Source organism: Salmo trutta, chromosome 4, assembly GCF_901001165.1.
Source record: "Salmo trutta chromosome 4, fSalTru1.1, whole genome shotgun sequence".
In the NCBI taxonomy this organism is placed as follows: domain Eukaryota; kingdom Metazoa; phylum Chordata; class Actinopteri; order Salmoniformes; family Salmonidae; genus Salmo; species Salmo trutta.
In genome coordinates, this window is record NC_042960.1 from 30,187,321 (window position 1) to 30,248,268 (window position 60,948).

General features: G+C 42.2%; 3 protein-coding genes across 4 annotated transcripts; 1 reads left to right on the top strand and 2 right to left on the bottom strand.

Moving 5' to 3' along the window:
• Positions 1–12,778: 12,778 nt before the first annotated feature.
• pomgnt1 (protein O-linked mannose N-acetylglucosaminyltransferase 1 (beta 1,2-)) lies at positions 12,779–39,990 on the bottom strand. Its single transcript, XM_029750445.1, has 21 exons — positions 39,544–39,990; positions 36,863–37,124; positions 36,647–36,749; positions 36,342–36,457; positions 35,984–36,049; positions 35,217–35,330; positions 34,882–34,999; positions 33,485–33,583; positions 25,584–25,711; positions 25,411–25,481; positions 25,164–25,239; positions 24,955–25,038; positions 24,686–24,727; positions 24,526–24,584; positions 20,725–20,797; positions 16,372–16,500; positions 16,134–16,259; positions 15,829–15,938; positions 15,408–15,543; positions 14,141–14,250; positions 12,779–13,917 (listed from the first exon to the last, which is right to left on the bottom strand). Exons 2-21 carry the CDS (start codon positions 36,980–36,982, stop codon positions 13,836–13,838), a joined length of 1,962 nt encoding a protein of 653 aa, XP_029606305.1. The 5' UTR covers positions 36,983–37,124; positions 39,544–39,990; the 3' UTR covers positions 12,779–13,835.
• An 8,622-nt stretch (positions 39,991–48,612) lies between these two features.
• Positions 48,613–51,796, top strand: LOC115192208 (interferon-induced protein with tetratricopeptide repeats 2). 2 transcript variants are annotated; one of them, XM_029750447.1, is made up of 3 exons: positions 48,613–48,778; positions 49,357–49,557; positions 50,242–51,796. In XM_029750447.1, the coding sequence occupies exons 2-3, from the start codon at positions 49,553–49,555 to the stop codon at positions 51,524–51,526; spliced, it is 1,290 nt and encodes a 429-aa protein (XP_029606307.1). In that variant the 5' UTR covers positions 48,613–48,778; positions 49,357–49,552; the 3' UTR covers positions 51,527–51,796. The 2 variants fall into 2 exon arrangements, with proteins under 2 accessions (XP_029606307.1, XP_029606306.1); XM_029750446.1 differs by lacking the exon at positions 48,613–48,778 and adding an exon at positions 48,796–48,927.
• Positions 51,797–56,406: 4,610 nt separating this feature from the next.
• On the bottom strand, positions 56,407–60,544 carry LOC115192209 (pre-mRNA-splicing factor 38A). The gene is made up of 10 exons (XM_029750449.1): positions 60,309–60,544; positions 59,729–59,888; positions 59,425–59,546; positions 59,241–59,326; positions 59,052–59,162; positions 58,799–58,908; positions 57,734–57,760; positions 57,428–57,513; positions 57,200–57,248; positions 56,407–57,021 (listed from the first exon to the last, which is right to left on the bottom strand). The coding sequence occupies exons 1-10, from the start codon at positions 60,436–60,438 to the stop codon at positions 56,976–56,978; spliced, it is 927 nt and encodes a 308-aa protein (XP_029606309.1). The 5' UTR covers positions 60,439–60,544; the 3' UTR covers positions 56,407–56,975.
• Between the last annotated feature and the right edge of the window lie 404 nt (positions 60,545–60,948).

Sequence of the window (60,948 nt, forward strand, 5' to 3'; positions counted from 1 at the left end):
AAGCTAACTTTTTTGATGAATTTAATAATTACTAGATTACTAGATTTAGAGGAGGTTTAGGGTTTAACTAATAATTTGTTCCAAATACAATGCTAAGTTTTTAAATATATTTAGGACTAGCTTATTACTAGCCACCCATTCTAAAACTGATTGCAGCTCTTTGTTAAGGGTTGCAGTGATTTAACTTGCTATGGTAGTAAAAATAGAGAACTGTAGAGGGCCAAGACAGCTGCCTTGAGGAACACCACACTCTATCGACTTTCCATTAAAGAAAACCCTCTGCCTTCAGAACGTATTCAATTTCCTTTACTTATTCCACATTTTGTTGTTACAACCTGAATTCAAAATGGATTAAATATTTTTTTTTCTCACCCATCGACACACAATACACCATAATGACAAAGTGAAAACATGTTTATAGAAATTAAAAATATAAAAATATAATTTCCATAAGTATTCACAACCCTGAGTTAAAAAAAAAATCCCTAGTCCTTGCTGATGACAAGCAGGAATCCACTCTCTCTACAATAAGAGCCCTGGCATGAACATATCCCTTTGTATTTTATAGATGTGCTCTCTCTGCATGAAATAGATATGGTATAAAACACAGTGGGGGAAAAAATGCCTTGACTGAACGACCAGAAGCATCAATATATATGTAAATGTTCCCACTTACAAGCACAAAAGAGAAAATAGAAAAAATGGCCCATTTAAGTTTCTGAGGTTCAGGCTATGGCTGTTTATTTCCCATGTGCTTTCTTTGGTTCAGATAGAAATGTATTTCATTATTGATGCATAGGTGACTGCCTGAGATCTACCCTCCAAGCCTATAAAAGCAGCCTATATATTGTGGGTTCGTTTGGTGGTGTGGATTGTGTGTGTGTGTGTGTGTGTGTGTGTGTGTGTGTGTGTGTGTGTGTGTGTGTGTGTGTGTGTGTGTGTGTGTGTGTGTGTGTGTGTGTGTGTGTGTGTGTGTGTGTGTGTGTGTGTGTGTGTGTGTGTGTGTGTGTGTGTTGCGGTCCTTGACGGTAGGAGTTTAGTGGCCCTATGTGCTGCAGTGTGTGTACGTGCACTACAGGTATTTGTGTGTGTGTCTTGTCTCCAGGCCAAGGGAATCCTGAAAGCATGGGCCACCCCTGCCTTGAAGAATCCGTATGGCAGTATGCCACCGAGATCTGGAACAACACCATGACAGAGGTATGTTTACCTAAATCTAGCAGTATATCAAAAAGCAAGACAGACAGGTACCATCATTCTTAGAGAATGGTGAGCCTGAACCATCCAAGTCCTTGGGGAGTCCTCATGACTGACATTTTTACACATACCTGCTGAGTTTGCCATACACTAGTCAACACATTCTAACCTGTAATAATGACATGGTTTTGGCTAATTTTATTATAGGGCTCCTGTATTGTGTCTTACCATCAATAGTGTTTTCACTTGCACACAATTCAAGTCCATCAAATTGTATTTGTCACATGCATCATAAACAACAGATGTCATGACTTTCATGACTGTCATGACTTTCGTGGCAGATATATTGTTGCCTACACTCACCGCCAGGGCCTAAAATAAATGTTTTGGTCCTCCAGCCAACTTTGGCAGTTAGATTAAAAAAATCAACCAGCCACTCAGATTTTTTAACAGCCAAAATATTTTTGCGCCATAAATACAGTGCATTCAGAAAGTATTCAGACCCCTTGACTTTTTCCATATTTTGTTTCGTGACAGCCTTATTCTAAAATGGATTAAATCGTTTTTTTCCCTCAATCTACACACAATACCCCATAATGACAAAGCAAAAAAAAACTGAAATAACACATCTACATAAGTATTCAGAACCTTTACTCAGTACTTTGTTGAAGCACCTTTGGCAATGATTACAGCCTCAAGTCCACATGGGTATGACGCTGCAAGCTTGGCACACCTGGGGAGCATCACTGCACAGCTATTTTCAGGTCTCTGCAGAGATTTTTGATTGGGTTCAAGTCCGGCCTCTGGCTGTGCCACTCAAGGACATTCAGAGACTTGCCCCAATGCCACTCCTGCGTTGTCTTGGCTGTGAGCTTAGAGTTGTCCTGTTGGAAGGTCAACCTTCTCCCCAGTCTGAGGTCAAGAGTGCTCTGGAGCAGGTTTTCATCAAGGATCTCTCTCTATTTTGCTCCATTCATCTTTCCCTCGATCCTGACTAGTCTCCCTGTCTCTGCCGCTGAAATACATCCCCACAGCATGATGTGCTGCCACTACCATGCTTCACCGAAGGGTTGGTGCAAGGTTTCCTCCAGACGTGAGGCTTGGCATTCAGGCCAAAGGGTTCAATCTTGGTTTCATCAGACCAGATCATCTTGTTTCTCATGGTCTGAGTCCATTAGGTGCCTTTTGGCAAACTCTAAGTGGGCTGTCATGTGCCTTTTACTGAGGAGTGGCTTCTGTCTAGCCACTCTACCATGAAGGCCTGATTGATGGAGTGCTGCAGAGATGGTTGTCCTTCTGGAAGGTTCTCCCATCTCTACAGAGGAACTCTGGAGCTCTGTCAGAGTGACCATTAGGTTATTGGTCATCTCCCTGACCAAGGCCCTTCCCCCCTGATTGCTCAGTTTGGCCGGGTGCACAGCTCTAGGAAGAGTCTTGGTGGTTCCAAACTTCTTCCATTTAAAAAAGATGGATGCCGCTGTGATCTTGTGGACCTTCAATGCTGCTGAAATTTGTTGGTACCCCTCCCCAGATCTGTGCCTCAATACAATCCTGTCTCGGGGCTCTAAAGGCAATTCCTACAACCTTATGGCTTGGTTTTTGCTCTGACATGCACTGTCAAATGTGGGACCTTACATAGACAGGTGTGTGCCTTTCCAAATCATGTCCAATCAATTTAATTTACCACAGGTGGACTACAATCGAGTTTTAGAAACATCTCAAGGATGATCAATGGAAAAAGGATGCACCTGTGCTCAATTTCAAGTCTCATAGCAAAGGGTCTGAATACTTATGTAAATAAGGTATCTGTTTGTTTATTTGTAATAAATTTGCTAAAATTTCTAAAAACATGTATTTAGTAAAAAAAAGCACTGTACATACAAATAAACCAAAAAAACAGATGACCATGCTTTACATTTGCCATTTTAGTAATTTAGCAGACTTACACCTTAAGATAGCTAGGTGGTACATTTCATTTAATTTGAGCCAAACGTATCAGATGAGACCAAATGTTCAGCTGCCCCTTTAAGGGTGCGAGGTGACCGTGGTAATGGGGAAACTCGAGTTGTGTCTAGAGCATCTCTTTACTATCATTTGAAGCAGCAGATTCAAACTAATGTTGAAAAACAACTGAGCTTGTGAACAAAATGTAAATAGCCAAGAATCACGAGGAATTAGACCAACTTTTATGCCTGTGCGCAGCTCTTACAAAAATGTATCTATCAGCACTTCACTCAGAGTGCACAGCTTTCCTGCCAGGCAGTTTTGTGTTTGTATTTGTATTTCTTTGCGCAATTAGCAGCTATGAAACAAAACAGCAGAAATACTTTGAAAACAGCTACTGCAGAATTGTTCTACTATAAATCGTACATGTGCTTCTGTAACAGTGTAGGTTCCGTCCCTCTCTTCGCCCCAACCCGGGCTCGAACCAGGGACCCTTGCACACATCAACAACTGACACCCCACGAAGCATCGTTACCCATCGCGCCACAAAAGCCGCGGCCCTTGCGACGCAAGGGGAAACCCTACTTCAAGTCTCAGAGCGAGTGACGTCACCGATTGAAATGCTACTAGCGCGCACCACCGCTAACTAACTAGCCATTTCACATCGGTTACACTTCTATTTGACTTTTGACAATTTTTATTCATGAATGTAATGCTCGCAATGTAGAGCCCTGCAAATCGACCACCCGCCAACTTGGCTGGTGATATAGACAATCTTATCCGCCAATACCTACATTTACCTGCATTTGGCAGGTGGTGAGTGTTCATTTTATGCCCTGCTCACCGCCTGTGGGAGGCCCGTCAGGAAGTCCAGGATCCAGTTGCAGAGAGAGTTGTTCAGTCTCAGGATCCTGAGCTTGGTGATGAGCTTGGAGGGGACTATGGTGTTGAATGCTGAGCTGTAGTCAATGAAAAGCATTCTTACATAGGTGTTCCTTTTGTCCAGGTGGAAAAGGGCAGTGTGGAGTGCAATTGAGATTGCATCATCTGTGGATCTGTTGGGGAGGTATGCGAATTGGAATGGGTCTAGGGTTTCTGGGATGATGGTGTTGATGTGAGCCATGACCAGCCTTTCAAAGCACTTCATGACTACCGACGTGAGTGCTACAGGGTGGTAGTCATTTAGGCAGGTTACCTTCAGTTTCTTGGCATAGAGACTATGGTGGTCTGCTTGAAACATGTAGGTATTATAAACTCAGTCAGGGAGAGGTTGAAAATGTCAGTGAAGACACTTGCCAGTTGGTCCTCGCATGCTCTGAGTACATGTCCTGGTAATCCGTCCGGAACAGCTGGTGCTCTCATGCATGCTTCAGTATTGCTTGCCTCGAAGCGAGCATGAAAGGCATTTAGCTCATCTGGTAGGCTCTTGTCACTGGGCAGCTCGCGGCTGGATTTCCCTTTGTAGTGCGTAATAGTTTGCAAGCCCTGCCACATACGATGAGCATCAGAGCCAGTGTAGTAGGATTCAATCTTAGTCCTGTATTGATGCTTTGCCTGTTTGATGGTTCGTCTAAGGGGCATAGCGGGATTTATTATAAGCTTCCGGATTAGTGTCCCACTCCTTGAAAGTGGCAGCTCTAGCCTTTAGCTCGGTCCAATGTTGCCTGTAATCCATAGCTTCTGGTTGGGATATGTACGTACATACGTACGTACAGTCACTGTGGGGGGGACGTCGTTGATGCACTTATTGATGAAGCCGGTGACAGAGGTGGTATACTCCTCAATGCCATCGGATGAATCCCTCACAACTGCAGACCCCATGTAACCACACCAGCCCACATCCGGCTTCTTCACTTGCGGAATCATCTGAGACCAGCCACCCAGACAGCAGATGAAAGAGGAGTATTTCTGTCTGTAATAAAGCCCTTTTGTGGAGAAAAAATCATTCTGATTGGCTGGGCCTGGCTCCCCAGTGGGTGGGCCTTGCTGCAAAGTGGGTGGGCCTATGCCCTTCCAGGCTGCGCCTCTGCCCAATCATGTGAAATCCATAGATTAGGGCCCAATGAATGTATTTTAGTTGACTGATTTACTTATATGAACTGTAACTCAGTAAAATCGTTGAAATTGTTGCATATTGCATGTATATTTTTGTTCAGAATAGTATGTAATTTTCAACAACCATGACAAGCATCTATAAGCAGCCAAAAGGCAAGAAAGCACAGAGGAAAATGTATAGCCTAAACCAGGGGTGTCAAACTAATTTTGCCCCGGGGGTCACATTCGGTCATCAACAAGGTTCGGAGGGCCGCAGTGATAATTGGTTATATTTCCTCGCCGTCAACATTTGCAAACAATAGTCCTCTATCTATTGTTTTTGGAATTTTCAATGATCCCTGCCTAGCTTTCATTTCGGTGATTATTAGCGAGCTGGACACAGTCAAGAAATTGTACAGTGCCTTCAGAAAGTATTCACACGCCTTGACTTTTTCCACATTTTGTTGTGTTACAGCCAGAATTTAAAATTAATTAAATAAAGATTTTATGTCACTGATCTACACACAATTCCCCATAATGCCAAAGTGGAATGTTGTTTTAAATAGTTTTTAACAAATTAATAAAAAATAAGAAGCTGAAATGTCTTGAGCCAATAAGTATTCAACGCCTTTTTTTTAATGTCAAGCCTAAATAAGTACAAGGGTAAAAATGTGCTTAACAAGTAACATAAGTTGCATGGACTCACTCTGTGTGCAATAATAGTGGTTAAAATGATTTTTGACTGTACCACACACACACAATTATCTGTTAGGTCCATCAGTCAAGGTCCATCAGTCAAGAAGTGAACCAACTACACAGACTTTACTGACTCGTGCTACTCCGAACAGAGTGAGGCAGCTACCCACCCAACTGCTGCCGACTAGACACTGCCCCTGTAGCCAGGAACAGGCACGGCTCAGTGCTGTTCAGGTGAGACCATGGCTGCCAATGGTTCAATATCCCCTATATAGTGCACTATTTTTGACCAGGGCTCAAAAAGTTCTGGTCAAAAGTAGTGCACTATATAGGGAATAGGGTGCAATTTGGGATGCATCCCATAAACGTAATAGGGTGAGACACCCACAGAGGGATATCAAACAATAGGCCAGATGTACCAGTTTTTTTGTGCCATTGTTTTCCACAGGAATAAAAGGGATATAAAAGACAAAGCAAAAACCTATATTTGTTACACATTATTCACTCACATCCTCAAAAACCTTACATTTATCTAAAGGAAAAACAGATGCAACCTTTGCATCTGATGCAAATACAGTTGAAGTCGGAAGTTTACATACACTTAGGTTGGAATCATTAAAAGTCGTTTTTCAACCACTCCACAAATTTCTTCTTAACAAACTATAGTTTTGGCAATTCGGTTAGGACATCTACTTTGTGCATGACACAAGTAATTTTTCCAACAATTGTTTACAGACAGATTATTTAACTTATAATTCACTGTATCACAATTCCAGTGGGTCAGAAGTTTACATACACTAAGTTGACTGTGCCTTTAAACAGCTTGGGAAATTCCAGAAAAGGATGTCATGGCTTTAGGTGTTTCTGATAGATTACTTGACATCATTTGAGTCAATTGGAGGAGTACCTGTGGATGTATTTGAAGGCCTACCTTCAAACTCAGTGCCTCTTTGTTTGACATCATGGGAAAATCAAAAGAAATCAGCCAAGACCTCAGGAAACAAATTGTAGACCTCCACAAGTCTGGTTCATCCTTGGGAGCAATTTCCAAACGCCACGTTCATCTGCACAAACAATAGTACACAAGTATAAACACCATGCGACCGTAATACCGCTCTGTCTCCTAGAGATGAACGTACTTTGGTGCGAAAAGTGTAAATCAATCCCAGATCAACAGCAAAGGACCTTGTGAAGATGCTTTAGGAAACGGGCACAAAAGTATCTATATCCACAGTAAAACTAGTTCTATATCGACATAACCTGAAAGGTCGCTCAGCAAGGAAGAAGCGACTGCTCCAAAAGCGCCATAAAAAAGCCAGAGTATGGTTTGCAACTGCACATGGGGACAAATATCGTACTTTTTGAACAAATGTCCTCTGGTCTGATGAAACAAAAATAGAACTGTTTGGCCATAATGACCATCGTTATGTTTGGAGGAAAAAGGGGAGGCTTGCAAGCTGAAGAACACCATCCAAACAGTGAAGCACGGGGTGGCAGCATCATATTGTGGGAGTGCTTAGCTACAGCAGGGACTGGTGCACTTCACAAAATAGATGGCATCATGAGGGAGGAAAATTATGTGGATATATTGAAGCAACATCTCAAGACATCAGTCAGGATTCACCCAACTTTCACCCAACTTATTGTGGGAAGCTTGTGGAAGGCTACCGGAAATGTTTGACCCAAGTTAAACAATTTAAAGGCAATGCTACCCAATACCAATTGAGTGTATGTAAACTTCTGACCCATTGTGAATGTGATGAAAGAAATAAAAGCTGAAATAAATCATTCTCTCTACTATTATTCTGACATTTCCATTCTTACAATAAAGTGGTGCTCCTAACTGACCTAAAACAGGGAATTTTTACTAGGATTAAATGTCAGGAATTGTGAAAAACTAAGTTTAAATGTAATTGGCTAAGGTGTATGTAAACTTCCGACTTCAACTGTATGTACATATTTTTTGTTGTTTTTGTTATTATTATAATTTTTTTAACCCCCCCTTCGGAGGACAAATATCAGGGTTTTTACAGCTTTTCTGCTACATATACAAACATTTTACATACATATTTTACCTACATGGTACTTTTATATAAAGCAGTCAGATAACAATAATACATTACCAAACATAAACTCTTTAATCCCAACCCTCAGCCACTCTCTGCCCATCACCATAAAACACCCTCGTTTGGTTTCCATGTGCCATGTATTTTTCAATTGTGTTGTGATGTTTTACATAATTATTTTACCTTTCCAATTGTATAGTATCCACAAATTGTAAGATAAAGCTGAAAACCATTCCTATGAGTATTATTATATTATTTATTGACTGACTATGGCTTTCCAAATCGCCCAACACTGCTGTTTGTAAGGTTAATTTTAAGCGTATGTTGTGATTTTTTTAAAATCATTTCTGAACCTGTGGCCAGAAACAAGCTACTTAGGGACAATACAATAGTTTTTGGTACCAGTTCATAAACCACGTGCCATGGAATTGGTACATCGAAAATCTCTTTCCATTTCTTTTGCAACCTGTATAGCGCAGCTGTCAACATTTTTGTCCTCAAATGAAACTGGTATGTTTTTCTATTTATGCCAGTTCCTTTCAGCCAATTTGTATCTTTAATATATGGCAGGCAAACAAGTTCCCTACCTTTTCCCTTTTCCACTTGCCTCCTCCATTTTTGTGGTAACGCAGTTGGTTGTAAATTTGGATTGAGCAGATATTCCCCTATATTTTGGATAGCTGTGTATGTGACATAACTCCTCCATTTCTATTCATAATATAATTAATAAATATAATACCATTTTTTTATCCATAAAGAATGTTTTTTTATTAGTCAGTATATTTGAGTTTAACCATAACATTTGTTGTAATATTTGTTCTATCTTTTCTGGAGGATAAAAAATTGTAAGCAGCTTTGTTTGGCTTGTTTAAGAAAGGGCGATACTTTAAACAAAATTTAATTTTCAATTAGTCGGAAATGAGAAATTTTAATCTGTATAAAGGCAAAAAGGCAATTTTTGAAAAAAGGATGAGCTTTTCTTAATAATCTAGTGGAGAACCATTTTGGATTTAAGTATCATTTATGTATGAGTGAAGCTTTTAGTGAGAGGTTTAAAGCTTTAATAGTTCATCATTTTAGCCCCCCAAACTCATATTCTTTATATAAATAGGTACGTTTAATTTTGTCTGGCTTAGCATTCCAAATAAAATGAAATATTATTTGCTCATATTTAAAAAATGAGTTGTCTGGTGTAGGCAGTGCCATTAGTAAGTAAGTAAACTGTGATAGGACCAAACAGTTAATCAATGTGATTTTTCCATAAATAAGCAAGTATTTACGTCTCCATGGTTGCAGAATCTTATCTATTTAAATTGATTGTGGTAAGTTAATTTATAGACTGCTCAAAAAATAAAGGGAACACTTAAACAACACAATGTAACTCCAAGTCAATCACACTTCTGTGAAATCAAACTGTCCACTTAGGAAGCAACACTGATTGACAATAAATTTCACATGCTGTTGTGCAAATGGAATAGACAACAAGTGGAAATTATAGGCAATAAGCAAGACAACCCCAATAAAGGAGTGGTTCTGCAGGTGGAGACCACAGACCACTTCTCAGTTCCTATGCTTCCTGGCTGATGTTTTGGACACTTTTGAATGCTGCCGGTGCTTTCACTCTAGTGGTAGCATGAGACGTAGTCTACAACCCACACAAGTGGCTCAGGTAGTGCAGCTCATCCAGGATGGCACATCAATGCGAGCTGTGGCAAGAAGGTTTGCTGTGTCTGTCAGCGTAGTGTCCAGAGCATGGAGGCGCTACCAGGAGACAGGCCGGTACATCAGGAGACGTGGAGGAGGCCGTAGGAGGGCAACAACCCAGCAGCAAGACCGCTACCTCCGCCTTTGTGCAAGGAGGAGCATGAGGAGCACTGCCAGAGCCCTGCAAAATGACCTCCAGCAGGCCACAAATGTGCATGTGTCTGCTCAAACGGTCAGAAACAGACTCCATGAGGGTGGTATGAGGGCCCGACGTCCACAGGTGGGGGTTGTGCTTACAGCCCAACACCGTGCAGGACGTTTGGCATTTGCCAGAGAACACCAAGATTGGCAAATTCGCCACTGGCGCCCTGTGCTCTTCACAGATGAAAGCAGGTTCACACTGAGCACGTGACAGAGTCTGGAGACGCCGTGGAGAACGTTCTGCTGCCTGCAACATCCTCCAGCATGACCGGTTTGGCGGTGGGTCAGTCATGGTGTGGGGTGGCATTTCTTTGGGGGGCCGCACAGCCCTCCATGTGCTTGCCAGAGGTAGCACATGGAGAAAGTTTTGATTACAAAGTGTGTGCGTTTTTTGTTGTATTACTTTCCACACTGAATGGAGACAGAATAAGAGAAAACAACCTCACCAAGAAAATTACAAATATTCCAAAGTAATAAATCAATGTTACGCCTGCTGTAGATTCACCGCTATTATAAATTTACATGCTTATGTTAATCACACACCTAAGCATTCTTTCACTACAACTACCCCAAATCAATAATACAAAAACTGCAAGAAAAAACTCACACCAGAATTAAAAAACATATTTATTCATTTCAATGAGAAAGACTAATACTTCACATGTAAGTCAAACTGCAAAACAAATGTCTATGGACCATTATCAAAACAGACAAACTTCCATTATAATAGATCTGCCTGTAGAGCTAGACAACGAGATGATCATGACCAGGTTCTTCCCACTGAAATGTCCATTGCGCGCACACACACGCACGCACACACACACACACAAGTCCTGCAATACTGCAAAATAACAAGTGGTTATTATGACTGAACTGAAAAACATTGTTTTAGCTGCAGAATATCGGCATGGTACTGATGAAACGCATTGCAGCCACACACAAAGAAAAACCTCTGCAAAAACTGATATACAATATACCTACTTGTACAAACAATTATCACCATTCAACCCTACAGTAGATATTGATAACATATCCAACATAAAAAAATTAAAAAAAGATAGGCTTTCTGAAATACTACACCAGTAGTACCTCGAAATGTCTCTTAACCACACTGTGGAGACCATCATATGTGCAGAAACAGACTGACAGACTTTAGTGTTCACGGGTTGATGTTAACCACTGTTATTTGCGTGGCAAATGGCACCCTATTCCCTAAAGAGTGACTTTTGTCCGGGACCCATAGGGCTCTGGCCAAAAGTAGTGCACTATATAGGAAATAGGGTGCCATATCTCTTATGTACCTAATATGCAAAAACTAGCACTTTAAACACAGGTTAATGAAGAAAAAAAATAAGCGGAGCCTTTTTATTCAGATAGATATCTATATATGTACAGTTGAAGTCAGAGGTTTACATACACTTAGGTTCGAGTCATTAAAACTCGTTTTTCAACCACTCCAAAAATGTATTATTAACAAACTATAGTTTTGGCAAGTCGGTTACGACATCTACTTTGTGCATGACAAGTCATTTTTCCAACAATTGTTTACAGAGAGATTATTTCCGCCGTTCAGATTGGATCACAATTCCAGTGGATCAGAAGTTCACTGTGCCTTTAAAACAGCTTGGAAAATTCCAGAAAATGATGTCATGGCTTTAGAAGCTTCTGATAGGCTAATTGACATCATTTGAGTCAATTGGAGGTGTACCTGTGGATGTATTTCAAGACCTCAAACTCAGTGCTTCTTTGCTTGACATGGGTAAATCAAAAGAAATCAGCAAAAACCTCAAAAAATGGTGGACCTCTACAAGTCCGGTTCCTCCTTGGGAGCAATTTCCAAACACCTGAAGGTACCACGTTCATCTGTACAAACAATAGTACACAAGTATAAACACCATGGGACCACAAAGCCATCATACTGCTCAGGAAGGAGACGCATTCTGTCTGCTAGAGATGTACGTACTTTGGTGCGAACAGTGCAAATCAATCCCAGAACAACAGCAAAGGACCTTGTGAAGATGCTGGAGGAAACAAGTACAAAAGTATCTATATCCACAGTAAAACAACTCCTATATCGACATAACTTGAAAGGCTGCTCAGCAAGGAAGAAGCCACTGATCCAAAAAAAAGCCAGACTACGGTTTCCAACTGCACATGGGGACAAATATTATACTTTTTGGAGAAATGTCCTCTGGTCTGATGAAACAAAAATAGAACTGCTTGGCCATAATGACCATCGTTATGTTCGGAGGACAAAAAAAGGGGGATGCTTGCAAGCCGAAGAACACCATCCCAACCATGAAGCACGGGGTGGCATCATGTTGTGGGGGTGCTTTGCTGCAGGAGGGACTGGTGCACTTAACAAAATTGATGGCATCATGAGGTAGGAAAATTATGTGGATATATTGAATCTCAAGACATCAGTCAGGAAGTTAAAGCTTGGTCGCAAATGGGTCTTCCAAATAGACAATGATCCAACCATACTTCCAAAGTTGTGGCGAAATGGCTTAAGGACAACAAAGTCAAGGTATTGGAGTGGCCAACAAAGCCCTGACCTCTATCCCATAGAATTTGTGGGCAGAACTGAAAAAGCATGTGCAAGCAAGGAGGCCAACAAACCTGACTCAGTTACACCAGCTCTGTCAGGAGGAATGGGCCAAAATTCACCCAACTTATTGTGGGAAGCTTGTAGAAGGCAACCGGAAACATTTGACCCAAGTTAAACAATTTAAAAGGCAATGTTACCAAATACTAATTGAGTGTATGTAAACTTCTGACCCACTGGGAAAGTGATGAAATAAAAAAAAGCTGAAATAACTCTACTATTATTGACATTTCACATTCTTAAAATAAAGTGGTGATCTTAACTGACATAAGACAGGGAATTTTTACTCTGATTAAATGTCAGCAATTGTGAAAAACTGAGTTTAAATAATGTATTTGGCTAAGGTGTATGTAAACTTCCGACTTCAACTGTACATTATTATATCAGATCTGTAAACGTTAGGCCTAAAAAAATAAATTTCAAAAAATTAATTGATATTAATAAAAATCAGATTAAAAATAAAACATTTCAACCACTTGTTGGTTGATATACTGGCAAGTGAAATAAATAAACATAAGTTAATGTATACAGGATTGACAAAGCACTTAGAAATAAAATGAAAATACATTATTTTCTGGTTGGGCAAGTTTCATCAGAAGCCACTTATTTATGCGGATGTGTCCCCACAAAGCTGGGGGTGAGATTTGAGCGTCAATTATCCTCCCTCTCCTTCTCCCCCTTTTCATCCAGTTTGTTTCTTTCAAACATCATCCAACCGTCGTAAAGGAGACGCATCAAAGATGCAGTAAATGTTAACAGATCCCTTTTGTACTCCTTTCTGGTCCAGCCTTTGTCCCCTCTCCTCTTCTCCGAGAATTCACAGGTGGAGTGTCAGTAAGGGGCATAGCTATATATACGTAACCATTTGGATGGAATCCTGTGCCACAGCCTAATACGGTCAATCTCCCACTTCGTCAAAAACCTTCTTCTAGTGAACCTCCACACAGTGAAAGACCAATGATGATCAGTGGTGCAGTCCAGTCAGTGTCTGACCACCTCCACCATAAAAACACTACTTCCATGAAGCCCTGCTGTCTGTGGTGAGGCCAGGAGGGTGGTGTTGGTAGTAGGGTAAGGGTGTTGGCGTTAAGTCCAGGCTAGAGAGTGTGTGTGTGTGGTGGTGTTGGGCTACTCCACCATGCTATTTTGAAACCGGTTTCAAAAGAGACTATTTTTGCAGTGTAAAGAAACGAATCTGGCGCCAAATCTGACCTCAGGAATCAAGATTCTCAAGCTACCTCAGTAGGCAGTGTGGATCACTTCTACACCACATACCCCCCCCTCTGAGTGGTATAGTGTAAAGAAAATGGCTCTCCGACGCCACAAGCCCCTGCAAGAATGACCTTATTACCAGTCGATAGCATTGTGAGAGGGTGTGTGGAGGTGTTGGGTTAACGCTGCTCCATGGGGGCTCCCTCTTCTTTGGGCGGAGGCTCTAGGTGGATGGGTGTAACGTTCACTGGCTTCTTCACACTGAACAAAGTGAAGAGAGAGGAACAAATATAGATATTAGCGGTGGAAATAAGTTGGATGGGATTCTGTTAATTTATTTTAATTTTTTTAAAGTTTAGTTGAGTATACGTTGTCATTCTATTGTGAAGTACTGCAATCTGTTCTTAACTGACTTGCCTAGTTAAATAAAAAAAGCGTCGAGGGGCCTTAACCATAACCACAGTGACGCACTATAATAACTTACGAGTATGGTGAGATAGGAACGGCCACAACCAGGACATGGTTCCTCTTCCTGAAGAGCCTCCACAGGCCGTTGTGGTACCCCCTCACATCCAGATCCCACACATGGAGACACTGAGGACAGCACATGCGTTAGTCCACAAAACACTCTTCAAAGACAAGGCAAACAATAAAAATAATAATAAAGTGACAATTCATTTTAATGTTAAAACCTCCTTGACTTTTTCCACATTTTGTTACGTTACAGCCTCATTCTAAAATGGATTAAATTGTTATTTTCTTCATCAATATGCACACAATACCCCATAATGACAAAGCAAAACAGGTTTGTAGACATTAAAAACTGAAATATCACATTTTCAGACCCTTTACTCAGTACTTTGTTTCTCTCATTCTTCTCTGCAGATCCTCTCAAGCTGTCAGCTATTTTCAGGTCTCTCCAGAGATGTTCGATCAGGTTGCAGTCCGGGCTCCCAAAGCCACTCCTGCATTGTTTTGGCTGTGTACTTAGGGTCGTTGTCCTGTTTCAATCTGGAGCAGGTTTTCATCAAGGATCTCTCTACTTTGCACCGTTCATCTTTCCCTCGATCCTGACTAGTTTCCCAGTCCCTGCCGCTGAAAAACATCCCACAGAATGATGCTGCCACCACCATGCTTCACCGTAGAAATGGTGCTAGGTTTCCTCCAGACGTGAGGCTTGGCATTCAGGCCAAAGAGCTCAATCTTGGTTTCATTAGACCAGAAAAACGTGGTTCTCATGGTCTGACAGTCATTTAGGAGCCTTTTGGCAAACTCTAAGTGGGCGGTCATGTACCTTTTACTGAGGAGTGGCTTCAGTCTGGCCACTACCATAAATCCTGATTGGTGAAGTGCTGCAGAGATGGTTTTCCTTCTGGAAGGTTCACCCATCTCTACAGAGGAACTCTGCCGCTCTGTCAGAGTGTCCATCGGGTTCTTGGTCACCTGCCTGACCAAGGCCCTTCTCCCCTGATTGCTCAGTTTGGCCAGCTCTAGGAAGAGTCTTGGATTGCCAACTGTAGGACCTTATAGAGACAGGTGTGTGCCTTTCCAAATCATGTCCAATCAATTGAATTGACCTGAGGTGAACTCCAATCTAGATGTAGAAACATCTCATCTGAATACTTTCTGAAGGCACTGTATATTGAAATGTGAAGAGCTTGTCTCTGTATCTCCCCTCCCTCCATTTCATTCCCTCCCCTCCCCCTTAATTCCCCTCCCCCTTAATTTTCCTTCCTCTCCTCCACCTCTACCTTGGCGAGCTCAGTCCAGGTGGATGTGTCAGTCTCCAGCTCCATCTTGATGTACATGACATAGGTCTTCCCCTCTGTATCAGGGATGAACAAGTCCTCACATGGGTTCTTACTGTGGTCCAGCACATCAGCCTCTCTGAGCACAACACAGAATAACACACACGTTAGTCACCAAAAAGATTTCCAGAGGATTTTTTTCAGCAGTGGTGGCAAGGGTAGTGGGGGGGGCTGTGTACTTTGCTACTAGCGTTAGCATATTGACATGCTAGCTGTTCCCATAGACTTAGTTATTGAGGCAACGACTACCCATATAGAAGCGAATCTCGTAGGAGATAGATAGATAGATAGATAGATAGATAGATGTGTGTAAAACCCACACATAGCTTAATTTGTGGACTATATCTGATACATGCTCACTCACTTAAGTAAGTTCTGAATCTCCAGCTCGTAGGCATCTTTCTTCAAGCCGTCTACATTCTTCAGCTGGACATTAGGGACCGTGTTGAGCCTGTGCTTCTTGAAATACACTTCCTAGAGGAGATAAATTAGGAAGAAACACTCAAATGCAAGACAGGTCAAACCCATAATCAGCTTATGAAAACCCACTGAGAAAATATGTCAGTATCCTGATTCATCATCAAGTTCACTTCAAAATGTAAACCAGTCTGAGCAGATGGCATGAAAGGCTAAACCATAGTATTCTAGTAGTGAAGAAGAGGGCCTTACGTGGAAGTAGCCGTTCATGTTGAGTCCGATGATGCCAAAGTGGTAGGAGCGGGACACGTCGGGGATGATACACTCTCTGCCTTTCCTCTGTTCTGGCATACGCATCCACATGTCCCAGTCCCACAGCTACACACACACACACACACACACACACACACACACAGTCATTATCAGACAGAAAATATTAACTATCAGTTTCAGAAACACTGCACGCACACACACACACGTATGCCAGTACCTTCTCAGGCGTGGGCCACTTGGGCTCCAGTTCGTCCTTGTAGAGACTCTTCTTCAGCACCCAGCCCAGGCCTGGCATACTCTCCACTCTGTAGAGGAGAGCTGGGTCCTCTGCTGTGTGCTCATAACCCTGCACAGCAGCATTATAAACAGATATTAAAAACTACATAAAAACACAATTTCCACACATTACAGTAATATATGCCAATTCCCAGACGCTTTTATCCAAAGCAACTTAGTGTCATGGGTGCAGGGCCAGCTCAAGGCATAAGTGAAATAAGCGGTGGCTTAAGGTGTCTGCATGCTTCTCAGCCAAAACAGTTCAGAAGAGTTTGTGCATATATTATGACATTGTGACGTTTTTGTTCATTTTGGACTTCGGTGTGGGTTTTAAGGCTGTTCGGGCACGCAACATTTTTTTCTAGAGGCAAGCCGAAGTTCGGAGCCGAAGTCTAAGCCCCTTCGTCAGTGATTGCCCAAGAGTAGGGATTCTTCAATAAAGTCTTTGTTGTCATTCATTGAGAGACTCATTTTCATGCACATTTTTCATTGAGAAATACTGCACCAAACAGCTTAGTTAGATGTAAAAATACGCAACTAAGATCCTCTGCAAAAACAAAAATGTATGACATATTTCTTGATTTATTTTAGATTGATTCTGACTAATTTGAGGAAGTGTATACTGGCAACGGCGTCTCAAAATGGACAAACAGTACTACTGACACTTTTTTCTCATTTTTCAAGCGAAGGTCTATTAAGGGAGTATGTCAGCACACTCGTTGGTTCGGCTAGGCGAGTTTGGCTAGGAGCCAACCGAACTGAAGCATGCTGACGCCTTAAGGGCCCCCAGACCCTTAAGGCAGAACTCAGCCAGTGTCTCAACTTACTATTGAGAGTAAGAATAGTCAAATATACCAGGTGCCATTTTGAAATTTGGTTGTGCAACAGCAATTTTTTTTATGTCAGTCATTCGATTAGCCATGTCAATGTTTTGATTGGTAAGTAGTCTAACCAGCCATCTAAACTTGTAGTAATCATGGCCAAATACTGACCAGGCACGTGCCCAGGGGCCCTGTCCTCCATTGGCCCCCCCATTGATTTTGTTAGTCATTCTCACTCAGATATCATATTAACGTGGCACAAGTCATGGCAAAATGTGTAGAAATTGTAACTTTAAAAAGGCCCCCACCAGAGGGCAATTCCACCCCTATTTCTACATGATTACTGTCCTATAGAGGAAATTCTCGTTTAGGTTCCACCTCCGAAGAATGACGCAGCCTGCTAATACATATTCACGAATTGGGGGTGGGAACGTTGTTGATTTCCACATGGTGTGGCGATATCACAAGTAGGGCCCTGACAGCTGTCAGTGTATTTAGCTAGCATGCTAACCTAATTTATCCAGCTAATGTTATCTGTTGTTGCTACACCTTATTCAAAAGATTAGCCAGCTGGCTACAGTTGGTTCTGGAGCTGGATTTGTCATAAGCATTTAGGGAAATGTTCACCAGATGGATAAGGGAAACCAGTATCTTTGACTTTGCCATCTATTGTTATATCCAAAGTCCTGGCATATTTCATAAATTGCGGCTCCGAAAAAAAAATGTATATGGGTAGCCTAACTATTGAACGATTTGGACTAGTGTCGCATTGTTCTACATTGTAATGGACACGGTGCAACCTTTGGTTGGCTGCTGGCAGGCTATTCAGCTGTGCTATAGCAGTGATAAGTCAGCCTGTGCTCATGTCATGGTTCTCACAGCTAGGGGAAGTCAAATCATAGGCTACAATGACTTTGCTCATGATGCACTCCGCAAATGATATGTAAAACCACACAGTTTATAATATAGGATAAACACTTGTGATTTCTAGCTGCACCAATCAAAAGCAGTGAAGCGTGGTCAAAACCATTAATCTTGGGGTGGTGGGGGGAGCGGGGTTCCAAAATGCAATCATGTTACATGCAAGTTTACCATTTATAAAATGGTCATATACACTCAGTGTACAAAACATTAAGAACACCTTCCTAATATTGAGTTGCGCACCTGGACAGTCTGACATGGAAAGAAAAGGTGTTCTTAAATAAAACATTTTTAAAGATTCTACACTTAGTGTATATAAACTCAGCAAAAAAAGAAACGTCCTCTCACTGTCAACTGCGCTTATTTTCAGCAAACTTAACGTGTAAATATTTGTCTGAACATAACAAGATTGAACAACTGAGACAAATTGAACAAGTTCCACAGACATGTGACAGAAATGGAATAATGTGTCCCTGAACAAAGGGGTGGGGGAGGGGGGGTAAAAATGAAAAGTAACAGTATCTAGTGTAGCCGCCAGCTGCATTAAGTACTGCAGTGCATCTCCTCCTCATGGACTGCACCAGATGTTACTGTTCTTGCTGTGAGATGTTACCCCACTCTTCCACCAAGGCACCTGCAAGATCCCGGACATTTTGGGGGGGGATGGCCCTAGCCCTCACCCTCCGATCCAACAGGTCCCAGACGTGCTCAATAGGACTGAGATCCGGGATATTCGCTGGCCATGGTAGAACACTGACATTCCTGTCTTGCAGAAAATCACGCACAGAACGAGCAGTATGGCTGGTGGCATTGTCATGCTGGAGGGTCATGTCAGGATGAGCCTGCAGGAAGGGTACCACGAGGGAGGAGGATGTCTTCCCTGTAACGCACAGCGTTGAGATTGCCTGCAATGACAACAAGCTTAGTCCGATGATGCTGTGACACACTGCCCCAGAGTACAGGCCTCAGCGTAACGCTCATTCCTTTGACGATAAACTCGAATCCAACCATCATCCCTGGTGAGACAAAACCGTGACTCGCCAGTGAAGAGCCATTTTTGCCAGTCCTTTTTGGTCCAGCGACAGTGGGTTTGTGCCCATAGGCGATGTTGTTGCCGGTGATGTCTGGTGAGGACCTGCCTTACAACAGGCCTACAAGCCCACACTCCAGCCTCTCTCAGACTATTGCGGGTAGTCTGAGCACTGATGGAGGGATTGTTCGTTCCCTGGTGTAACTCGGGCAGTTGTTGTTGCCATCCTGTACCTGTCCCGCAGGTGTGATGTTCAGATGTACCGATCCTGTGCAGGTGTTGTTACACGTGGTCTGCCACTGCGAGGATGACCAGCTACCCATCCTGTCTCCCTATAGCTCTGTCTTAGGCATCTCACAGTACGGACGTTGCAATTTATTGCCCTGGCCACATCTGCAGTCCTCATGCCTCCTTGCAGCATGCCTAAAGCACATGCACACAGATGAGTAGGGACACTGGGCAGCTTTCTTTTGGTGTTTTTCAGTCTGTAGAAAGGCCTCTTTAGTGTCTTAAGTTTTCATAACCTTAATTGCCTACCGTCTAAGCTGTTAGTGTCTTAACGACCGTTCCACAGGTGCATGTTCATTAATTGCTTATGGTTCATTGAACAAGCATGGGAAACAATGTTTAAACCCTTTACAATGAAGATCTGTGAAGTTATTTGGATTTTTATGAATTATCTTTAAAAGACTGTCCTGAAAAAGGGACGTTTATATTTTTATACAGACTAGCTCAAAAATAAGTGAAACTTGACAAATTATCCAATGGATTATGATAATTTCCTGGTAAAAAAGTGGAGGTGCAAAAACACAAGTTTAATTTGCGCCCTCTCTCAGGCAGCCAAGTGTAGGCTATGGGAAAACGGTTTGGCTCAGCCAAACCTTATCTATTATATTGCTCAGCTCAGTCGCAACTCGAAGAGAAAGAACTTTGCAGGTGTTTCTGATTAATAAACAATGCCATGCTGGTGGGTGGTAACCTGCAAACCCAGCTCTGAAAAGAGACTGAAAAGTATTAGCACGTCATATAGGGTAACACACGGCATTGGCACTGAAAATATCATAAGTTACCACTTCGGGATTTCCCATTTCAACTCCAAATACAGTATATCATACTAAAACAATGACTAGACTTAAATTGTTGTGCAACATCATTGGTAAGCTATTGGCATCGTCTTTCAGCTGAAAAAAAGTGAAATTCTACTCGTGGGCATTTAAAACACATTTTCTCTGTATGGCAAAATGTGTAGAATTGCAGGAAATGTACTTTAATTTTTTTTTACATTTCTCTCTCCGTCATCAAGAGGGGCCACAAATGTTTTGCCATGAGGTGGGGGACCCCCTAACCAAATCTCACTTTGGGCCTGCAAACGGCATGCATGCATACATTTTACGTACAGTGGTCCAAGGGAATTGAACCCACTATCCTGGCGCTGCAAGCGCCATGCTCTACCAACTGAGCTACAGCAACGAAAGGAAAATGTTTAAAGGGTGGAAAGTATCGAGAGGAGGAGGACACTGACCTGGTCGTTCCAGGCTGAGATGCAGTATAAGCTGTCGTCCTCGTTGAGCAGATGGACAGTCTGGCTCAGGAAACTGGACAGGAACAACAACCATAACATGTCACCAACCATTGTCTTATTTCAGATGTCGCGTCGATTCCGCCTGCACTGATCTGTCACATTGGTTAAGGGACAAGAGTCGCATAGGAATGACACCATCTGACTGAAGACAATGGTCACTACTACAACAGCATGAGTTTACCACAACACTTGGATGTCTTCACGCTAGGGATCAATAAAGGTGATCCAAGTCTATGATTCCCTACCACAAATGCATTCCATTCCTGTATGTGACAGTTGAACCATCTCTACCAGTTCTTTTGAAGAGCATGTTTGCGAGGTTAAACAAGCATTGAATTCAGTTGGCCCCATACTCCAAATGTTTGTAAGCCATTTCTCATTAGTTAACGGAGGACAGAGCTGGAGAAGTAGCACATGTTCAACAGTTAATACATTTAAGGCTTGGGGCAAACAAAGGAGAGAGAGAGATTTAGTAAAGCAGGAAACATGTGGATCTACTGCCCCCTTTTGGTCAATAATAGTAATATTCATTCTAAAGCACATACTCGGCTACATTAAACTGACTGACAACCTTCCAATGATCTTTGCGCTGAGATTGAGTGTACTACACATTAAGAACACCTTCCTAATGTTGAGTTGCACCTCACCCCTCAGAACAGCCTCAATTCATCGTGGGCATGGACTCTAAAAGATGTCGGAAGCGGGTCTGAATACTTATGTAAATGGAATATAACTTATCTGTATTTTTTATACATTTGATAACATTTCTAAATCAGTTTTTGCTTTGTCATTATGGGGTAGCTTGATAAGGAATTTGTATTTAAAAAAAAAAATCAATTTTAAGGCTGTAATGTAAAAAGAATTGGGAAAATGTCTAGGGGTCTGAATACTTTCCAAATGCACTGTATGCATGTAGAATGCATTCGGAAAGTGTTCAGACTCCAGTTTTTCCACATTTTGTTGCATTACAGCCTTAATACATTTTTTAATAAGTCGTTTTTCCACCTCAATCTACACAATACCCCATTACGACAAAGAAAAAACAGGTTTGTTGAAATATTAGCATATTTATAAAATTTTGAACTGAAATATCACATTTACATAGGTATTCACACCCTTTACTCAGTACTTTGTTGAAACACCTTTGGCAGCGATTACAGCCTTGAGGCTTTTTGGGTATGACGCTAAAAGCTTGGCACACCTGTATTTGGGGAGTTTCTCCCATTCTTCTCTGCAGATCCTCTCAAGCTCTGTCAAGTTGGATGGGAAGCATCGCTGCACGTCTATTTTCAGGTCTCTCCAGAGATGTTCGCTCAGGTTCAAGTCCAGGCTCTGGCTTGGCCACTCAATGACATTGAGTCTTGTCCTGAAGCCACTCCTGCATTGTCTTGGCTGTGTGCCTAGGGTTGTTGTCCTGTTGAAAGGTGAACCTTCACCCCAGTCTGAGGTACTGAGCCCTCTGGAGCAGGGTTTTAGTCAAGGATCGCTCTGTACTTTGCCCCGTTCATCTTTCCCTTGGTCCTGTCTGGTCTCCCAGTTCCTGCCGCTGAAAAACATCCCCACAGTATGATGCTGCCACCACCATGCTTCACTGTAGGGATGGTGGCAGGTTTCCTTTAGACGTGAAACTTGGCATTCAGGCCAAAGAGCTCAATCTTGGTTTCATCCGACCAGAGAATTTTGTTTCTCGTGGTCAGAGTCCTTTAGGAGCCTTTTGGCAAACTCCAAGCGGGCGGTCATGTGCCTTTTACTGAGGAGTGGCTTCCGTCTGGCCACTCTACCATAAAGGCCTGATAGGTGGAGTGCTGCAGAGATGGGAGAACCTTCCAGAAGGACAACCATCTTCACAGAGGAACTCTTGATCTCTATCACGAGTGACCATTGGGTTCTTGCTCACCTCCCTGACCAAGGCCCTTCTCCCCTGATTGCTCAGTTTGGCTGGGTTAGGGTTCTAGGAAGAGTCTTGGTGGTTCCAAACTTCCATTTAAGAATGATGGAGGCCACTGTGTTCTTGGGGACCTTCAATGCTGCAGAAATGTTTTGGTACCCTTCCCCAGATCTGTGCTTCGACACAATCCTGTCTCGGAGCTCTACGGACAATTCCTTCAACGTCATGGCTTGGTGTTTGCTCTGACATGCACTATCAACTGTAGGACCTTATATAGACAGGTATGTGCCTTTCCAAATCATGTCCAATCAATTGAATTTACCACAGGTTGACTCTAATCAAGTTGTAGAAACATCAAGGATAATCAATGGAAACAGGATCTACTGGAGCTCAATAGCAAAGTCTGAATACTTAAGTATCCGTTTTTTTTTATAAATTTGCAAAAATAAAATAAAACCTGTTCACTTTGTCATCATCATTATTGTGTGTAGATTGATGAGGGATTTAAAAAAAATCAATTTTAGAATAAGGCTGTAACGTAACAAAATGTGGAGAAGGGAAGGGGTCTGAATACTTTAAGAATGCACTGTAAAGTGTTGGTCCCATGTTTCATGAGCTGCAATAAAAGATCCCAGAAATGTTCCATATGCACAGAAAGCTGCTCTCTCAAATGCTGTGCAAAAATGTGTTAACATCCCTCCCTGTTAGTGAGCATTTCTCCTTTGCCAAGATAATCCATCCACATGACAGGTGTGGCATATCGAAAAGCTGATTTAACAGCATGATTACACAGGTGCACCTGTCACACAACAAAGCCACAGATGTCAAGTTTTGAGGGAGCCTGCATTGGCATGCTGACTGCATCATGAATGCTAATTTCTATACCATAAGCTGCCTCCAATGTCATTTTAGAGAATTTGGCAGTACGTCCAACTGGCCCCACAACCGCAGACCACGTGTAACCACACCAGCCCAGGAACTCCACACCTGGCTTCTTCAGCTGCGGGATTGTCTGAGACCAGCCACCCGGACAGCTGATGAAACTGTGGGTTTTCACAACCGAAGAACTTCTGCACAAACTCAGAAACCGTCTCAGGAAAGCTCGTCTGCGTGCTCGTCGTCCTACCCAGGGTCTTGACCTGACTGCAGTTTGGCGTCGTAACTGACTTCAGTGGGTAAATACTCACTCACCTCCGATGGCCACTGGCACACTGGAGAAGTATGTTCTTCACGGATGAATTCCGGTTTCAACTGTACAGGGCAGATGGCATCGTGTGGGCGAGCGGTTTGTTGATGTTAACGTTTTGAACAGAGTGACTGACCCATGTTGCTATGGGTTTATGGTATGGGCAGGCATAAACTATGAACAAAGAACACAATTACATTTTATAGATGGCAATTTGAATGCACAAAGATACCATGACAGGATCCTGAGGCCCATTGTCGTGCCACTCATCCACCGCCATCACCTCATGTTCCAGCATGATTAATGCACAGCCCCATGTCGCAAGGATCTGTACACAATTCCTGCAAGCTGAAAATGTCCCATTTCTTCTATGGCCTTTATACTCACCAGACATGTCACCCATTGAGCACGTTCGGGATGCTCTGGATCGACATGAACAACACTGTGATCCAGTTCCCGCCAATATCCAGCAACTTCGCACAGCAGTTGAAGAGGAGTGGGACAACATTCCACAATCAACAGCCTGATCAACTCTATGCAAACTCTATGGTTTCCTGATCCACGTCCCTACTTTTTTTTTTAAAAGGCATCTGTGACCAACAGATGCATATCTGTATTCCCAGTCACGTGAGATCCAAATCCATCAATCTAAAACTAGAGATCTTACCTGAAGAAATCTATGGAGATATCTAGGTCTTCCTCCAGGACTATGGCAAAGTTGGCATCCTGCAAATCAAACACAAATCAACCACACTGGCAGAAATCAACCACAACCACACCATAATAACTGATCTGGATTTGGTGGACAGAAAGGTGAAAATACTCACTGGGTGTAGGTTGAAGGTTGCAGTGAGACTGGCTTTGTAGTGCTGAAAGGAGAGAGCAGACAGATGTATAGAGGTGGTAGTGAGTGGGTGATGGATGCCAAAACACTGTGTGCATTACAACACAACATTGCCTTTGATTGTCTCATTTGTTGGTGTTTGACAAAACAAGTGACTTCCAGTTGACTAATGGCTGTGACTGACACCGTTTCAGCTGGTCTGTGATGGAGGCTGCTGGGTGTGACGAGTGAGTTGGCTGACAGACATCTCACCTGTGATACTCTGGCATTCTTGATGCTGATGGGAGTGTGTTGAACCCCCTTCAGTCCAAACAGCTCCACCACATCCATGGGCTCCTGTACGCACACACGCACGCACGCAAGCAAGCACACATACGACTTTAAGCGCAATAAATGAAATGCCATACAGTTGAGAAGATGGTTAAGGAGGAGGGTGAAGATAAAGAGAAGGAACTCAGTACCTCATAGTATCCGTCGATGAAGACTGTGACCATCTGTGGGTTGACCCCCTGGGCCGAGAGCAGAGACCTCAGCATCCTAACATGGAGAAGAAAGAGCTGGTCGTAATAATGATAAGACATCAGGCAATGTTAGATTTCGGGTTTGCTATTTGGCCTCAGAAAACCAGCACTGATTTGTAAGATCAAAACAATGTTTCTGGTCTGAACCCTACTTCCAGATCCCTTCCCGTCAGAATCTCAGTCATACCTGTACAGATAGTTAGGTCTGTTCCCAGCGATGACCGCCACAGGAACATTGAACACATTGTTGTTGGGGAGCTAGAAAAAGGAGGGGGAGGAAGCTTGAGTTCAATCATTCAGATGGGCCCTTATAAAAAAGTAGTGCACTAAATAGGGTGCCATTTGGGACGTGTGCCTTACTGGGTCTGGGTTGAACTCAATGGGGGCCGGGTCCTTGCAGCTACAGATGCTGCCGTAGCCCTCCACCTTACTGCAGAAGAGTTTTCTCCTCCTGTTCAGCTCTGTGTCAGCCCAATGGCACTCTGCATCTGCAGGGGGAGAGAGAGGAGAATGGTACCCAATTACAATTAACTGACATTTCATTTTTTATTTATTTTTCCCCCACAAGGGAACTTCGAGTGTGGCATTCAGTATAAAGTACACATGACAAGTAGGAGTTGAGATGGTGGTTGATATGGTGCAGGAGCATAAACCACCTTACAATGCATAGTGAAAGTATACACACCCCTTTCAGTCTTCACATTTTGCTGCCTCAAATTAGATTGAAAAAAATTTACCGATTACACAACCTAGTCCACACTTTCAAAGTAAGACAAAATATTGAAAACTAATCTTCATAAAAAATGAAGATGTATTGATTGCATTTGCCTTCACACCCAAGTTAATACTTGGTGGAAGGGCCTTTGGCAGCCATCACAGCTGTAAATCATTTTGAATAAGACTACCAACCTTGCACAACTCTTAGGGAAACATAAATCAATTGTTTTTCTCAAAATTGCTCAAGCTCAGTAAACTTGGTTGGGAATCATTGACGGACAGCAATATTTAAAAACCTGATTTTCAAGCAGATTAAATCAGGACTGAGAATGCACCTTTCTGGAATACTCACCACCTCATGGAAAGCCATTCTGGTGTGACTTTGGTATTAACATTTGTGTAATTGTCCAGCTGAAAACCTAACCCTGGGATAGTGGAATTTTTCAGAAGACTACAGCAGGTTTCCCTCTAACTTTTGTAACTGGGCTCCTCATATGCATTTTGATCCTGACAAACTTCCCAGTCCCTGCTGGTGACAAGAATACCCATAATGTGATGCTGCCACCACAATACTTAAAGATACAGAGGATCAACAACACTGCATTCACGCCACATTACTGGCATGTATGATAAAGTGAAAAGAAGTGTTAGGTTCTAAATCAAGGGGGGCAAAGTACGGCCCGGATAACAAAAAAAAATGTTGTACATCTGTTTTTTACCCCTTTTTTCGCGGTATCCAATTGGTAGTTACAGTCTTGTTCCATCGCTGCAACTCCCGTACGGACTCAGGAGAGGCGAAGTTCGAGAGCCATGCGTCCTAAGAAACACGACCCAGCCAAGCCGTACTGCTTCTTGACACAACGCCCGCTTAACCCGGAAGCCAGCTGCACCAATGTGTCGGAGGAAATACCGTACACCTGGCGACCGTGTCAGGCATGCATGCGCCCGGCCCGCCACAGGAGTCGCTAAAGCGCGATGGGACAAGGAAATCTCGGCCTGCCAAACCCTCTCTTAACCTGGACGTTGCTGGGCCAATTGTGTGCCGCCTCATGTGTCTCCCAGTCACGGCCAGCTGTGACACAGCCTGGGATCGAACCCGGGTCTGTAGTGATGCGGTGCCTTAGACCGCTGCGTCCCTCAGGAGTCCCCCGCAAATTGATTATAACAAACAATTAATCCCCCCAAAAATGCATCCCTCCAGTGAATTTCTAAAACCCAATGTGGCTCTCGAGCCAAAAACTTTGCCCACCCCTGTTCTAAATGAACCGAGTTAAAACTAATGGACAACTATAAAAGCTCAAACCAAGCTTATTCACACAAAGGGTCGGACACCTAAACAGACAAAGACGTGTTGCTACCAGCACAGGTATATATACCCCAATTTGGGTGCAATATCCTACTTCTCTCTTAACATTACATCTTTATTGCTAGGCAAGAAGTTAAGCGATGCGGACAATAAACTGTTCCTTCTCCCTTAATGCGACCTGACCTCGGCATCCATTCCTCACTAAACCACATCTCTCCACCCTTATCAGTGTCTGCAACTATGTGATTGGAATGTATTGAGTAAAAGAAAGGCAAACTTAATTGCCCCCACCACATACATTCCTCCTCCAGATTAACTTCCGGTTTAGAAACCAGACTATGGCACTCCTCATTTCCATAGGATACCTGATAATTAACAATATTTCAAGTTTAGGAGTTAGAACCCATCAGAAGGAAGCCTGTGTTTAACAACTCCACTCCAAATCATCCATTCTGTTTGCAACAAGGCCATTAAGTAATACTGCAAGACAACACGGCAAATAAATAAACGTTTGGACCTAAATTAAAAACCTCAGGTTTGGGTCAAATCCAATATAACAGAGTGAAAACCACTGGATTTTCAGGTATTGTGGTGGCAGCATCATGTTATAGGTATGCTTGTCAACAGCAGGGACTGGGAAGTTTGTCAGAAGCAAAATAAATATGAACGAAGCAAAGCCCAGGTAAAAAGTTATAGGAAACCCCACCTGTTTTGCTCTAGGATACCCACAAGCCTCACCTGAAGGCAGCCAGTTCAAAAAAAAAATATTGTGGAAGCACATATGGAAGTACACTGCTCAAAAAAATTAAGGGAACACTAAAATAACACATCCTAGATCTGAATGAATGAAATAATCTTATTAAATACTTTTTTCTTTACATAGTTGAATGTGCTGACAACAAAATCACACAAAAATAATCAATGGAAATCCAATTTATCAACCCATGGAGGTCTGGATTTGGAGTCACAGTCAAAATTAAAGTGGAAAACCACACTACAGGCTGATCCAACTTTGATGTAATGTCCTTAAAACAAGTCAAAATGAGGCTCAGTAGTGTGTGTGGCCTCCACGTGCCTGTATGACCTCCCTACAACGCCTGGGCATGCTCCTGATGAGGTGGCGGATGGTCTCCTGAGGGATCTCCTCCCAGACCTGGACTAAAGCATCCACCAACTCCTGGACAGTCTGTGGTGCAAAGTGGCGTTGGTGGATGGAGCGAGACATGATGTCCCAGATGTGCTCAATTGGATTCAGGTCTGGGGAACGGGCGGTCCAGTCCATAGCATCAATGCCTTCCTCTTGCAGGAACTGCTGACACACTCCAGCCACATGAGGTCTAGCATTGTCTCGCATTAGGAGGAACCCAGGGCCAACCGCACCAGCATATGGTCTCACAAGGGGTCTGAGGATCTCATCTCGGTACCTAATGGCAGTCAGGCTACCTCTGGCGAGCACATGGAGGGCTGTGCGGCCCGCCAAAGAAATGCCACCCCACACCATGACTGACCCACCGCCAAACCGGTCATGCTGGAGGATGTTGCAGGCAGCGGAACGTTCTCCACGGCGTCTCCAGACTCTGTCACGTCTGTCACATGTGCTCAGTGTGAACCTGCTTTCATCTGTGAAGAGCACAGGACGCCAGTGGCGAATTTGCCACTCTTGGTGTTCTCTGGCAAATGCCAAACGTCCTGCACGGTGTTGGGCTGTAAGCACAACCCCCACCCGTGGACGTCGGGCCCTCATACCACCCTCATGGAGTCTGTTTCTGACCGTTTGAGCAGACACATGCACATTTGTGGCCTGCTGGAGGTCATTTTGCAGGGCTCTGGCAGTGCTCCTCCTGCTCCTCCTTGCACAAAGGCGGAGGTAGCGGTCCCGCTGCTGGGTTGTTGCCCTCCTACGGCCTCCTCCACATCTCCTGATGTACTGGCCTATCTCCTGGTAGCGCCTCCATGCTCTGGACACTACGCTGACAGACACAGCAAACCTTCTTGCCACAGCTCGCATTGATGTGCCATCCTGGATGAGCTGCACTACCTGAGCCACTTGTGTGGGTTGTAGACTCCGTCTCATGCTACCACTAGAGTGAAAGCACCGCCAGCATTCAAAAGTAACCAAAACATCAGCCAGGAAGCATAGGAACTGAAAAGTGGTCTGTGGTCACCACCTGCAGAACCACTCCTTTATTGGGGGTGTCTTGCTAATTGCCTATAATTTCCACCTGTTGTCTATTCCATTTGCACAACAGCATGTGAAATTTGTCAATCAGTGTTGCTTCCTAAGTGGACAGTTTGATGTCACAGAAGTGTGATTGACTTGGAGTTACATTGTGTTGTTTAAGTGTTCCCTTTATTTTTTTGAGCAGTGTAGTTTAGTCCAAAAATAAAATTAAAAAAAATAGAACAGCCAAACCTTTCAGCCTATAATTACCCGCTGAAGAACGTTGCCGGGTGTCTACTTCAGCATATGCATCAGATGCATATCAACCCACAAGGTGTGCAAACATCGACACTCAATGCTTGATAAATAGTTTATACTCTATTACAAAGTAGAAACAAAAAAGATAACCAAGTGAGCAGGTGAAATTATTTGCCGTATTCCTAAACAAAAGCACCAGTGCATGAGCAATTGTAAAGGATGAAATGCATAAAGAAATATTTGTGGAAATATATTAATCACAAGATATAAAAAGTCATTTGTTGAGTGTGTCGGACACTATTGTGCCCTTATACCTGAGCTTTTAAGCATCGTCTTCTCTTTATGCGTCGGGTCCACAGTCAGTAATGTCAATTTTAAGCTCAATTTCCGATCATCCAATTCATAAATTCTGCAGCATTTGCAATGTATCAGTGTATCAATTAGTTTGGGTCGGCTTGCCATTGTGAACTACACGCGTTGTATGTTGTACTGTGTCTGTACTGTGATTATATACACCATTTCCAGGCTTTCATAATCAAATAAATTACACCGCCCACAATTCCTCATCATCATTACACTATTGTTCTAAATTCAATCATCCTCTTCCCTCTCAACATTCAGATCAATCAAATTGAAATCACCCTCATTCAGTTCATTGAAGTCACACGCACCATTGTCAGTTCTGGTTTCTATCGCCCATTCATCCATTGAAGACAAAATAGCATATTTTATTAAGTTACTAGTTTTTGCTAAGTAGTCAAAACAATGCTGCCGCGCGAGTGGTCATGTGCTGAACGCATTGACAGCACGAATATTCTTGGAAAAAGTTACATTTGACAATGGAGCTGCACCTCTTGAGTTTTGCGTTATTTGACAAAGGTAAGTGTCAGAGCAAATTCTGCAGTTTCTTTCTGATACTATATAGAAATGAAAATGTTTTACCTGCATGTGATTTGATAAAGTGATGCTCCTTTCCCTGCATCTGTCAATTACAAGACGCACCTCTCTCTTCATGTACGATTTGACAACTGATATTGTCACTCAGATTGTCAATTTAATCTTGTCTATAGGCCAACCATTATTATGTGTGAAATTTGTTTCGGTATAGTTTAGGTCAGTGGAGGCTGCTGATGGGAGGATGGCTCATAATAATGGCTGGAATGGAGCAAAAAAAATGGAATGGCATCAATACATGGAAACCATGTGTTTGCTGTATTTAATACTATTCCCCCTATTCCGCTCCAGCCATGACCACGTCCTCCCCAATTAAGGTGCCACCAACCTCCTGTGGTTTAGGTGTAGTTTCGATGGGCAGGCTGACTGGCATCGTTTGTTTCCTGCTCATCAACTTGGATAGAGTCAAGGATATGTTTTGCAATATTTTAAAAGGCCTACTGCAACACGTAGCGTGTTTTTGTGTCCCTTACTATAACTATTGCTAATCACATTTATTGTAAATAAATCAGTCCCATAACAGCTTATTTTTATAACGTAAAACAGAATGATATCAACCAGCAAGGCACGTGGTCAAATTATTTGCTGCTGATAAATAAAAACATCATTACACTATTGTCATTCTAAATTAAATCAAAGAAAAAGCCATATCTCAGACTGGCCAATAAAAATAAAAAGATGGGCAAAAGAACACAGACACCGGAACTCTGCCTAGAAGGCCAGCATCCTGGAGTCGCCTCTTCACTGTTGACGTTGAGACTGGTGTTTTGTGGGTACTATTTAATGAAGCTGCCAGTTAAACTTGTGAGGCGTCTGTTTCTCAAACTAGACAACAATGTACTTGTCCTCTTGCTCAGTTGTGTACCAGGGCCTCCCACTCTTTCTATTCTGGTTAGAGCCAGTTTGCGCTGTTCTGTGAAGGGAGTAGTACACAGCGTTGTACGAGATCTTCAATTTATCGCATGGAATAGCCTTCATTTCTCAGAACAAGAATAGACTGACAAGTTTCAGAAGAAAGTATTTGTTTCTAGCCATTTTGAGTCTGTAATCAAACCCACAAATGCTAATGCTCCAGATACTCAACAAGTCTAAAGGACAGTTTTATTGCTTCTTTAAGTTTCACAGTTTTCAGCTATGCTAACATAACCCTTTTGCAATTTTCTAATGATCAATTAGCCTTTTAAAATGATAAACTTGGATTAGCTAACAACTACTGGAACACAGGAGTGATGGTTGCTGATGATGGTCTATGTAGATATTCCATTAAAAAAGAAAATGTTTTTAAATCTGCCATTTCCAGCTACAATAGTCATTTACAACATTAACAATGTCTCCACTGTATTTCTGATCAATTTAATGTTTGTTTTTTTAAAGTGCTTTTCATTCAAAAACAAGGACATTTCTAAGTGATCCCAAACTTTTGAACGGTAGTGTATTTTTTTGGGGGGGGGGGGGGGGGCTACAATTTTAAATCAAATAGATACATGATCCTTGGTATGAGCATCTTAAAACAATTCCCCCCCCAGCTTAGACTAGAGGGTTGAAGCAGTTGCATAGTTTAATTGCTGTGATAGGAAAAAAACTGATGGATCAACAACATTGTAGTTACTCCACAATACTAACCTAATTGACAGAGAGAAAAGGAGGAAGCCTGTACAGAATAAAAATATTCCAAAACATGCATTCTGTTTGCAACGCGGCACTAAAGTAATACCGCAAAACAATTAACTTTTTGTCCTGAATACAAAGTGTTATGTTTGGGGAAAATCCAAAACATTACTGAGTAGCACTCTCCATATTTTCAAGCATGGTGATGGCTGCATCATACTATGGGTATGCTTGTAATCGTTAAGGACTAGGGAGTTTTTCAGGATAAAATAAACCTAATGGAGCTAAGCACAGGCAAAATCCAAGAGGAAAACCTGGTTCAGTCTGCTTTGCTGTATTTTGTGTAGATCGTTGACAAAAAAAATTACAATTAAATCCATTTTAATCCCACTTTGTAACAACAAAATGAGGAAAAAGCCAAGGGGTGTGAATACTACTCTAACTCAATTACCTCGTATCCCTGTACATCGACTCGGTACTGGTACCCCATGTGTACTGCCAAGTTATCGTTAATCATTGTATATTTGACGGGTTATTATTTTTGTATTTCTCTCAGCATTGTTGGGAAGGGCCCACAACTAAGTATTTCACTGTTAGTCTACACCTGTTTAGAAAGCGTGACAAATACAATTTGATTTGAAAGCCTAACTCAAGAACAGTTGTATTTTTCAGAGGGACAATTACACACATTTTAATGCCAAAGACAGACCAGAATGGCTTTCCAAGAGCTGGTGAGATGTTCCTGAATGGTCCAGTCTCAGTCCTGACTTAAATCTGCTTGAAGATTAGAGACAAGGTTTGAATATTGCTGTCCATCAAAGATTCCCAACCATATTTACTGAGCTTGAGCCATTTTTGACAAGAACAATTGATATACATTGCCTTAAGAGTTGTGCAAGGTTGGTAGAATCTTATTCAAAATTATTCCGCTTTTAAAAGAAGCTTCCACTATGTGGTGAGAAGACATATGCAATGAACACATCTTGATTTTCATATGGAAAATGTTATCTTATTTTTCTTTCACTTTGAAAGTGTGGAGTAGGTTGTGAAGATCAGTAGAACAAAATTCTAATGTAACCCCTTTAAAGATATATTTTAAAGGCAGCAAAATGTGAAGACTGCACAAGGGTTGGGTAGACTTTCACCATCGACTGTATATTTGAGATCATTTCTCTTAATAGCTGCATACAAAGGATGATTGGTCATTGTTGAGCAAGGTGAGGAGGGAGAAGAGGGGATGGGAGGCTAGGTAGGTACCTTCAGAAGCAGTGAGCTGCACCTCAGTCTTCAGTAGAACAGGATCTCCCCAGGTGGACAGGGCTGGGGACTTGGAGTGTTTCTCACCATACAACTGACCTGAAAACAAACATCCCAAGCAGCTCATCATCAACACGCCCACATCGCATGACACACAAATGGACAAAAACTATGATAAAACGATAAGAAAAATTCATAACATTTCACAATGCAGCTGCGCTGCTGCCAGCAGCGGTTTGGATCTCACAGTGCATCCCTATCAGATGGAGAAGCATTGCACCTGTACTACCATTACTGTTGTAATGGTAGTACAGGTAGCCTAGAGGTTAGAACGTTGGGCCAGTAACCGAAACGTTGCTGGATCGAAACCCCAAGCTGACCAAGGTAAACATCTGTCGTTCCGCCCCTGAACAAGGCTGTTAACCCACCGTTCCTAGGCCGTCACCGTAAATAAGAATGTGTTCTTAACTGACTTGCCTAGTTAAATAAAGGTTAAATTAATTTAGATATTTTTTTAAATACCATTACTGTACCTCAATTCCACCTCGCAAAGTTTGCATTTACTTCTCGAGGTATTGCCATACAGGAATTCACCGCGGTCGCTTGCCTTTCTCTGGCATTTTTCCAACTTTAACAATGATGTAGTGGTGGAGTCGATACTCCCGGTGTCGACTCCCATTTCTGAATATCAAGATTCGATTCCGCTAGGAATTAGTACGGCAACTAATCAAACGCTTGCATATTTTATAGCGAACTAGCGAGGAACGGAGAGAGAGAGGGGAAGGGCACAGTACAGGCAGGTCGGCCACCAGGCAGACAGTCAGGACCGTGCACTAGGCCCATCTTCAATACATAAAAAAAAGCTGTATCTCGCAATGCAATATGTTGCAATTTCACGCAACTTCAGTAAAGCAGGGCTTATCATCAATGAATAGCTTAGGATATTCTACATGCAACAGACCAAAGACTGAACACACTCACATTATTATTGAAGAGAAAGAGCAGGCGAGCCAGCGCATGGGAGAGAGAGGAGGGGGCAGGCAGAAATAATTAATCTATACCTTGCAATGTCAAGGTATGCCTTGCAAATTCACCAAAGTAGCCTTACGTTCGCTTCTTCCTCTCTGGTTTTATTTAAATTACAACTTTCCCCAGGCCTTTATAGCCGGTCATCAAGTTAGGCTATAACACGGAAAATAATATATGTTTCGTGATAACTGCACTTTGATTTACATTTTGTGGGGAAAAACAAGTCTTTGGTTAGGGATTTTTCTTAACGTAAAGATCCCAATTTCATTTAAACGTTTACACCCCTAGCTGCAACTGCCATTTGTGTGAAAATGGATCTGTGTGTGTGTGTGTGTGTTTCAAGAGTGAGTGAACATCTGTTCCTATACCTCCTTTCTTCACCACCAAGGTCCACATGTCTCTCCAGCTGAGGTTGAGGCCTGCCTGGCTCCCAAGCCCTTTCAGCAGGTTTTTAGCAGACTCTTTCAGGTGGAACGTCCCCTCATCCTAAAGGTAAACAATACAACACAAACAGACAGACACAAAACACTGCATCGTCAGGCTAATTAATTAGCCTTACTCTACATTAGCCCATTTAGCGCATCAAGTTTATTGCATGCAAATACAATAGCTTTGATGCAAGTCACTACTAGTGCATCAAGAATTAGCTTATACTATAGTATATACATATGCAAAACCGAAAGGGAGTTAGTGAGTGACTCACCTTGATGGTGAAGATGAGGACCCTGCCACGCGTCACCATGTTGAGGAAGAGGATCATGGCCTCGTCCTCATGGGGAGAGTAGGTGTCAAATATCCTCTTGGCCATCACATGTCCCTGCGCGCACACACAACAAAGTGACATTTATGCTGCAGACCTACAAATAGACCTTGTCTAGAGAGGAGAGGTTGGTTTAGCAATAGGGCGATTCCACAGTAACAAACTGAGACGAGATTCTTCACTTTAAAATGTTAAACTATAAACCAATGACTGCAAAGTTAAACCATACAGCTCTATGCACGAGGACTACTTTTAACAATTTCCACTGAACATTTTACAAAAACACATTTACTTGGGAGAACAAGGCAAATGAAAAGTTTGGTAACTGAATGACGGCACAAACATCCAAAACCATTCTCTTAACAAACGTCGTATCTTAACTGTTCCTCAAGTAAACGTGTTTCAGCAAAACGTGGGAATTGTTTAAAGTAGACCTTGTGCGTACAGTTGCGTGGTTTGTTTAACCTTGCAATGATTGGTTTTTGTTCGACATTTTAAAGTGAAAAAAACCTGAGTCTCTGTATCACTCTTACCAAGGAATTGCCTACTACCAAGACTAGTAGTTTCATCTCAATATGTTATCGACATGTTGCGGTTCATGAATGCTTGAAAAACAAAGGCTAAATTGAAACACTGCTCACAAGTGCAGAGAAAAAAACCCCACCAGTTTCAGTGTGTCTCTAGGTGAAGAGTCAGAAATGCTTACTTACTGTAGCCTGGTTGAGGACTATCACGTGAATGCCTCGGCCCTGCTCCCGCATTTCATCCTCCAACACCTGGAGAGGGACACACAGACAACACAAGCACCTTTCAATATCAATAGTTCCATCATAATCACACTATGAAACCCAGTTTATAGGACACACATCAACAATAAACCAGATTCACACTGGAGCCAGACTGCGCTGGCTCAGATCTTTCTCAATTCAATTTCTTTCTTTTTTTTCTAAAACATGGTATTTTCCAGAAACTACGGACGATACGTACCTAGGCCAGTGCAGTTCAGCTGGGTTTGGCCCAGTAGTGTGAAAAGGGTAGGCTTATAGTGAAATGCCTACAAGTACTCACAGTGGTGCCGTCCACTGCCACATAGACTTTGGAGCGGCTGGAGTACACCTCAATGTCCAGGACCTTCCTACCACTCGCTGTCTTGCGCGGGGTCTCCATGTTGGGCAGGGCGTCGTCTTTAAACGAGCACGGGAAAGTTCAGACATTTTGAATTGTGGAACTTTGCTTCATAAGTTGACATAACATTGCTCAGCAGTATGAATTCCATAGATCAACAACTTTGTTAGGCTATAGTAAGTGAGAAACAGCTTTTGACATGGAAAATGGAAAAGTGTGAAACAAACGGAAGAATTGACAAGACTTACCATACTCCTGCACTGCCTCTTCCTCATTGGCTACTCTTCTTGTGTCTAAGATTAGTTTGATATTCACAATGACTGTGACCAGCAGAAATAGAACCGCTCCAGCCTGCACAGAGGAAAAAGTCAAGTTGATTTCTCAAAAACACCTCAAATGTAGGCTAACCAAAAGTGACAGTGAATGGTAGCTGAACTGGCAAAACAACATGTATCTGGGTTCACCTGGCAGCCTCGGCGGAGAGCTCGCTTGTTAGTTAATTTGTACTTCCAGGTGAGATAGAGGCTCCGTTGCTGGCGAGGGATGAACGGTTTTGCTCGAGGATTCGGTGTCCAGGTGTCCATCCCTGACTGTGGCACGGGACTGCAAACCCTCTCCACCTCCTGCTGCTGAGCACGTTACAACAATAACGCATATGCCTACCCAGCATCCAGTCCAAGCTGATGACCAGTTGCAGTGACTAATTAGTTGCAATCACCTCGTCATCTTGAAAGCAGAGAGAGCAGAAGTTGAAGGATGCAGTAGCTAGCTAGTTTATGTGCACAGTTAGATTTGATTGTGCAAAATAATTGTTGACAACAAACATAACATGGCTAGTAGTATAACTAATACTAGTAGCTAACACACCAAGATAATTCAAATGAACTAATGAAGGATATAAAAAAATGGTGTTTATTTTTTATTTATTTTTTTAAACACCACAACAGGTTCATCACACCCATAGATACTGTATTTGGCTAGCTAGGTCTTAATGTTTCTGCTAGCAAAACTAACAAAGATGTCACTTTCCTATGGTAATGAGGAAACCTTTAAAATAAAAGCCTGTATTTCAAAACATTGCAAGGTGGCTAACTCATTGAAAATATATTACATTTTAATCAATGTTGAAGAATGCAAGAAGGAATTTATGATTCAAATAACCAACTCATCATCGAGGTTTGATCATTTGAATCAGCCGTATAGTGCTAGGGCAAAAACCAAAACGTGCACCGGGGGATGGGGGGGAAATCAACCATCAACCCCAGCAAGCATTACAAGACACCGAGACACATCTCGAATAATGAGGTGAGAAGTTGTTTCATTTCCATAAAATAATTAGTGTCACAAAAACTTGGCATCCATCTCTAAATTTAATGCGCATCCTTTTCTTTCAGTTTGTGCTGGTGGTTCCCACCTTGGTGCCTTAGTGGATGGCACTGTGCCGATGCCAAATCCTTGACTTCCCAAAATATCTAAAGTACCAGGAGCAGCTAGCATTGGAGTATGAATGCCAAGCACGGGAGCTGGGTGTGACTTACAGAAGGGCTCACCGTGCCTCTGGTGCCACGATAAAGTACACCTGAGTGATGATTATGCCAATTTTGACACTTCGTTCGAGGAACTGCGGTGCATGGGTGCAACTTTGACTTCTGGGAGTGGAAGTAATGCTGGCCAGATCTCCAGGGCTACCAATTCTAGTGGACCCCATTAGTACCCTAGCCTCAAGCCTCACCTGTTGGCCCACCTGCATATACTTATGCTGGGATCCTAAGTGTGCGATTTTCTCTGCACTGTCCAGACCATAAATGTTATTTGTTTTGTTATGCATCACAATGACTTAATGATGGTGGTGGGGACAAGGTTGGACAGATCTCCAGGGACCCCAGCCTAGAACCTCACCTGACGGCCCACCAGCGACAACTAAAACACTTCCATCTCCACTTTTCCATTGGCACAAATAATTTGTAAAAAAAGATATACATCTTTAACCCAATATGTAATACATATACAGTGACTTGCATTGTGGCCAATGTAATGGGTGGCATATAAGGTCAGCAACACTACGTATTATTCAGTGCCCCATGAAATAACACCATATATAGTTTCTACAGACCCTAGAGTACTCCCAACCCCACTTTAACAAAGCAGTTATTTTTATGTAGGCCAATATGTAATATATAGGCCTACAGTTAATTCATTGGACCACTGGAATGGGTGGATTTGAAAGTGCTGCTGGGTATGTAAACCTCAGTCCCCCAAGAAATAACACCTTATCTACAGACCCTACGGAGTAATCCCAACCCTACTTTTACATCGGCAGACATTTTTTCTCTATAAGCCAATATTTAATTCATATGCAGCGTATTGCATATCAGTGAATGGAATGAGGGGGAACAAGGAGTCACCAGCACGCTCTATTAAACCCTTTGCCCAACACAATAGACCAATTAATGTTTTGTAGACTATGGAGTAGTTCCAATCACATATATATTTGTATTTTATTAAAAGTGTATTTCTTTACATATATAACCTTTATTTAACTAGGCAACATATAGCCTTACATAATAGCTTTCAACATACTAGTACTGGTGTACACTTTCTACAGAAATGCAGGTATAAATAATACAATATAAAAAATCAAAGTTGGTCAAATGTTCCATTAATTTAGCCTTAAAACATGCTTAAAACTATAATGTTGATTTCATGGATGGTCAGTCCTTGCATCCATAACTCCGTCAATTAAGTTGAGAGTTGAACACTTCTCCAGACCCATCCCTTCCCTGTTTCAGTAAAAAAAAGCTGTGGGGACTATGCTTTGTTATCGTTTCAACTTCTGATTGCCGCTTTTGTTGCAACGCTGTGAAAACAGTTATATTGCACTAGTGGGAAAAAAAACGATATTGCCAAAGTTTAGCATGTCTTTGTATGGGGACTCTTATTTTGAATAAATATCCGCGATCATCCTGCCAGAATAATATCCTGCTGCCAGGACAACGGTAATGAGGTTTTAACACACCAATGCAGCTAACGTTAGCTAACATGAGCACTCGTTGCCGACTGGTTGTCTGATATGCATCTAGTTGCGTAACAACTAATGTTAAATTGTAGTATCTATCTAGCTAGCAAGTAATAACTCAACACTTACGCCGGCCGTAGCTTGCAGGACAACCGCGGGAGTTGCTTTTGTGTAAATGGAAGCTGTCTATCTGCTGCCAACTGCTAGACTGACGACTCTCACACTAAATTCTTCCGCTGCTCTGTCGGTCGCTAGTCGCGCAAAGCCCCCTGATCCTGCGAGCTTTAGTGACGTGAGTTCATGAACGATTCGTTCTTCTTCTTCTTCTTCCTCCTCAAATTTGTATTGGCGTATCGCAACCGTGGGGTGTTTACACCGCCTCCTACTGTATTGGAGTGTGAGTGTAACAGTACTCTTCTTGCGTTGTGTACAATCAATCATCGACACGAACCAACTTGTAGCACCAGTCATGGAGATTTATTCTGATAGAAACAGCACGTCATGCAATGCACGGCTTTCCATCTAACTCTGCACTCACGCACTACGATAGAAATAAGCTGAACATTTTTTATGTAATTCATTTCATTATTCTTTTGGCCAAATTTCATATTCACAAATGTAAATTTACAAACAAAACACCACATTTTACCTTACAAAAATAAATTGAACTGTATTTTAAGACAATAAAATACTCTACTAACAAAAAAGCTGTTAGAACAATAAGTGTATGTATGTCCCTTAAGGTCCTTGTGTAATGTGATATTGTACCCTAGCCTAAATTGTCCTTTGTATATTATTTATATATACTTGTGTTCCCACATGTACTTCCAGTATTGATTTGTTGTTAACTCTGCACTCGTGCACGCTGGTTTGGTGCTTGTTCATTGGGCAACATAGTTACCAAAATAATACAGCAATTACAATATACAATCTACTATTTTTAACAATGTACCTGATAGAAACAACACAAAATTGCACGGCTCACCATCCAACTCTGCACTCACGCACTGTACAAAATGTACGAATCCCCACTACCAGACACAGTAAGTTGCTAGCTAGCATTAGCTGGATATGCAAAAAATATGAAGAAAAAAACGCTGCATCTTGTGTAATGTTCTAATAACATTTACAAACGAATTGATATAAATTGTACATTCAAATCATCACTTGGGAGTATAAAAATCACTTTTGACGTACAGTGCTTTGCAACCCACAATTTACCGCTGGTTTGGTGCTTATTCACTGGGACGATTCTAACTGAAACATCCTCCCTCGTAAGTAAGCCACACAAACCAGCCAATAAGAGATGCCATGTTGAGTAGGTGAAGGCAAGACAAAAAAACAACATTGGCTTAACAATTAAGTGGCAAGGGGAATCACCAATATAACCCTGTTACATGAGGCCATTCACAGCCTGCCTATTCTTCTTATGTAGCACTGTTTCCACCTACCGTTCTGGCGTGTAAGTTCATTATATGGAGCGAAATAGCTGCCAAATGGTTGAACGTACCCCAGCTAGCACAGTCGATCTGGGACGATTCCGGCTGAGTCAGACTCGGCGACATCATGTGGCCCGAGTCTGGGCCACCTTATGCAGTATTACTTATGACTAGGATTCAGGGATTGAGCTCGGGCCGATTCCGGTGTGAGTTATCTGGCCCAAATGTATTACTTGGGTCTAGGGCCGATTGGGGCTACTCTCCGGCAGATGATTACATGGGTTGCTTTATAACATTTCATTATTTACTTATTTTTTCCATATTTTCTCATTGTTCCTGTGATCAATTTTTAAAAATTAAAATTTCAATTAAATTCTTTAAGAGTCCTGTTTAAGTAGTATTTTAGTATTTTGATACTTTGTGCAAGGCAATTGATAAGCATTAAAACGTTTGTGGATGGAGGCTCTTGAGTGGTGCAGCGGTCTAAGACACTGCACCACACCGCAGTACTACAGATGCTAGTTCCATACCCATGCCGGTAATGACCGGGAGACCCATGAGGCGACGCACAATTGGCCCAGCGTCGTCCGAGTTAGGGGAGGGTTTGGCCGGCAGGGAAGTCTTTGTCCTATTGCGCTGTAGCGACTCCTGTGTTGGGCCAGGCGCATGCACGCTGACACGGTCACCAGGTGTACGGGTGTAACCGATGTGAAATGGCTAGTTACTTAGCGGTGGTGCGCGCTAATAGCATTTCAATCAGTGACGTCACTCGCTCTGAGACTTGAAGTAGGGTTTCCCCTTGCATTGCAAGGGCCGCGGCTTTTGTGGCGCGATGGGTAATGATGCTTCGGTGGGTGTCAGTTGTTGATGTGTGCAAGGGTCGCTGGTTCGAGCCCGGGTTGGGGCGAAGAGAGGGACGGAACCTACACTGTTACATTGGTGCCGTGACCCGGATTCGAACCGGGGTTGCTGCGGAAAAGGAGGAGGTCAAAGAGGGGGTGAGTGTAATCGATGTGAAATGGCTAGTTAGTTAGCGGTGGTGCGCGCTAATAGCATTTCAATCAGTGACGTCACTCGCTCTGAGACTTGAAGTAGGGTTTCCCCTTGCATTGCAAGGGCCGCGGCTTTTGTGGCGCGATGGGTAACGATGCTTCGGTGGGTGTCAGTTGTTGATGTGTGCAAGGGTCCCTGGTTCGAGCCCGGGTTGGGGCGAAGAGAGGGACGGAACCTACACTGTTATACGGGTATAACTTGTATGCATAAAATGTATAATAGTAATATTTTGTGTTTTTTCGCGTTATTTGTAACTTATTTTGTACATAATGTTTCTGCCACCGTCTCTTATGACTGTAAAGAGCTTCTGGATATCAAAACAGCGATTACTCATCTCAAACTGGACCAAAATAAATTATTTAACGAGTCGGATGCGAAGGATTTACTCCAGATACCCGACCAGGCCCAAATCCCTGTGAAGAGAAGACGCCGATATCAGAATTTGTTCTTAACTGACTTGCCTAGGTCAACAAAGGTTAAATAAAAACATTTAAAAAATACAATTGTGCAACAAGAGGGGGAAAAAAAACTCTAGACCACCTTTACTCCACACACAGAGACGCGTACAAAGCTCTCCCTCGCCCTCCATTTGGCAAATTTGAGCATAATTCTATCCTCCTGATTCCTGCTTACAAGCAAAAATTAAAGCAGGAAGCACCAGTGACTCGCTCAATACGGAAGTGGTCAGATGACGCAGATATAAGCTACAGGACTGTTTTGCTCGCACAGACTGGAATATGGCATTGAAAAGTTACCACATTAGTCACCGGCGTCATCAATAAGTGCATTGATGATATTGTCCCCACAGTGACCGTACGTACATACCTCAACCAGAAGCCATGGATTACAGGCAACAGCCATACTGAGCTAAAGGGTAGAGCTGCAGCTTTCAAGGAGCGGGACTAAAACCCGGACACTTATAAGAAATCACGCTATGCCCGCCGACGAACCATCAAACAGGCAAAGCGTCAATCTTACAGGACTAAGATTGAATCCTACTACACCGGCTCCGACGCTCATCGGATGTGGCAGGGCTTGCAAACTTTTACGGACTACAAAGGGAAGCACAGCCGCAAGCTGCCCAGTGACACTAGCCTACCAGACGAGCTAAATGACTTCTATGTGCGCTTCGAGACAAGCAACACTGAAGCATGCATGAGAACACCAGCTGTTCCGGATGACTGTGTGATCACGCTCTCCATAGCCGATGTGAGCAAGACAATCATAAACAAGTCAACATTCAGAGACAGATTACCAGGTTGTGTACTCCGAGCATGCACGGACCAACTGGCAAGTGTCTTCACTGACATTTTCAACCTCTCCCTGACCAAGTCTGTAATACTAACATGTTTGAAGCAAACTACCATAGTCCCTGTGCCCAAGAACACTAAGGTAAGCTGCCTAAATTACTACTGACCCGTAGCACTCACGTCTGTAGCCATGAAGTACTTTGAAAGGCTGGTCATGGCTCACAACACCATTATTCCAGAAACCCTAGACCCACTCAAATTTGCATACCACCCCAACAGATCCACAGATGATGCAATTTCTATTGCACTACACACTGCCCTTTCCCACCTGGACAAAAGGAACACCTACTTGAGAATGCTATTCATTGACTACAGTTCAGTGTTCAACACGATAGTGCCCTCAAAGCTCATCACTAAGCTAAGGACCCTGGGACTAAACACCTCCCTCTGCAACTGGATCCTGGACTTCCTGACGGGCCGACCCCAGGTGGTAAGGGTAGGTAACAACAAATCAGGGGTGTGTGCTCAGTCCCCTCATGTACTCCCTGTTCACCCATGACTGCGTGGCCAAGCACAACTCCAACACCATCATTAAGTTTACCGATGACACAACAGTGGAAGGCCTGATCACTGACAACGATGAGACAGTCTATAGGGAGGAGGTGCCAAGATAACAACCTCTCCCTCAACATGATCAAGATAAAGGAGATGATCGTGGACTACAGGAAAAGGAGGGCCGAGCACGCCCCCATTCTCATCAACGGGGCTGTCTGTAGTGGAGCAGGTCGAGAGCTTCAAGTTCCTTTGTGTCCACATCACCAACAAACTATCATGGTCCAAACACACCAAGACAGTTGTGAAGAGGGCACGACAACGCCTATTCCCCCTCAGGAGACTAAAAAGATTTGCCATGGGTCCTTACATCCTCAAAATGTTCTACAGCTGCTCCATCGAGAGCATCCTGACTCGTTGCATCACTGCCCAGTACATCACTGGGGCCAAGCTTATTTTTTTACTTCAGTTTAAAGTAAATACTTTCTTAACACTTCTCTTTCTTAAAACTGGATTGTTGGTTAAGGGCTTATAAGCATTTCACTGTAAGGTCTACACCCGTTTTATTCGGCACATGTGACCAATAAAATTTGATTTAATTGAGTTTTTCAAATTAAAGGCTGACCGGGGTACTGCAGGCTGCTATTAGCTACTAAATGATCCTTATAACTTATTCTGTGTGCGATTTTTGAAAATAATTACATCTGGTGTAATAGAAGTAATTATTGCTACCATGAAGGCGGTCGGCCTTGAACTTTGTGGCTTCAATGGGAGGGGGTAGTTGTTCTCCCCTGCATTAAACGCTGCGCTGCACATCATTTTATGTAAGCTCGCAGGATCAGGTGGCTTTGTGAGGCTAGTCATTCACATGGCGTAGCGTTTGGCCGGAGCAAGGAGTCTGGCTAGCCAGGCAAGCTAACTGCTTTCGTAGCATCAATGACTGTATATATGAAGGGTAGCATACATATTTCCTGCCTGTACTCATCATTCCACAAACAGCTCCTCGAACTGGTCAGAATGTGGTACTACACAGAAAAAAAATGCAAGCTATGTTCAACAATGTTATGGTCAGCAGGGAGCGCCAAAGAATAAGAAATAGATTAGTTACACTAACGTCTTATAAAATAGAAGTTGCTTTGCACTCATGTTCTATGTTCAATGGATTGTAGTTGAATTGAAGAATAATTTACCTCTACTATTGATAGAGAGCATCATTTACTTCAGGAAGCTGAGGATCTAAAACAGATGTCGTACTACCATATAAAGTGGATGAGTTCTTTCACGTCATTGAAGATGAAAGGAGTAGGCCAAGAGAAGATCTATTGACGTCCAATTCCTTTTTCATGTTGAGTCAGTTTTGGTCTGGTCACGAGATGAGTTCTATTTTCAAGTTTCGCTTTCATAGAAGTCATAAAGATAAAGTATTACATCCTGGAACATGCCATGTCATGGTGTCTCTTGTCATGATGTGTGTTTTGTCTAATATTTTTTTAATCCCCGTCCCCGCAGGAGGCCTTTTGGTAGGCCGTCATTGTAAATAAGAATTTGTTCTTAACTGACTTGCCTAGTTAAATAAAGGTTGAATAAAAAAAAATTAACAACGGACCAGATCATGAAACAATCAACCTTTCATCAACATGTTGCAAAATATCCACCTGTACAGTATCTGACAACACCCTAATTGACGCCCAAACAGTACACGTAAGAATGATTACATTTGATATTTTGTCCAGCCACATACTTGATTTCAGAGTTCAAAGGTGAATGTTAAAGAGGGCAATTACTGTATGTCATATGGGCCAGTGAGTACTACATACTGCATAGTTTACTCTTTAAAAAAAATACAGCAGTTTATATTTCAGAAAAGGCTACATTGATCATTCAAAAGTGACACGGTGATGTCATTGCTCCAAACGGGATTTTTATTTGAAGGAATAACTGAAGGGGGTTGTTCGGGAAAAGCACTGTCAAGTAAGTTTTCGATTTTAAAATGAACACATATGCCTACATTTCGCTAGCTAAAGCTATTATCTTCTAAAATAACTACGTTTTCCATTTTTACATTTTTTTTACATTTTTAAGAATTTGACAAAATGTGACCAAAAAATGCTGAACAAGCTGCAAATCTGCAGAACCATGCAGCCACTTTTAATTATAAAATGCTGATCAATGAATACACCTCCCTAATTACTAATTAACCTGTCCACAGCAACACAGATGGAGCAAACTGATGGTGCCTGGGGTCCTAAAGATAGCAGCATAATTTATTCAGGTAAGATTGAACTTTTGCTAAATAAGGTTCAATTAACAGTCAAGCAATGTATATTTATTTATTTATGTCTCTTTTCTTCACAGAGTTGAAGATATTTATAGTTCTATGTATAACTTTGCAAGCTTTGACTGTCATGTTTCTAAGTACTTCAATAAATGTCTTAAAATGTGTCTGTCCCATTTTGTTTCCATAGGCTGAAGTTAATGGAAAGAATGTGCTGTAAGCAGAGATTAATAGGGCTTGGATTTATGAATTAATGCTAAAAATGTTGTCCTCCTGCAATCCTTTTTCAAAACAATGCAATGAACCCCCCTAATTACTAATTCCCCTTTCCACAGCAACAGCGATGGTGCAAACTGATGGTGCCTGCCTGATATCTTAATGATAGCAGTGTCATTTTTTAAGGTAAGATTGAACTTAAGTTGAATATGTGTTCAATAAATGCTCAAGCATTTCCTTTTTCTTTACAGATATGAAATCAGATTAACACCCCACCAAAGGCAATAAACAACCCAGATTCAGTTCCAGAATGATTTAAAATAAAATATTGACAGATTAAGAAGTAACACAGTGTTTATTTAATGTTACATTGAAAAATATATATGTAAAATATATTTTTAGATGCATTTCTAGAATACATTTGAAAATATAAAGAAATGGCCAAATCATATATTTGTACAAAATATATTAAATGCATTTTAAATACATTTTTAGATGCACTTTAAGTACATTTTCAGATGCACAGTCCTAAGACTCCAGCAAAAATGGGCTTTTCAATTAACTGACTTTCATTCATCTGCATGTGCAGCCCTTATTTTTAGCCTCACAATGAAGCGTTTTACCATTTTCTTTTCATTGACATAAACAGTTGCATTTATGAGTTTTATTGACAAATGTCAATAAATAAAAAGTCTTCCAATGCAAAACCCTGATAAAAATGTATTTATATTAACTCTGTAAGTACAGAAATGGTTTGCTCAGTGGGAAATGAATATCCAACTATTCAGTGACAACTGTGTGGAGTTTGTAGTTTGTGACAGCAACTATGTGAGCTTATTACATACAGTATTATAGACACCATGTCCTGGGATTTCCTATTATCTTCTACAGTGCCTTCAGAAAGTATTCATACCCCTTGACTTATTCCACATTGTGTTGTGTTACAGCCTGAATTCAAAATGGATTAAACACATTTTTATCTCACCCATCTACACACAATACCCCATAATGACAAAATGAAAACATGTTTTTAGAAAATGTTGCAAATGTATTGAAAATGAAATACAGAAATATCTCATTTACCATAAGTATTAACACCCCTGACTCGACCCAAAAACTTTTTGGCCTCCACTGGACACAATGGTCTTGCAGCTCTAGAAACTAAGAGCCTGTCTGTGGGAGAGAGGAGGTAGAGAGAAGATGGGGAGGAGGGAGAGAGAGAGAGAGAGAGAGAGAGAGAGAGAGAGAGAGAGAGAGATGGGGAGGCAAGGAAAGGAGGGAAAGAGAATGGAGGGGGAGGGAAAGAGTGAGAGAGTTGGAAAGAGGGGAGGGTGAAGGAGGGATGAGGGAGAGAGCGGAGAGAAAGAGCGATGAGAGGAGGGGGAGGGAGGGAAAGAAAAGGGAGTCAACAGACAGACAGAGGTGGGAGAGCGGAAGGGTAGGGAGCGAGAGATGAGAAGTGGGGTAGGCAGGGAAAGAAGTAGGGAGAGAGTATGGGGGGAGAGTGAGGGAAGGGAAGAGGGTGAGGGAGGGACGATAGAGAGAGGAGGAAGAGGGAGATGAGAGTAGGTGGAGAGAGGAAAAGAAGGAGGATTAGAGAGAATGGAGGGGAAGGAAGGAGTAAGAGAGAAAGGGGAAGAGGGGGAGGAGGTGAAAGAAAAGGGAAGGAGGGAGGGAGGGAGAGAGAGAAGAGAATGAGAGTAAAAAGCGGTAGAGTGGGAGACAGACATGAGAGAAACAAAATAAAACGTCAACCCTGTGACACTCATCTTTTCCCATTGACTGCAATGTATTGAGAACATCGTCATCCCTGTGACCAATGTTCCCTCTAATTATTTCCGGCACTGAGCAAATTTCAGGTATGCTGAGTGCGTAAATTTGAACGTTGTGAAAATGATGTGCAACTTTTGGTGAGTGTTTACTGTGAACACTGTACCCGCTTTAGGCTACCCTTATATCAGTGTCCAAGTAGACTACTGTGGCTATTTGATCATAATGTAGGCCTATAAGAGTGGCCTACCATCAAAAACAATGGATAAATGCATCCCATAACATTTTAACATGGAAATAGCTGTTCTATCATTCAGGCTACAGTAGCAGGCAATATGTGGTGTTCCATGTAGGCCTACATTCCAGAGTTTTGGAAAAAAACATGCAGGTCTTATCCACTTGTCCTTCTTGCATCAACCAGGTGTTGTTTGATGCAAGAAACCACTTTACAAAATAAAATGCATTATTATTCCCATACCATTATTACAGCGAGTCAGACAAATTATGCTACCCACTGCTTATTGGCTACTTAATTTATTCAAGCCTGTCTCAAAATACAACACCACCCCTTTAACACAGGGGGAAAAACTCTTTACCTGATTTGCTTTTCAAGGGAAAAGTTGATCGTGTTAACTAAAGGGGAAAACTAGAAAGTTGAGTGGAGTTCAATCTCATGCTTCTCAGTGCTGGCTGATATTTCTTCTGACCGCAATCCTGGGTGAGCAGCGCGCCCGCGCACGTGCGCAGTTTGGAGGGAACATTGCCCGTGACACTCATATTTTCCCATTGACTGCAATGTACCGAGAAAGGTAACAGATTATTTTATTATAGTGGTTAAAATTGACTTTCATGTCTGGTACTTAAGGAAGAATGCACGGAAACAGGAAGTAGAGTAGAGTAGTCATGCACGCAGACAACAGCTAAAAACAACGTCACGCTTCAGCCTCGGAAAATATTTGTAAGTTCAATTCAATAACGCTGCTTGTGATGATAATATTGTTATTGATAGAATAGCTGACTTATCAATGTTAGTTGGTTACATTTACTCACGCAAATTGACTTGCCTTTCATGTTTGCGGTCAGCTGTATTAGTTTGCTCGTGCGTCATGTATGCGAATTGTAAAACATACAATTGTTACTGTTTCTAACGTTAGTGTAATATGCTTTGTTATTGTACAGAGGTGTTTGCACATTAATAAAGTAATGAAAGGAGTTGGCTAGTTTCTACTCATATGGTAATTGTCTCTCTGGTTTGGCGTCATGCCAGACATGGTACCTAGTCACGCGCTTTGCATTTATGCAACTTCGACTTGAAATGTATAATGTACAGTTACAGTATGTCCATGTGATTTGAATACTAAAGTATATTCTTTTCTGTATTTTGCAGTTCAACAACATAAACGTTTTCAATATATTCTCTAAAGAAAAGTCACGCCTTGGGAGTTTTATTGAAGACTCCGTTATTAGCGATCTGTCGAGTTTTGCATGGGAACGCAATTCCAGGGCAGAATAACTGTGTTCACTGACACTCACTTGTCCAGGAAACTCAGGGACATCCACAATAATTACTCGACTGCCCAACTATGAAGTAAGTACTCTGTAAATAAAAATCCACAACAAAACAGCAGATCCAATCGTTTTCAATGTAAAATAACTAAATGTAGATGGGTGATGGACTTGTCACATTAAATATTGATGCTTAATAGTGTGGCTCAGCTGGTAGAGAATGGCGCTTGGAGGTTCGCCTGCGTTGTGGGTTTGATACGCATAGGGGACCAGTATGAAAAAGTACAAAAATGTATGCAGTCACTACTGTAAGTCACTCTGGATAAGAGTGTCTGCTAAAATGTTAACAAAGTTTAATGTTGGGCAATTCCATGAAACGAAATTACGCTGCAACTACAATTTTTCACTTTGAAATGTATGCCAAACAAAAACCCATTGATTTCATAGTTTAACAAACCATACAACTCTATGCACAATGTCTACTTTGAACAATAAAATAAATAAAAAACATTTACTGGAAAAACTATGCAGATGCACATTTCTGTAAAGTTACAGTAAAATCTCCCTCAGATTTATTCTGTTGCCAAACATTATCTGCACAAGTTTAACTTTTTCAAAGTAGTCCTTGTTCATAGTTGTATGATTTGTTCAACTTTGAAATCAATGGTTTTTGTTTGGTTTGTTGGTATTTTAAAGTGAAAAATCTGAGTCCCAATGTAATTACGTTACCATGGAATTGCCCTGTTCAAACCCATGTTTTAACCAGCCCTACTCAGACAGTCCTGAGGACTAAACTGGAGAAGCTGGAGTGTCACTTCACCTGGGGGCTGGAGGTCAGCAGGTACAAGCTGCTCAGTATCAGAGATCACCTGGAGGACATTGGCAGTGATGAGAGCTATCCATGGCTGGGTCAGAAGTACAACTTGTGGGCTTATGTACACCACACCCTGGGCTCCACTGACATGGCCCTGCAGTGCCTCAGTAATAAGGCAGAAGAGGCCTTTCACCAAAACAGTCCTTTAGACACAATGGGTCCTTGGCTGCTGGTCCACTATGGAAACCTAGCCTGGGTTCACTATCACCTGGATAACCAGGCAGAGAGCCAGGGGTATGTGACAAAGGTCGAGGCACTGATACGGGATTACCCCTCACCGTCCCAGGGAGAACTGCACCCCGAGGTATGTGCTGAAAAAGCCTGGACCCTCATGAAGTTTGGCCAGGACAAAAGACAGAAAGCGATAGAGTACTTCCAAATGGCTATTAGGATGGAGCCTGGGAGAAAGGAGTGGCAATCGAGCCACGTCTTGGCCCTAGACTCAGTTATCTTTTCTAAAAGGCAGGCGTCTGAGTTTCTAGAGAAGTTGAGACTTGCCAAGGAACATGATCCAGACAACTTGTATGTAGCAAGTGTTTACCTGTTAAGACTTGGCAGGATTGGCCAGGTGAGAAGAGAGGAAGCACAATGGCTAGCGAAGCAAATTTTAAAGAAGCCTGTCAGCTGCTATAATGGTATTAGACCCTTACTTTGCTTTTACAGGCAATATTTTTCACATGATGATGCTATTGACCTTGCACACAAGGCTCTGGAAAGACATCCAAATGTGCGTTACCTGAAAAAGCGGCTGGCAAAGTCCTACAAACAGAAAATCAATTCAGGAGGTAGATGGTCTAAGGGTGACAGTTTGAGCCAGAGCTTGATCAACAAAGCCATCAGTGTCTATATGGAAGTGGTCTTACTTTACCCAGAGACGTCAATTAAGGTCAAACTGGAGCTTGCAAGCATCTACGCAAAATCAAGAATTGACAAGAGGGAATTAGCCAATCAGATCTATGAGGAATTACTCGCCAGCGTACAGGAGCCATCCAAGTTACAGTTGCTCTACAACCAATACGCTACATACCTGTATTCCTCCATTAAGGATTACAATGGATCAATTGATTATCACAAGAAGGCAGCAGAAATACCAAATTCTAACAAATATGGTAGGAAAAGTATAAACATTTTGAGGAAGATCAGAGAAGAGGGGGGGGGGGGGGGGGGGGGAATTTAAGATGTGCAGAAATCCAGGAATTTCTTGCAAACTAATGGGAAAATGTTAGTGTGTCCACATAACGGAGCATGTGACTAACCTTGTGAAACGTCCAATTATCATCTCCTGTTCTTGGGAGTGTAATCCTGTGTCCTTGTATAGATAAAAACGGAACAGAGTCCCGCCCAAGAACAATGTGATATCACTCAAAGCTTTGGACTTGACTGTACACTGCACTTTGTAACTGTTATTCTCTCTGAGCTCAGAAATAAAATCTTGGTTCGACATGGACTCCAGGGGCCTGTTGCACAAAACTAGGATAAGGGATTAAGCCAGGATATCTTGGTGATCCTGGCTCAATTGATCCGTAATCCGGTTGCACTAAAGATGGATAGGGGGCAGGAGGATATGTTATGGTATAAATTACCATGGAGATTTATTCTGTGGAGCTAGCCTGCTCCAGACCAGGCTAAATTCCAGGATCTATTTAATCTCATCCCTAATGTCAGTCAGCAGTCACCACAAATGGAAACCAATAGTTATTTCACTGCTCACTATACATTGTTATCACATATAACTAGACCCACTGTCATTATTTAAACGTTTGTGATCATTAATTTCAATGATTTTGGATAAAAAATAATTTTTAGATTATGTTGCTATCATTAGATAATTTACAGTTTCCCATAGACTATAAGGCTATATATAAAATGATAGAATATTAGGGCCACAGAGGGGAAAAAAACACAAGTAATAATATTGTAACCGGTTGTTTTAAAGGAGGACAGTTGTTAAAATGACAGATGTGGGGCATTGTGAAATTGTACTTCAGTATGGTTTCATAAACAAAGACATGCTGATGTGCCAGAATATTAAGTATCACATTGTCATAAGTATCAAAACTGTAAAAACAATATGTAGCTTTTCTGCAGAAAGAACCAGCCTCAAATTTATGACTTTATCCTTTTTCTTCAGTGTGGCCCTAGTACTCTGTCATATAAACAAATACACATTCCATATGAATATAAAAACACAATGTGTAACATTATGTTCCTTTATTGAATAAGGACAAAACAAAGCAGGTAAACCATCAGCTCCTTTCGAAACTGAAGTCACAGTGACTACAAGATGGAAAGCACAGAATCCAAGCATATTATACAAAATGATACATACACATTCAAAGGTCTGTATATAACACACCCTGCATGTCTGCACACTAAAATAAATGCAGGACAAATCCATACACATCAACTGAACAGACAAATGAATGGATGCAGTAGCCTCCCTGCAGCCTTGTATTACACACAGTATACCGCACAAACATAAGAGGCCAAATTCGTAAAAAAACGAACCCAAAAAAACCCCAATTCCTCTGCCACCGCAGGACATATTTAACCAAAATTGAAAGCACACATACTAACTAAAATAATTCAACACATATTGGTCCCTCAGCAGCCGACCACTGTCGTCATCAGGGAAGATTGCCGGATTGTCCCAGTCCATGGCTGGTGGCACTCTGGGGGCCCTCTCCTTCCTCAGGCAGGCCACATTGTGGAGGACAGCACAAGCCACAGTAATATCACATGCCCTAACAGGGCTGACCCTTAATTTGTGAAGGCAGTGAAAGCGTGCCTTCAGGAGGCCAAAGGTCATTTCAACTCTGGTCCTGGTCCTGGCATGGGCATGGTTGTAGGCCTGCTGTGCTTCCTGGGGGTCTGTGAAAGGTGTCAGGAGAAAAGGCTGGCAGCCATACCCCCTGTCTCCCAGCAACACACCAGAGAATTCACCTGTCAACACAAAATCTCATCATTACTACCTCATAAACACAGTGATATTCTTGACACAGCCATGATGGTTATAAATAGGGGTTGTGTGGCTTACCTTGTGATAGGCACTGATAGATTTCAGAGGCCCGAAAGATTCTGGAGTCATGGACTGAGCCAGGCCATTTTGCCACAACATTGCTGATCACACAGTCAGCATTGCAGACCATCTGAAATCATAAGATGAGGAATATTACACCAATCAATGCACATCACTGGCAATGCAGAGTGTTCGTCAATGGACAATATCAAAAAGTTATGTTCACCTGAACATTAATGCTGTGAAAGGATTTCCTATTCACAAAATCGGCCTCATGGGCACCTGAGGGGGCTTTTATCCTTATGTGTGTGCAGTCCACTGCACCAATGACATTGGGGAAACCTGTCACACAAAGTAATGAGTATCCTACTATGTGTTAACAGTTGTCCTGTAATTTGTAGATCCTCTTACCTGCAATCCTATAGAACTCCTCTTTGATGTCACAGAGTCTTCTGTGGCCAGGGAAGGAGATGAAGACATCTGCTAATGCTTTGATAGCCAGACACACACTCCTTATTGTGCGGCAAATTGTGGCCTTGTTCAGCTGTTCTGCATCCCCCACTGAGTACAGGAAGGCTCCACTAGCAAAAAAGCGCAAGGCCACACAAACCATTTGCTCCACACTCAGTGCATGGCTCCGTGCAGTGCGGTGCTTAATCCTGGGACCCAGTAGTCTGCATAGATACCTGATGCCATCTGCAGAAAACCTGTATCTTTCATATAGATGGTCATCAGGGAAGGCCAGTGGGTCCAACCGGTCCCTGAAGACCCTTTCTCGCCTGAAGGCTCTCCTCAGCACAAGTGCTTCTTCATCCACCACATCTCGCACGAATGGGCATGCCATTGTCAGAGCAGAAAGGAACACACAATTTTGGGCCTTCATATAGGCTAGTGGCCACACCTGGTGCTGGGGGGGTGGGCAAAAGAGGGCGATGCCTTATAACGATGACTTGGTTGTACTGATTGCTGGGAAAATAAAAAAAACCTTAGAAAGATGCCACCGTCCTGTGTGCTCACAATAAGAGCTCATATGTCATGGCTCACTTGACTTTACGAGAATATACCTAATTTTTATTTTGAGCTGTGTCATCTTCTTGGAGCTGGGGGAGGAAAGAAAAATAATGATTAATACATTTGTGTTACAGTTAGCATACAGTGTACATTGAAGGCATATCTCACCTCCCTCTCAAGTTTTTTTATTTCAAGGTCCAGTTTCCTAATTGTCCTCTTTTTTATTTCGGACTCCAGTGCAAGATTTTCCATCTTTTTCTTCTTGTACTGAATGTCTATGTCTGCCAGTTCTATTTGGCGCCGGAGGTGGTTGCCATACAACTTTCTGATAGCTTGTGAGCTCTGTGAACACAATACAATTAGCGCAGCTGGAATTTGGCAGGATGTGGTGTCCTTTTATTAATACGCACTATGTTGCCAGGCTGGTTTTCCCACTGTATAGAATCTGGGTCCTGTAAAAGAAATTAGATTTTTTGATTTTGATGAGGACTCCTCACCATTGTAGAGTAAATAGTACTTTCACAGTCTTAACATGATACCTCATGCCTTCTGGAATCCAGAGAGATGGTCTCCTCCTCATCATCGTCTCCATCATGTGCTGTTGCTGCTGCACTGGGGCCTTCACCCTATCACATTTAATCGGATTCATATTGAAGCTAGTAGACAAGACATGCCAGGCCTACAGTATGCCTTTGATGGAGTACTCACTGGATCAGCATCGTCTGGTGCTTGTGCTGGTGGCTCTAACAGGAACACAGTGCTGCCAGACACTGCAAGGCAATAGGTAAACCAAAGTCAGACAGTCCAAATTGATTCAATATGAATGTGGTTGTATCCCATGTAGAGATGGAAGGACATACCTTGAATGAAGCGGGTGGCATCTTGGGAGGAACCTATGCTCGTCTCTTTCCCCCCAGGGATCCCCTCTAAGACGGGCCTGCCTTTATTTAGCTCCAAGGCCATGTCCTCTGCTGGGGTAAGGTCAGCCTTTGGTGACCCACCACCCGTGCCTTGTCTGTGGGTATTCTTTTTCACTGCTAAAACAGTACAGACAATGTGTGAGCAGGCACCTTCTGGGTACAATATATGCTTGTGCTTTGTTAAATATTAGTCAGGGACCATACCATTCTGCAGAATGTTCTTGTATTTGATTTTGACCTGCTGCCATGTCCGTTTTGGCCCGTTCATGTTTAATCTACACACACACACACACACACACACACATTTAATGGAGTCACACTGCAAAAAATTACTTGGTATTTTTGTCTTGTTTTCAGTAAAAATATTTTAAAAATCTATCATAGCTTTATACAGTGTGATGGAGTTACTTTACACAATTTCACTCATATCTGCAGTGCATTTCAATTAAAAATTTAACCGTTTCATAATTACAGTACAACTGCATTTTTGGAGATGTGAATTAAATATTTGAATTGTAATTGTGACGTTTCAGCGGAGCGGTGACTGTGTAATTGTGCACTACTTACGCATTCAGGCGGTATGCAATACTTTGCCACGCTTTTTCTCTTTGCTTTATCACTGTGGCGGTGTTGCCTTTCTTCTTAATTATATCTTTTACCTCCTCGTATGCCTCCATGAGGATTTGTGCTTCCGACGGGGAAAAGTACGCGGCTCTAGTTGCCATGGTAAATCAGTTAATCTGTGGCGGGGTCTATTTGAGTGAGCCGTGAGCGCGCACCTATCCAGGATTGGTTTCACCTGGCATAATGAATCCGTGTCTGCTCATCCTGGCTTGGTCTTTGTGCAACCAATTAAGCCTGGACGCACATGTTTTGGCTTCATTGAGCTCAGCTGAGTCATTTATCCCGGATGTCTTAATTCTACTTTTGTGCAACAGGCCCCAGGAGATCTTTATTTTATAATATCCAAAACACAACAAAAACAAGAGCAAGGAGTAAAATTAACCAATCAAAAGGTTAACCAAATTGAAGGTGACATACTGTATGTCTTGTTTTGCTTGTCTTTGGTCTCTGCTGGGTTACTGTTAAGCAAGTTGTGACAAATGGTTTTGTCAAAAGCACATAAAATAAGTTATTTATTTGTATAAATGTGGGTAACACTTTCAGGGTGCAACTCATACCACAAACCAGTCACGCATTCAAACGAGGACACCGTTATATGCATTGATGACAGACATCCATAATAAAATGCAACTATTTCCCCACTTCTGTAGTGAGACGCATCACATTACCAATTGTTTTTACAACAGCTCTCAATAATGGTTTCGGTAAAAACTAATATAATTGGGATTAACAACCATTATTACCATGGTCCCTAACCTGCTTGGCCAGAAAATTCATACAAGAAGACTGTGCAGACATGACATTCTATGCTCAAACCACCAAGCAACTTTATTCACTGATGCATAGGGTTGTGGACAGTTTCATATGAGCTGCAGATTTTAGAAATAAAATTGAGATTGATTCTTTCTGCAACATGGTCTGAAAATATCTTAAAATGCAATGACTTTCTAAAACAAAATACAAGGGATTCCATACACAGATGTACAAATGTGTCCACATTAATGTCCAGGTCAGAAAAGGGAACTATCCAAGAGAACAAAATACAAAGTGGATCACACGTTTCCTCTTCGACTCTTCTTGTGGCTCTTTTTTGAACTCCTTGAATAGAGATGAAGCAAAACAAAAGTTGGTGATATTCTCACTAAAATGTCTCCCTCTCTCATTTGATGGTATTCAGACAGTTCAACAACACCATGAACACAGAGCAGTTAAATTGTTGTTGTTGTTGTAGATCCTAGTATAGTGGTGAGGGTCTTTCTCTTCTTTCATCACTCACCTCTCTGGGGATTTGGAGTGACTGCGGTGCCTGTGGCTTCTGTGATGCCCTGGGACAAAATGGAGACAGCTCAAGGTCAGACTGGGCAGGGGGATGTTGTTGTTACAAACATCTTAAAGTCTAATGATTACAGCTGAAAATATATGTCACACATCACAAATATAAACACTGGTTTGACTTTCTAATCTTGTGCTTTGCAGGACGGTATGGTAGCCATTGCTATGATACCTGGGGACTTTGAGCGGTGACGCCTCTCTCGGGAGCGGTGGCGACGGGGGCTTTTGCTGCGGTGACGTTCTCGTCTGGGGGATGGGCTGTGTGCAAAGGAGAGACAAACAATACAGGCATCATTAATACAGGGCACTGTTTGCAAGTAACCAGGACCCTAGTGAAGTAAGTCTCAGTTCATGTATAAATTAAACACTTCAAGTAGGTTCTGTGTTATTATATTCAATAGCATCAGTTTGGAATTCAAACAAAGGAAAATAAGAAATACAGCAGAGAAGAATCCAAGCAGAGAACATAGCTACATACCTTCGTCTCTTAGGTGATCTGCTCCTCCTAGACGGAATAAAAAGGATGCACAATCTTTAGTGTCTTGAGGATGTTATAGGAATTGACTATGAACTAGGAATCTTTCAAGACATCTATCAGTGTATGTCGGCACCTAAACAGAACCATAAGAGAGCGGGGGGGGGGTCATGAATGTTTGCCCCCCCACTTCTGATCTTAAATCACCACCTACTACTTAACTTGTCATTTTTGCAAATTATAAGTGTTTGAGCTAGTAATGTAGCAATGTTTATCTTAAGAAATTAGCTATGACATAGCCAATGAAGCCACTTCAAATCAGTGTAGATGAAGGGGAGGAGACAGGTTAAAGAATGTTTTTTTAAGCCAGGAGACAATTGAGACAGATTGTGTATGGGTGAATTGGCAAGACAATATTTAAGTGCCTTTGAACGGGGTATGGTACCGGTTTGAGTGTCAAGAACTACAACGGCGCTGGGTTTTTCACAGTCACCAGTTTCCTGTGTGTTTCAAGAATGGTCCACCACCCAATGAACATCCAGCCAACTTCACACAACTTTGAAACACATTGGAGTCAACATGGGCCAGCATCCCTGTGGAATGTTTTCGACAAGTTGTAGAGTCCATGCCTCAACTGATTGAAACTGTTCTGAGGTCAAAAGGGGATGCAACTCAATATTAGGAAGGTGTTCCGAATGTTTTGTACACTCAGTGAATAGCACAACTTCGGATTTCTCCCCAGTCTAAAAAAAAAACCTAAAAGGTATTAAACATTTGGAAGTTTTTACGGAGCTTCTCTTCTCTCCATTTTTGGTCATGCAATGCAGTTCACAAAGTGATTGTGGTCCTCGTTATGAAGTTATTAACGTTACCCAATATATCTAAAGAGGACATCAGTTGTCACAAAAGATTAGTTATTTTCAGAAGGTAGAAAGAAAGTAATGAGCAAAAAAAAAAAAAAAAACTGACGCATGCTAGAATTGGATCGGTCTCGCTGATCGATGCACTCGTATCTTAAACATTCATTACATCCCTACTATAAACTGAGATACATGGCTGGTTAGTTACCGTCTGGGTGAACGACTGCTGCGTCTGTAGCGTGGAGAGGGCGAGCGGCGAGGCCGATCGTTGTCTCGGTAACTCCGTCTGTGGGGCTCTGGGGTCTGAACTCTCTCTGTCTGTAGACATTTGGACAGACAGGGACAGACATGGACAGTGAAACAGAATTCCTCCACCCACTACACTAGTGTAAGTTTACGCAACTTTACAGTTAGCTTATGCAGGTTATTGGTGGATAGGGGGATAAAGTTAAGACTACTACCTTCTCCTCTTCCTCATCTTCCTCTTCGCTGGTCTCCACCTCATCCAGGTCTTCTTCCAGGGCACTGATGCGTGTGTCTAACAGCTCCGCCTCCTCAAGAACCTGCCTTTTCTGTAGTCAACACACACAATCAGTGATCTAGGTCAGTGAAACAACGCACGCGAGCACATACACGGGTAGAAGACTTACCTGAAGCCTGGGAAGGATTATGTCACACATTCTCTCAGAGTGTAGCAGTTCATCAATAAACTCATCGACGTGTTGCAACTCAAACTCTGAAAGAGGGTGAGAGGAGAAAGTGCCATTTAAACCAAAAGTAGGCAATTTCGCATTGTATAATCATTCCATGATACACGTAAACGTAAGGACTCACCCCCATTTCGGTTCTGACTCTTGATTTTTCTGTAGTCGTTGTACAGTGGTTCCAGGTATTTGTAGCAATCCACCGATGTCCCAGTCAACCTCATGTACATGGCGCCAAGCAAGCGGACATATCTATGGTGTGGAAACCATCACAGTGAGGTTGCCACAATGGGTGTGTAAGGTATTTAGGTTCCTATTTGTGTTTATCACATTTGTCAAGCTCGGAGTTAGAAGATGGTGATAAATGAAAAGTTGTAAACACTAAATACAGAAAGGCTTCTTATACTACAACCTGCCTGAAAGCCAAATCTTACTTGAAATCCTCGTTTTTGATGAATTCTACAATGATGTCTTTCTCTGGCTGGATCTGCAGCATCTTCAGAGTGAGACACAGGAACGGTGTAGGTTTGATATTTCCGCCATAAACTCCACCGACAAACTTCAGCGCCATGGCTTTGTCAACGACAAGTTCAGCTGTTGATCAGAGAGAAACCAGTGAGGAGAAAGAATCAATATGGACCAGGCATAGCTCGCTAGCTAGTACTTCTGATGTGCAAAAACCTCAATTGAGAGTAACTAACTAAATGTAACAGGGTAACATTGACTAGATGCGAGCTAGCGCACTTCCTAGTACTGTTTACATTTGTGGTATTTGTATTTCAAGCTAACTAGCGTTAGCTAGTTCAAACCATAGAGAAAGATAGAGGACTCATCTTATATCTGCTATTATTGCGTCTATGGACAGTGCCATTGAGGCTACAACCCATGTGAATCCCCACCCGGTTGACTACTTTGACTACTTTAAAATGGTGGAAGCCCTCAACGACGCGGCCCTTGCTAAAAAGTCATTTTGGCCACACAGGGCCTCTATCATTCTCTATGGCCACAACTCACCCGTCAGTCCAAAGCATTCTTCTTTCCAGTATTTTGATTCATAGATTCGAGTACGAATAATTTTCTCCACCAAGTATTGTGGATTTGTTCCATGTATACTGTTGGCATCTTTAACCGTCCTATTTGCCATCTTCACAGCTCAAAACGGAATGATTTTTTTTTTCTGTGCGAAACGAATTCGCATGTTTACAGTATGTCTTCCGGTGCAACAATTTACACTTCCGGGGCAGATTGTGAAGGCGTTCATTGGCTGAAACTTTTCAGTCACATGCCAAACACGTAATTTCCTCGCTTAAGGATAACGATCTGCGTGTTAAGGATAACTATTTAAAAAAAGTTTATTTAACTAGGCAAGTCAGTTAAGAACATATTCTTATTTACAATGACGGCCTACCCCGGACGACGCTGGGTCAATTGTGTGCCGCCCTATGGGACTCCCAATCACGGCAGGATGTGATACGGCCTGGTATCAAACCAGGGACTGTAGTGATGCCTCTTGCACTGAGATGCAGTGCCTTAGACCGCTGCGCCATTCGGGAGCCCTGTGGCTACATTATATGTGCATCTTCATTTAGCTCTATTATTTGCCCTGTCTTTTATTTATTTTAAACTGCCTGGAATTTGATCAATTTAGCCGTTT

What these genes read in the sequence shown, in the direction of transcription:
- pomgnt1 (XM_029750445.1), bottom strand. Translation starts at nt 36,982, where the DNA reads ATGGACACCTGGACACCGAATCCTCGAGCAAAACCGTTCATCCCTCGC. An exon ending in GCAGCTCACTGCTTCTGAAG is followed by an intron (nt 25,712 to 33,484) that starts GTACCTACCTAG and finishes CTCCCCCTGCAG; the next exon opens with ATGCAGAGTGCCATTGGGCT. An exon ending in GAGATTCAGAACTTACTTAA is followed by an intron (nt 15,544 to 15,828) that starts GTGAGTGAGCAT and finishes TGTTGTGCTCAG; the next exon opens with AGAGGCTGATGTGCTGGACC.
- LOC115192209 (XM_029750449.1), bottom strand. Translation starts at nt 60,438, where the DNA reads ATGGCAAATAGGACGGTTAAAGATGCCAACAGTATACATGGAACAAAT. An exon ending in GAGTCAGAACCGAAATGGGG is followed by an intron (nt 59,327 to 59,424) that starts GTGAGTCCTTAC and finishes ACCCTCTTTCAG; the next exon opens with AGTTTGAGTTGCAACACGTC. An exon ending in TAATCCTTCCCAGGCTTCAG is followed by an intron (nt 59,163 to 59,240) that starts GTAAGTCTTCTA and finishes TGTTGACTACAG; the next exon opens with AAAAGGCAGGTTCTTGAGGA.